At 40.4% G+C, this 52,695-nt stretch overlaps 1 protein-coding gene across 3 annotated transcripts; it reads right to left on the bottom strand.

Annotated features, from left to right (window-relative positions):
* Positions 1–1,964: 1,964 nt before the first annotated feature.
* On the bottom strand, positions 1,965–36,689 carry slc7a8 (solute carrier family 7 member 8). 3 transcript variants are annotated; one of them, NM_203652.1, is made up of 12 exons: positions 36,481–36,689; positions 31,617–31,837; positions 20,986–21,190; positions 20,701–20,852; positions 10,934–11,059; positions 8,323–8,476; positions 7,601–7,724; positions 6,583–6,686; positions 5,883–5,979; positions 5,559–5,708; positions 5,236–5,413; positions 1,965–3,197 (listed from the first exon to the last, which is right to left on the bottom strand). In NM_203652.1, the coding sequence occupies exons 2-12, from the start codon at positions 31,765–31,767 to the stop codon at positions 3,049–3,051; spliced, it is 1,590 nt and encodes a 529-aa protein (NP_988983.1). In that variant the 5' UTR covers positions 31,768–31,837; positions 36,481–36,689; the 3' UTR covers positions 1,965–3,048. The 3 variants fall into 3 exon arrangements, with proteins under 3 accessions (NP_988983.1, XP_031752868.1, XP_012813573.1); XM_031897008.1 differs by lacking the exon at positions 36,481–36,689 and adding an exon at positions 33,809–33,906; XM_012958119.2 differs by lacking the exons at positions 8,323–8,476; positions 20,701–20,852; positions 20,986–21,190; positions 31,617–31,837; positions 36,481–36,689 and having other exon boundaries at positions 10,934–11,049.
* Between the last annotated feature and the right edge of the window lie 16,006 nt (positions 36,690–52,695).

Here is a 52,695-nt window from a genome sequence, read left to right on the forward strand (position 1 = left end):
TACCTGCAGCTGGCTGAAAAAAGGTATCACTGATTGGTTGCAATGGGATACTGCCCATGGACAAATTTCCCCACTGTTGATAAATGAGCCCCACTGTTTTTACTTATGGTTAGTGGATTTTCTGCTGGTCAAGATCAGGCAGATCCCATAGTTTGACCTTGGTGACATGTAAAGATATTGCATCAACATGCCTATGTGGCCCTTGTCTGATGAGATTTTCTAACCTGCCTAATAGATTTATAGATAGATAATGTGACCAATTTTTGACCACATATTAGTCAGGCAGACTGTTGACAGGTCCCATACATGGATCAGTACAACACACAGGCTGCTGAATCAGTCTGGAGAGGCCAGGTCTGCAGCTTCTTTTAGCTCGAGTATGATCACTTTTAATCGCTTGCAAGGCACTGTTGGAATTGTATTGGCTGGCATTTATGCAGTGCTATGTGTAGAATAAAAAGTGACAGACAAATACAGCTTTCAAACACATCTATATTTTCAAATAATCAGAAAAGGTGCAGTTCTAGCCATGCTGCTGAGTGAGGCAGAGCTGCTTGGCCTCGCCTTACTTTATACTGCTTGCCTTGAGCTTGGGGGTCTCATCCAGGAGAGTATAATCCTCTGCTCTGTTCTCCCAAAAGTTAGAACTTCCATTTTAAAATCAGAATTTACCTGTACTTACCTATTATAAGAACAGTACAGAGGGATTCAACATTATAAACATTGTCTGCTGGTTTTTTAATTGTTGAGGGGTGCAGTGCAACTTTTTATTTTAAGGGACAACCCTGCTTATTATTGCATGGATTTTCCTCTATGCATTTTTGCATTGATATATGAGTGAGCTGCCACGCTTTTGGCAGTGTACTAATGTTGAAATGGAGGTATAATGCCCCTTTAATGCAAGGCACAAGTAAGATGTGTGGCAAAATGGACAGTATAGGAAACAGTGTAATGTTAGCATATTTGCCACATACAGACCAGTTATTTGTTGTTTGCTATTCTGTCTTTGTAACTATTTACTCACCTAAACAGCTGAGCCCCCATCAGGCATGTACTGGGATTTAAAATAGGCCCTGGCATTTCAAGTACACAGAGGCCCAAAAAGCCCCCAGCAGCCCACTAATAGTGACTGTCTATGGCATCTTACAGCAGCCCCTCTGGCATTTGTCAGAATCCACAGATTGCCAGTCTGGGCCTGGGCCCTCATCAAAACATCTGACAAAGCCCCATACAAATGCAGAAGTTATCTAAATTCTACAAGTGATATGTTGGCATAATAAGCTCTTGCAACCGGACCCTCTGCTTCACATAAATATTTCTTGTTTTATACACACTTCTCAAGTTGACCAGTGCAACATAAATATTATTTTGGCTTCCTTTAAATCAATTGTAGTAGACTGTACATCTTCAATAATTGTGAGACTGCAGGGGCAAAGGCACAAATGCTGGTGTGATAAGCAATGGAAAAAATGTACCCCTTAGGTACCATACACAGAGCACTTGTGTCTGTAATGTAATGTAAATGACACCTAGGTTAAGGGCATGCTAGGTGACGCCCACATCCTGCCCATATGTGCCCCTTTATTTGCAGGGCCAGGAGACACTGCTTCGACTGCATATATAATCAGGCACAACTCTTTGTGCTCCTTTCTGTAAGCAGCATGAGTTGCACATATGGGTGGCGGGCACAAATTCATGAGGGCCAAAGTTTGTGAAGTGCAAAAAATGCAGCTTTGTAAATGTATTTTCCATGCCAATAATTAGAAATGACTTGTGTATCACATGCAAGATGTGGATAAAATATTCTGGATGTGCAGTTTTATTGTCCCTTTGTTACGTACAGTATCACTATACCTTAGTCTCCTTCCATAGCTTTATATCCTCTGTAAAGTGCAAGTGATGCTATACATAGTAGTTGCTTTTTTAGATGCTTCAGTAACAGACTACAACCTGCTATACAGACATGATGTTTCACCAAAAAGGCACAAGATTAATTTTATTACATTCAAAGACAAAATCCTAAATAAAAAATATATATATCATATAAAACATGTAGAGCATCCTGGTAATTACCCAGAATTTCTGGAGTGTGTTAATTCGGTACTAAGGGACTGGAGGGTCCCACAACATTACAGTTAATCGCAACTTTGGATTGGAGGCAGGACTGAGAATACCCTGAAGTAACCTGGGTCAGTCAGGTAAGGAGGTGGGGTAAAGTATTTGATTGGTAAAGAGAGACCTGAGACTACACTAGGGTGTACTGGCGTCACACTTTTTCACTTCCTGTTGCTTTCACAGGAAATCTTCAGCAAGAGAAGCATGTTTGTCCTGTACACGTTACATGATTGTCCGTTGATAACCCAGCTCCAGCAGCACAGTCTGTATTGGAGATGGTTTAACAGGCAGTGTGGAGCAGCCAAATGATACACAATCCATGATTTGTGAAATATAGGATCTGCCAATGTTCAAATAACAAAAAAAAGTTCCATAGATTCTTCAGTCTTTTACATTTCAAATGATTTGTAACCCTCAAGGAGCAACATGTTGCCAATATTGGGATGGGTGGGCAAAAGGAAAATACAAATACTGCAAGCCAAGACCTCAAATCTGCACGTTCACAAAGTACACAGACAATATTCCACAATGCTGAGCAGAACTGCTGTTACTTAGCTTTCTTCCTTCCAAGACAGCACATACTGCTAATTATGGCATCGCAAGGAGTGGTTGACATACAAAGTCCAACAGTACAAAGCACAGACAAAACTGCACATGTAACTGACAGGGACAATTATACACCTACAACTTCAAATTATATTACCTGTCCCAGGGGGCCCCCAAATTAGGGCAGATGGTATATTTAGGACGATGGTGCAATAACCAGTACTGGAAAGTAACACAAAGAGGCACACAGGGGTACCCACACAGACACACATTGTCATATGCACATAAACACATTCACGCAAGTTCCTTCCATCACTGCAGATCTGTACACTGAGGTCTTGACAGCGGGTATATGGGGGTCAAGGGAGATGGCTGAATGCTCAGAGTTCAGGCTTGTGCTCCACTTTCTTCCTCAGACCCTGGTTTATAGATTGGCGCCCTCTGCTCTTTGGTCTCTTCACTCACATCTTCATCTTTATTGTCCATTTGGGGATACACAACCACACATAGCTTTTGACCGGCACGTGTCATGGCATCTAAGAGGAAGTAAAAAAGTTCAAGATGTAATCCTGCGGGTGCAAAAACTACCCCAATACTCCCTACATTATGAAGAATAAATACAAAACCGTGGTATATGTCCGTAACCCTAAAGTGACAACTTCTATATACTGTACTTGAACAGGATTAGTTGAAGTCTGAAATACATTTTTGAAATGCTTGGAAAACTGTATTTGGCATGAGCATATTTTAGCATAATGGGGTGGATAAGGGCATGCTGTTTAAATGGACATTTCCCTTGGACCGATTTGGCAGCTTATCTGCCCATGTAGGGGCAGAAACGAGTGGCCTGGCCGACCGATATCTGGCCTGAAATTGGCCAGATATCGATCGGTCAGGTTAGAAAAATCAGTCGGATCGGGGACCGCATCGGCTTGTTGATGCGGTCCCCGAACCGACTGCCCCTTGCCGCCAATATAATTAAATAAATTATTTTTTTCTTAACTACACGCTCCCCGATATCGCCCACCCGTAGGTGGGGATGTCGGGTGCAGATCCGCTCGCTCAGCATGTATGGGGACCTTTGGATGCAAAGCTTTGGCAAAATAGTTTATTTAAAACTTTGAAAAGAATAGTCACTGTGTGTCAGTGTGATGTGGATAATCTTTCCTAAACACACTACCGTGCAACTTTTTTTTGTAGCCATTGGAGCCAATGCGTGGTTTTTTTATTGTGAAACCTGGCAAAAAAATTTGCTCATCACTATTCATATGTGTCTCTACCTAAACTGGTCTGGGAAGTGGGAGGAGAAAAGGAAGAATTATGTACTATTCATTTAGGGCAGTGCTGTCCAACTGCTACGGTGCCGAGGGCCAGAATTTCTCTAGCATACATGGTGGAGGGCCGCTAATGGAAGCCAGTTTTGACCACTCCCCTTTTTGAAACCACACCCACTTCAAACCACACCTATTTTATCACAATGGTCGTAGCACAGCAAAATCCCAAATGCTTGGTCCTAACTGTGGGCATATCAACCATCATTCATATGTGAAAGAATTATGTCATATTAAGATATACTCTTAAATTCCATATGCCTCCCCCTCCCCTGTGGATAGCAGAGCAACCCCCAGAACATAATTACACACCTTAGGGACCATTTAATGGCTATTTCCAACTGTTAACAAACTCCCACAACAAACCCCTACCAGTCTCACCTCTCACAAACAGCATAGGGCAGGCAGAGTACAGCACACACAGGCAGCACTCTGCCTGTCCTATGCTGTCTGTGTGTGCCATACTCTGCCTGTCCTACCCTGCCTGTGTGTGCCATACTCTGCCTTCCCTATGCTGCCTCTGTGTGCCATACTCTGCCTGCCCTACCCTGCCTGTGTGTGCCATACTCTGCCTGCCCTACCCTGCCTATGTGTGCCATACTCTGCCTGCCCTACCCTGCCTGTGTGTGCCATACTCTGCCTGCCCTACCCTGACTGTGTGTGCCATACTCTGCCTGCCCTACCCTTCCTGTGTGTGCCATACCCTCCCTGACCTATGCTGCCTGTGTGTGCCATACTCTGCCTGCCCTACCCTTCCTGTGTGTGCCATACCCTCCCTGACCTATTCTGCCTGTGTGTACCACTCTACCTGCCCTATGCTGGCTGTATGTGCCATACTCTGCCTACAGTACCTATGTCTGAGGTGTGAAGAAGTGAACAATGGGAGTGATTCCAGTCTGAGCCTGAGGTGTGAACACTGCAGGGGGTGAACAATGCAGGGATTAAAAGGTGTGAAAAACACAGGGGATTACATTTTTAAACAATACAGAGGGATTACAGCCTGAATCTGAAGTGAGAACCATGCAGGGGGCCAGCTAATCTCAGTACTGATACCATTTAATGCTTACTCAAAGGTAAGCCATCAAAGCAGCCAGACAGGTGGGGGGCCACACAGAGGGGGGTCGCGGGCCGCCAGTTGGACAGCACTGATTTAGGGTATGCCAAAGGGATGAGCATTTTGGATTACAGGGGAAAGTGGCAATACATGCTATAGAATCTATAAAACTGAAGAGACCCTACTTACCCACAAAATTATTAAAGCACTGAGGCTTGTTCTGCCAATGCACTCCCAAGAAATAGACAGGCACCCCAGTCAGCATGATTGCAAGGCCAATTCCACAGACCACAGGCTCTGACCATAAGCTGAAAACTAGTAGGAAGGCCCAAAATAGGAGGTAGATCACTGGGAAAATCAGGTTCACCTGGGAGAAATTTAGACATATATAAGATGCACATACACATGACACCAATCCATTCACTTTAAGTGAAAAAGCCCTCTTTGTCTAAGCGTTTCTTTTTAAATTTTCGTTGCTTTTCCCCAAATTAACATTCAGTGTGCTCACAAACCTTAATAGGTCGTGGAATGTCTGGCTTCTTCCATCGTAGGACAATCTGTCCTGCCACTGTTACTCCATAAAACAGGTAATTGATGAAGCCCACGTAATTGATAAGAGTGTACATATCACTGGTCACTAACATCAGAAGAGTGGAGATGCACTGTGGAAGTGGAGATTAAGGTAAGAATGAGAGGAATTCCATGAAGCACTGGACAGACAAAAGTAAGGCATAAAGAAAAGTTTGTTTTGGAGAAATGATGTGAATAGGAACAGAAACTTAGTTAGCTTGCCAGTAACAAAAAAGGCTCTAGCTGCCTCAATGCTGTTGACTTACAGTAAAGAGCAGGGCTGGAATAGGAGTGCAACGTTTGATGTGAATCATTGCCAATACACTTGGGAGATGGCCCTCTCTGGCTCCCGCAAAAAACAACCTGTTAGGAGTACAGAGTCATACACAGGATAAATCAACAGGAAAAAGTGCAGCACTTAACTGCAGACTCAGCACACATGAGAAATTCTTGACAGGAGCTATATCTGTTCTTCAGCCAACACCAATGCTTTTGCAAGTCTGCAAAGCACATTACAATGGAAATCACATCTCCTGCTGTCTTGACATGTAATATGCTTTGTATGATGATGTATGATGTATACTAGCAAAAGTTATTTGCCTTTAGAATACAAAACTGCATACCACTAAGCAGTATACTTAATTTCTTTCTCTATCATTAAGACCCTGACATATTAAACCATTGCACCCATGTCCCCTGAAGGCAGTAAAAGTGGAGTGCTTTACCAGGTACATACAAAGAGGGCTAACAGTCCCAGCTAAATGGATATGTCTATTATATCGGTCAAATAAATAATGATATAGTTTGTGCTATCACTGCCCTCCATGTATAACAGTCACATGTGATTGGCATAAGACATGACAGCCAGGGCAATATGTTATTACCACTACACACGTGTGATGCAAAAATACACTCATACAGTGTACTATACACAAAATAATACATACACTGATGCAGCCCACTGACCTGGATGAAGTAAAGAGAGATCCATTGACTCCCCCAAAAGTGGAGAGAGCCACAGAAATTGGCATGATCCAGGCCATAACACCTAGCAACTTTTCACCAAATGTCTGAGGGAAAAGAGAGGTGGTAGGTGAATGGAGAGCACAGATGCAGGAACAAAATATATGATAAATAACATATATATATATGATGACGATCCTGTGGTGATCGAAAACGCGTAGATGGTATGCTGAAATAAATCACTGACCTGATTGATGCTGTAGCTGTGAGTGCTTTCTACTGTTGAGTTTGATATATATATATATATATATATACAAAAGCAATAATGACCATTGTCCTGTCTGTGCAGAGCAAAGGTACAAGAACTAACTGAGCTATCTTATCCAATAAGCTTCTCCTCTGAAGCTAGCATTCTCTTAGCATGGGCAGTGTTATGCTGTGCTACAGGGTGCATTTAGCCTATGTGTTCACCGATGTAAATGGTATATTGTGATACCAATCAGATGGAGGCCACAGATTGCATATTCCATAGCCAACAATAGCAATGAGAATTTTATTTCGCCAGGCATGGATTCACAGCGACATTCCGCATTTCGCCATCAGTGAATGATTTTGCAAACCTGTGGCAAAAATTTTGAGTGAAAAAAAATTGTGAGAAATTGTAAGAAAAGTCGCTGACAAAAATGTCAAAGAGACAATAAAGTTGCCAAGACAAAACCGCCAATTGGCTTTAATGCATATGGCGTTTGTGTAAAAATGTAAAAAATGTTGCGTGTAAAAAAAGTTGCCTATTGACTTCAATCCGTTTTGAAAATTATTCACCATTTTGTGAATTTTTTAGCAGTTTTGTGAATTTTTTGGCAAAGCGAACAACATAAAGCAAAAACAGAGATGCAGAGTAATAGAGTGGAAAGTGCTGGAAAGTTTTGAGTGTCCTTGCCTGGAAGGTGTACTTATACTAATTTATAGTTCAAACAAAGAAGGGAAAACCAGACTGATGGGATTGGATTAATTTACTCACCACAGCCACAGCGTTGGATGCCAGTAATTCCTGGGGTGACATGGCAGTCACATAGGCAATGTTGGCAAATACGTACACAAAGGTAACAAGTGGAATAGAGATAAAGATGGCACGGGGCAAGTTCCTGTAAAAAGAGAAAGTATTTGTCTGTGCTTGAATTTAGCCACAAGGGGGTACTCTATGCTTTTAGAATATTAGTAAAAGTAAATTTTCTGCATACATAGGGTATTAACACAGAAGCTAACTCCTAATATGAACACCCTGCTGCAAGACAAGTAGGACAATAACCTTAGCTGTAGGCTCAGTTTAGTCAACTATACACCCAGAAGCAAGCAACCCAATGTAACCGACAGACTATACTGATCTTTTTAGATCTCATACAGTTACTATATTTATAACAGAGGCCTTTTTGCTCATTTAAGCATAATATTGGTAGAACTGCACACAAATCTATATACAGAGGAATCTGTACCCACTGCCCACACTAGGGATATAAAATGCTAACTAGCTATCCCCCCCCCCATACCAGACACCTTACAATTCATACTTTTAGGGCCGTGGCAGACAGGGAGATTAGTTGCCACACAACAAGTCTCCCTTGTCACGGGCGACTAATCTCCCCGATATGCCGATATGGCATACATGGCGCCGAAATCACTGAAGTTTCCTCATAAGGCTCTGCGTAAGAATCAACATTGAGTTCCAATAAAGATCAAACGTACTTGTAGGGGTTCACCAGTTCTTCTGTGACATAGTTGAGGAAATTCCAGCCACCGTAAGCGAAGGATCCCTGCAAGAAGGCCAGTGCAATCAGACCAATGTCTGGCTCCTGGAAATTCTCAAAGGCGTTCTTTGGCTCCAGCCAGAAATACTCTCCTAAGATACAAATATCACAATTTTCAGTGTACAGAATCTAATAATATAGCTGTATAGCTGTTCTTTACCTGAACTACCAGATTATTAAAGGTGTCAGTGATTAAGGTGGTGTATTACTTTCATACACAAAAACATCCTATGATTACAAATGCCAATGTTCTATTCTATTTCCAGGCAAAGCAGCTGTTATCTCCGTCTGCATTTCTTGGGCACATTGTGATGTAAGCTGATGACTGTGGCTAGTGCAATTGCCAAAACCAATCCATTTTATATTCAGGGCTTTATTGGTATAAAGTTTCAAATTTTCACAGTAAAAGCTCTGACAGACTGCTGAACGGGTAGGGTTGGGCATAATTTTGACAAATGGTTCTGCACTGTCCAGCAATGCCTAAAGGCCAGCAATGGCATTGCTTCTGAACAACAGTTAGGAATTTCATTTAAATGAGTGTGCAATATTCACCCACTCAGCTGAAGCTAGCCCATCTACTTATTTCAGATCTGTAGCCATAATAGAAAAGTACTTGGTATCAACAACAGTCTGGGGATGCTGAGAATTGTAGTCCACAAGACCAAAAATGCAAGAATAGCTTCCAGACTGAGGTACAGGGATGATTACAATATTACATGAACTTTATCATGTTGGCTTTCTTTCTTGTTTGCATACTGATTTGGTGAGAACTGCTTAACTCTAGTTTAATTATTGTTTTTTTCTGCAAGAGCAGTCAAGAATGTTATCTTAATTTATTTTCTGCAGAATAACACGACACACGACCAGAGTCCTCATAGGGGAAAAACATGGCAACACTATTAACAGCCAATAGCAGCTGCCCATTTCAGATAGATGTACTGCTTAAAGAACACTGTACAAAATGCAGAGAGGGAACACTGTCATCTGGGTAATATACAATGAAAGCAGATATTTGTGGTCATTCTGATAACATCAGCTCTCCCTGATGGACAATAAAAAATGTAGCTCCATAGACAGGCATGGCGATCCACTGCCTATGCCCTTGGCCTTAAGGTCCCCATACACGGGCCGATTATAGCTGCCAATATCGGTCCCTTGGACCGATTCGGCAGCTAATCGGCCTGTGTATGGGCAGAACCGAGCGGCCTGGCCGACCGATATCTGGCCTGAAATTGGCCAGATCTCGATTGGCCAGGTTAGAAAATCCAGTCGGATCGGGGACCGCATCAGCTCATTGATGCGGTCCCCGAACCGACTGCCCCATGGCCCCAGGGCCAAACGATCGAATTATTTTTTTTTAAAGCTACTTGTGAAGATCCGCTCGCTTGGCGACATCACCAAGCGAGCGGATCTTATAGTGTATGGGGACCTTAAGACTTTTTGAGTTAGATCACCGTGTCTAATGTTTGGTGTGACCTGGTCTTCATAGCAAGGCTACAAATATATAAAAATATCTGTTTTACAGTCAGCCTGGCAAAGATCTAGTGGACAATTGCCATCTATCAATCTACCCAAGTGAATTGCCCTTTACTTTAAGTAAGTATATGAGAACAATAAGAACACCCTGACAATGTAAACTAATAATGTTCTGCTGCTTTAAAATGAAAATAATAACTAAAAGAACCAGAAGACTGAACTGTGTATAATAATCTTGGTAAATGAATAAGTAGTTATCAGGCTTTCGCTTTGTCCCCTTTTGAGGAGCCTATGGAAGAGAGGGCCCTGCTTAAAGCCCAAGTACAGTAAAATTTAAAAGTGTAATACTTATTTGCATCTTGGATTTCTTGTCAAGTATAGTAAGATGACTGCTATGGCCATAATTGTATACATCTGAACCACAAAAGGTGTTGCATATTGACAAAAAGGTCTGAATACCTCTGCTCTGCAGCTACAGTGGGCAGACCTTACCTTTAATGGTGTTGTTTGGTATTAGCCACACAACTTACTCCTGAGCTGAGTAATCATGTAGAAACTAAGTTTTGAGATTTTATAAAACTACTAATTTTTTAAACTAAAGTTTAAAATAGGAGGTTCTTGGTCCAACCGGGCATTTCACATTTCACTTAAAGTGCACCTATCATGTATGCGCATAATGATCTTGTCTCCCTCTTACTCATTATGTGCATGTGCCAGATGTAGGAGCGGTGGATGTGATACACCCTCCTACGCATGTGCATAATGAGTGCGTTGTGGCAAATGCTCATTGTGCAAATTGGAGTGTCACAACATGGCTGCCTGCACTGGGCCATATCCTTTTCCTGAAGAAAGACAATTTATTAAATGCCACATACAGTAAAAACATATTGAACAGAATGGCTTGAATTAGTTAATTTTTACTCATCCTTACATTTTTTGGCTGGAATTCATTAAGTGGTATATCATTTAGTGTCCACATAATTTGCAATCTTTATTACACCCTTAAATATTCAGGCAGGAAACATGAATGTTCACAGTATAAAAAAGCAAGAGGACTGTCCCAGAAAGCTTACCTTTGCAGATCTGCACAATTCCCATAATAATGATAAGTCCCAGGGCTAAAAGTTTTCCAGCTGTAAATATGTCCTGCACGCGAGTTGCCCAGCGCACACTGGCGCAGTTCACCCATGTCAGCAACACTGTGGAAGTCAGAGAAACAGATCTTACATTAACTGCTATTATTCCCTGTAACTTATTTTATGCCACCAGAGACCAAAATTTAAAGGGATCAATATAATATAACAGTATATAATATAATAATATAAATTTGCTACTTGCTACACACAACTATTTCTCACGCCTGCTTTTAACACTCCCCTCTCCCGAATCTGGGGTATACTAGTCAACCACTGGAATAACTGATGTGCACAGGAAGGTGTAAAATACTACTGTTGCTTAATTACAGGGTCTCAGAATGACAGAAGGCTTCTGTTAGTGATTTAATCAACTGACGATCTGCTGGATTAATTACATTTGGCTGCATAGATGGTTTAGCATTTAGCTAATGCCATACTGCCTTCTCAAAATGTTTTACTGTAAATGGCACTTGCAAAGCACGCCACCCAGTCACAAAGCTCACAGTGTCGATGAATGCCAAAGCCACTTTGTATCAATTATGAAGACTATCTGAATTGGGACCAACTAAATGGCTAATTAACATGTGGCTATGGACCATTATTAATGTTTTTTAATTTCAATCAGCATGCTTGCACATCTTTTCACTGCACTTTCCCTCCACCATTATATATATGTATAGTGTACGTATAGCTTTATTTATATAGTGCTACTTATATGCGCAGAACTGCACGTTACAACACCTCAGTAGTACAGCAAGGGGAACAGACAGTAAATAAAAATTGATCCACCGTTATGAGGATTAAGTGGAAGGAGGTCACCACCCTGAAAAGCATACAATTTAATGGGTGGGCAATGACATATAATAATTAGCGCAGCCATTCACAATGGTTAGGGCATTCAAATAATCAAATAATGTGCTATAATCAGGTTTAATTTCAAAGAGGTTAAGAATACATTCCTTGAGTGGATTTCAGGAATAAACAAAGAAGCAAGAAAGAATGGTTTATGGTGAGAGATAGCAGTGCATTTAGGTGCTGTGAAAAAGAGGTGGCTCTGTGAGGAATGGAGGTGACAATAATGAACATATGGAGACACACATGAAGAAATGTAATGATGTGCAGATGGCTTTGAAGAGTAAGAGAAAGATTTTGTAAGTTATCCTTTGCTTAACTGATCCATACAAATGTTTTAACTGTAAGTTCTGTATATCTCCACACAGGCCAATGCCGTGCCTCTCAATGCAGAAACACAGTGGAAGTGGAGCTCGAGGCTACACCTCATGTGACATTAGCCACAGCAAATGAATGGATGAGGTCTCACAAAGAAAGTGTGTGCAGGCAAAAAAACATGGGTCTGAGTACAATGCCTTGCTGCTCCCCCACAGTATGTTAAACTAGAAATGAGGGTTTGTTAGTAAAGGATTGTGGATAATCAAAGAAAGGAGACATTTGCATTGGATGACAACGGTTGACAATGTAAAATAAAGAGGATAAATCCAAGAGGAAGAGAATAGAGATGTGTCCTTTGGTTTTGGCAATCTATCAGTCTCATGTCAGTGCATCCTATATAAATCTATGCACCAGGTATGTGAGGGGGGATTATTGCACTCCTTCTGTGACTGGAAAATCAGAATGGGGGAGGTTTGTTTTCTGTGAGCCCTTCTAGATAGATACCAGCTGCTCTTTGTAGTAATGAGGACGGGGGATGTTTACCAAGACCATCCCCCTTTTCTATTCACTGCACAAAGCATCTTCATGACAGATGGCATCTACGTAAAAAGAATGATAGGAACCAGTAAAATAGGCAAAAAGGATGAAAAAAGCAGGAAGAGAGAGACAGAGTATCCGTGTTATAGCAATAGTAAATGTATGTGCTTGCATGTCACTGTAATAACCGGCTGGGGGTTGGGTGTGAATAATAAAGAAATGGCAGAGGCTAAGCATAGAATAGCAATAGCAGTGTGTCTGTATGTCACGCCAATGTAATAATGGCATTGATTGTCACTGTACAGTTTGGCCAGTGAATAGCCAAATATTAGTGACTGCTACAATTTGCCCATGGGAAGCATAAGCAAAGTGGAGTTCTCGCCATGTCTGCAGCAATAAAATAAATAGAATATTCTAGAACAGAATATTAAATGTTGGCATCTTCCTTATCTTATATAGTTTGTTTTGATAAAGGGAAAAGCTACATTAGGACTTGGCAGCATTTTCTAGATTAGGCCATGGGGTGTGAAGGGAGGCAAGCCCATGGATGTCTCTAGTGATGTCTTGGGAATATTTTATGTGATTGGCTGTGGCATGTTCTAACACTCATGTCAATGACTAAGTAGAGATTAAGAGCACATTTTATGTAAAGGCATATGAATCCTTTTAATGTATTAATATCACTGTACTTTAACACACAGCCTTGCAAAATCAAAAATATACCCTATTTATAAATAGGAATTGTCTTCCATATGATTTTTCTTAATCAACACTAATAATTTAACTGACAAATAATATGATCTGCCACTAAATTATACATGCAAATATAAAAAGAAAAAATTATGTGTTTACACACATCACCTTGTATGTTCATACTTAACTGTCTATTGTAAAGAAAATAAAATTAAAGGTAATACACACTTAAAAGCAGTTCCCACTAGAGTCATTTTTTTCCCGTTACCCTTCTGTACAGGCCAGAAAGGTTTTTTGAAAAAGAAGACTATATAACAAACTATTTTCTTGTGATAACAAGGGAATGCTTTCAATAAAATGTTTGATTGCATTTTACAGTGAGAAATTTAAAATTTATATATATCAAGCTGCAAGCAACCCACTTGTTACTGCCTGTGCTTCACGTGTTAATGACCTATGTTGGTAAATTAATCTTTACAATTACTCATAAAACAAAAATGCCTACTCAGTTCCTACTGGCTGCCCCTCTGCTCAGAAGCAAGAAGGACCATGAATCCTATCTGGCAAGGAGATTGGAGCACCTACCTAAAGCTGCAGGTCAAATTAGCAATATTCTTTTAAACGTTAAAGAAAAAAACTGTATTAAAAAGTGTCATCTTATGCTTTCTAGTAACAAGGTCTGTATATTTTTATAGGCAATAAATTATTTTCCTAACCATAATATGCAGTTTTATCTCACCTTTCATGAGATTATAGGCATGCTAAGCAATTCTCCCAATGAGTCATTAGAAGAAAGAAAAGGTTTGGCAAGGAACTGCTGCTACTAGGGAACATGGACTCTGAAAGTTGTAATAAGACAACAACTGGAGGGCTGCAGGATGGACATTTCTTATGTATACGCAACAACAAATACAGAGCAGTACGAAGGGTAGTGACATACATTCATCACAGAGCTTTTAGTAATGTGAAAACTGATACTGAATCACCTTTCAGAAGGCCTCCTGGTATTGGTTACAGACTGCTTTCAGGAAATAAACACTCAGTGCTTTACCATCACGTAGTTCCGAAGAACAGTTGTGGTAATGAGCACTAGAATCACCCCCCCCCCCCCCCCATTGCCTGAACAGGGAAATAAACATTGCAGAGGAACATAAGCTGCCTTTACTGACAGTGGTAATCATTTCAGGAACTGTGCCTATCCAAGTTGTCAGGGCCCCTGTTTGGGCATGCCTGGCATGCCACTTAGGGCCCAGATTAAACTTCCTGGCATTTCACTCATATATGCAAAGTGACTTCAAGGCAAGCCCATGCATTAGGGAGGAAGAGAATGTGGAAAGTAGAAAGAAAAAAAACTGGCAAAGGAGTGCTCACCACTCCTTTGCCAGCACCCAAAATATATTTCCCCATTAAGCAGTGATAATGATGACACCTGCAACACAAGTTACAGATAACTAAAGCATAAAAGGCCTATCTGGTAATTCATGAAGGGTGTGCACTGAGAGCAGCAGTGTGAGATGTGATAAGCACAGTACAGGGGAGAGGAAGGTCACATCACAGCACGACCACCATGACTTTTACAAAGCTTGCTACTCCAGCACAAATTAAACATCCTGTTATGGATTCAGGCAGGAGTACCAACCACTTCAAGGAAAACAACTCTTTCCCTGCTGTGTCTGCACATACTGTACAGATCCACATTCACAGACAGCTTCCGCCTTAGAAAGCACCAGACAGGCACAAACACCACTGCACCTCCTGATAGTGATCAAGGAACACATTCCCACCATATTCTTATCCTGGTCACCAAGAGACATAGTAAAAATAGCCTCTCAGAATATTCCATGAATTAGAGATTGAACTTGTCATTTTTTTTTCCTACAAAAAAAGGTGTTTTACCTATGAAACTACAAGTGTTTCAGCTGCCTTTGACTGCTTTCATTGATAATGCAAGGGTTTTGCCTGCTCTCTGGCTAATACTGAGCAATTTAACCATCCATATACAGTAAATAGCCAAACAGACAATTTGTTAAGCATTTTTTATCACGGAAGTCTACTGCTCTGTGCGCTTGTCACTGTATAATTTTAGGAGCAGTCTACTCTATATATGTCTTTATGCTTTAAGTGCTGTGATCTAAAATAAAGCAAAGCCCCAAGTCCCAAACATTTCAAATAATAGATCCTATACCTGTTTCGCAAACTCATAATACCTCAGAAATAAAGATAAAAACCTAACATGTTTCGTGTGACTGCACACATATTTATAGGTACCTATGAATATGTGTGCAGTCACACGAAACATGTTAGGTTTTTATCTTTAATAAAGCTTGTTTTAAATTTTATCCTCTGTCCTGGAGTCCGACGAGTGCATGCTGTTTTGTGCTGATTTCCACATTTATTCTATTTATGACTTATTGCTTTCTAATATTAGTGCCTTTTGTGTTTGTAGGTACAGGGTCAACTCATATTCCTATCCTGGTGTGTATTCAGTATCCAAGAGATCAGGGAGTTCTGCCAGAGCAGACAACTTGTTTTCAATCTTAGTCTGTTACTAGAAGCAAAAGATGGGAGGGGAGAGAACTAAGTAAGGCCAAGGGAAAGAGAGGAAGAAAAACAACTCATAGGTGGAAAAGACAGAATTAGACAGGAAGGAGGAGGGAAAATAACATGAGAAGGAGAAAGCAGGGAGAGGGGAAAAATATTTCCTAGAAGAGCAGTACAAAATGAATACATAAATACCATTTGTATCTGTCAGTATCTTTACGTCACACTGTTTACTAAGCCCAGTAGTACTGGACATAACATAGCGTATGCTACATTCATTTCTCTCATGGCCTGCAGCATTGCTGAATTACAGTTCTCAGACCTTAGGCAATAGCTAAAACTTTAGTTGTACTAGGTAGTGCTAACTAGATAACAAAACACCTTTTTCCTCTTGCAGCACCTAAGCTATACTATGTAAACTCAGAGGGATATTATTTCAATCAACTGTATAGGTATTACTCTCACAGGCACCCAGCAATGCAGTACATAGTACATACAGTAAAGCATCCTGTCTTCTATTCTATCATATACCCTCCAGATGGACTGACATTCTCTATACTTCAATAAATCCCTTAGAAAAGCAAGTATTTATCTTGTAAATTAATACACTAGCCCCAGGTAAAAAATTGAGAACTTTTCATTCAGAGTGTAAATAATATTCAGAAATTGGAAATATGTTTATATCGATATTGATGTATAATATGCTTATCCCATTATAAGAGGCTTTTTTTTCATAGGCAACAAGAATGTTAGCTCTGGTTTGTACAAGCCCCTTAGTGAAGATCCTTAGATATCTGCCCTGGATATGTCATATTTTAAGATTTATGCTGTATATAAATACTGTGTATATACTCGAGTATAAGCCTAGTTTTTCAGCACCCAAAATGTGCTGAAAAAGTCGGCTTATACTCGAGTCAGGTGCCATGGGTCCCTCTAGACTAGTACCCTCTCTCCTTTGTGTGCAAATTAGGCCACCTGCAACCAGACCCTCCAGTGCCCTGGCCTAGGCTCCCACTAGCAATACTTATTTCCCCTTACATCTCCTCTGGGACTGGGTCTGCTGCCAGTTTGCCAATGTCAATGAGCGTGGGGTAGTACCCATATTGTTTTTGTTGACCCTCTTTTCCGCTTACAGAGCTAGTTTACTGTTTTTCTTTGAAATAAATATTGAAAAACATATACCCCACTGATGCCTCAATTAATGTAATTTTATTGGTATTTATTTTGGTTGTTAAAACTTAGCAGTAGCTGCTGCATTTCCCACCCTAGGCTTATACTCGAGTTAATAAGTTTTTCCAGTTTTCTTCGGTAAAATTATGTACCTCGGCTTATATTCGGATTGGCTTATACTCGAGTATATACGGTACCTCTCTTCTGGTTCCTATAGTAGCTTGTCTTGTTCCTCAAGTTACTTTTGACCAAAACACTTGTTTTGTTTGTAAGTTCTGATCATTTTGTTCTCTTTCATAAGTAAATTAGTTTACATGCCTGGACGGCCTTCAATATATACATAAATATGTAAATATTTGCCTTTGCAATTCAATGAGAGCCAGAAATCTTATGTATAAGGTGCTAGAGTACCTCACAAAGTAATGCTCCACTGCATCCTCATTCCCAGTGCCAGTCTTAGGGTGACATAGGGTTAGCAAAACAGTAGACATTTAACAAAATAGGCAGAGTGTACTGGCAGCTTCGTAAGTTAATAATGAGTTGTAGCACAGAGTAAAGTGTAATTTCTGTCAGTACCCTTACATGTTGTACGTCACTCTGATTATCAGTAACCTTGTAGGTGAAGGCTAGTTGGCAAAGACCAGGACATGGCCACTGGCAGGAGGGAAGTGAGGAGGCGTAGAAGCTTGCCCCTTATGAACACATGCCTACATATTTAATAGCATGGAACATCCTGTGTGGCAAATGCAAACAATAGCGTTCAACTGATACACACAAACAGCATAAAAAGGCTTCACACACACACCTAGCATCTCTCTAACTCTCACTCAGTGCTAATTAATGAGGGCTTTTACTTTCCTTTAGGCACCTAGACATTAGTGTGTCACACGCAGAAAATCTAATCTTTCTTCCTCACACAACAAGCTCATGCAAACACTTCCCGGTCCCTCTCTCCCTTACTCTGCTGACTCAGCCCTGACTAATCAAGCTGTCGGAATAATGACATTTCTGGCCCAGCTGTGCTTGCATAATCCAAATCCCCCTCCCTCTATGCCTTTAGCTTGCCGTGAACCAGTTTGAGCAGGATCTTCTCCTCCAGGCAGCCTGGCACCATGTCCCATGAACACAGTCCAAAACACCCCTTCCCCCGCATCAGCAGACAAAGGGTCCAGGGCCAGAACCAAGGTCCAATAAACATTTATTAACTGATTAATGACGCTAGAAGCTTTATGACAAATGCTTCAATAAGTTTATACACAGCTATAATGCTTTCCCAATGAAGCAAAACAACTGTTTATGCTGAAATATTTCGAATTTGGGGGCCAAACACGGGTTGATAAAAGCTGCTGGGTGTATGGGGCCCTCAGGCACGTGTGATCGATATTTGGGCGAAAATCTGCCAGATGCTGATTAGATAGGTTTAACTCCTGTTGGGACAAGCAGCTTATCTGTGTATTGATGAGGCCCTCATCCTGGTGACCTGCATCCTGTCAGTTTGATCCAATGATCAGACAGGGCTAAAGAATCAGATCAATCCAATACTGCCCACCTCAATGTGGGGCACATGGGGGAAAGATTTGCTCACTGGTGACCTCACCAAACAAGCAAATCTTTTTGTGTATGGCCAGCTTCAGAGTACTCAACTTACTACCAAACGACCACCCGAACAATCATAAATGCAGAAAGTGAAGAAAAGCTGCTGCTCTTCTTCATTTCTATTCAGTCAAGCCAGATAACCCTCAACCAATCCAGACCACAAGATTATCTGTTAAAATGTCTCTCTGACTTGCCATACATGTCCAGATTGATAGGTAATAACTGCCCAACCAAGTCTGGCCATGTGTCACTAGTTTCATAGCTGTTAACTTGCAGCTCTGGGTTTTTGAGTTCATTTCCAGCCAGGACACTATCTGTAATAATCTGCATGGATTATTTTAAAGGGCACCTATCATAGCAAGATTGTTTCCCTCTACTGCAGGTGCATACTCTGGTCAGGTGAAAAAATTACTATTTAGGCCAGAAAAGGCTCCTCTGGGAGCTCAGTGTGGGTGGTCATGTTTTGTCAGACACATGCACATAATGAGAGAGTCTCCCTACTCATTCATTATGTGCATGTGTGATGTAAGATTGAGGGATCCCTTGACCAATTCTATGTCACATGCATGGTAAAAATGAGCAAACTGGGAGACTTCTTTCTGTTCATATGCTTAAAGTCCTAAAAGGGCTATACAAACCAGAAACTGTTTCTTGTTGCTGGTGTTGTATTGATCACTAGGAGCACCTTCTGGCCAAAATAGTATTGTTTTTCCACAACCAGAACAAGGGCTCTATTAATCAATACCTACAGTGTGGTAAACAATATTACTATTATAAGTGCCCTTTAACCACTCCAGTTTACTCCCACCTTGCAAAACCATAAAGAGAGTACTTATCTCCCAATGAAATTGACCTTAGGGCTCTGAGACACAGCCATTTTAATGGGCACCTATTAGGGCAATAGCACATAGTAAGATTTATTGTCTGCAGTTAAATCTGAGCTACCATGGGCAACTCATTTCCTGAAAATGACTTGCCATAGCAGAACATTAGGATCGCTGCAAGTAAAACATTATTTGCAGCTTTCCAGCTTAACCGTGGTAAAATTCAAATGTATTTAACTTTTGGAAATCCTAATTTTATGCTATGGCAAGTCATTTTCAAGAGATTTATCACCCGTGGTAGCGCAGATTTAACCACAGGACAAATGTTACTATGTGCCATTGCCCTAAGAATGCATAAAAATAAATGCATAAAAATTGCAAACATTGTCTATATATGTTTTTTTGCAAGTATGTTTTTGCAAGTATGTTTAACATGCATGTCTCTATTTTCATATATTATATACATTAAAAAGTCAAATGTTGCATTTATAAATACTGCAATGGAACGCAACCATGCTAAAACCAGGAACAATAACATGGAATCAAATAGATCATGTAGTCAGGTATGGATTTTAGCCTGAAAATGCATGCTTTCACATTTTTAGGCCAAGGTCCGCTCAGTGTAGCTGCGCACAGGCTGACCTACTGCCTGTCTGTGAAGCTATATGAAACTATGGATGGAAGTGGATTCGCTTTTCTCAGCCTGCTTACAAAATGCAGGCTGAGAAGAGTGGATTAGCCACCACATCATCCCTACCCCTAGCCTTAATGTGTGTTACCCTTAGCAAAGTTTACTTGAGAGACAACTTTGGACGACGAAGCGTATGTGAAGTGTATGTTTTCCCACTGGTGTTTTACAATTTTACCGGCTGGAAATTTGCAAAAGATTAGTTGACCGCTGTAGAGGAGATGAATGTTGGACTAATCCTCATGTGTCATTTCCTTAAGAAGTGCTTCGAGAAGCAGCCAATAGGATATAAAGCAGGTGTATGGTCACAGCATAAGCAACAGTAAAGTAGTGTGTAAACATAACAATACATACAGGAGCACTTGTGTTTAGAGAAAGGGTATAGATTTTAAAATATATCTATATATCGTAGGGTTATTTCTTTACATGCTAGGATAATAAATACAGGCACATTATTTTCCTGAACAAAAATATTATTTACTTACATAGACAGACTGCAGCCAACAATCGAAGTCCAGACTCTGGTGCAAAGCATGTAGGAAAGAGGGGCTGCAGGACGTAATTGGAGAATGTCAGGGCAATAACGGCTTGATTTGTAGGATATATTACCAGAACTGCTATCCACAGTCGGAGGAACCTGTAATAAGGTAAAGAAAGACTTAAATCATTCCCAATCTGCACTGCACATTCTTACTATATGCATAAAATTATTTTATCTTTATTTAGCCACCCAAAATTTACATGATAATAAAAATAATATTTATACTTACCCTGCTAATCCACCAAATATATCTTTAACGTATGAATAGTCTCCTCCAGATTTTGGGATGGTGACCCCTAGTTCTGCATAGCAAAGGGCTCCTACTGCAGTGATTACCCCTGTGACAATCCATACAATGAGTGCCATTCCCACAGAACCTGCATTCTCCAGCACTCCCTTTGGCGATACAAATATACCAGAACCAATAATATTACCTGTAAGATAAAAAAAATATGTTCTTGTTAATTTAGAGGACTATTATTTAATGTGTAATTCAATGCAAAATTAAAATTTATTCATGGCAAATATAGTGATGCTATAGATAGAGGCTTAAAGGGCACCTGTCATCCTAAGAAATAATTTCAAATTTTTTTCATCATACATCATGTTAGATTAGCAAAAAAAACTTCACTTACACTGTATAAATAATATAAAACTTGCTTCCTTCTGTCTTGGAATTACATAATCACAGCAAGCAGGCAGCAGCCATTTTGTGGACACTGTTATTAAGGCAAGCATTGTACCACCCCAAAATCTTGTTTATGTGACAGAATGGGGGGCCTGATGCCCATGTCCATGCACTGGTTACATAATTAGATGGTAAGGAGGGAGGGGGAGAGTGACGGGAGTAGTGACATCTAGGAAGTGCTGAATGGAAAGTTAAAGTTATTGTCTGCCCCGCCTCTATGCCTAAGCATAGAGGCGGGGCAGGCAATACAGTATATGATTGGCAGCTGGGGTTTTCAAATGCCTTGATAATGGGTATAAATGTGTTAATGAAAAAAGTAATTTGGGTTTCATGTTTAATTTGAAAAGGACTTTTATTATACAGCTTTTTATGTCTGGGTGACAGGTCCCCTTTAAGAAGGATTGCAGGAGATGAAGAATCAAGAATACAGAAATTTGAAGACATCAGGCCAATTAAAATGTTACATGAGAGAGGGAGAGAGATTGGCTAATTCACTATCATAGGTGCTATCAGGTTGCAGCAACCAATAAACAATTAGTTTTCATCGCTTACTTTAAGTGACAATACAAAAGCAAAGATTTAATTTGTTGCTACAAGTAGTAGCAACAAGTAGCAATGGGGTAGTTTAGCACCTGTGTTAGTAAACTGGACCTCAAAAGTAAAGAATAAAGAGCAAAATACAAAGCAGTGGACAGTACAACAGCTAGCCACTAGAAAAGAGTGAGATACAATATTGGGAAAAGCAAAGCAGGAAAAGGTAACAGAATTTAAAAAAGAGCAATGGTAAGAGGAGAAACAGAAATGTGAACCAAAATACAGAACAAGACTGAGAATGATAAGGACTGGAGTGCAAGTAAAATGAACATTTAAGACTGAGGACTGACATAAAAGACAGTGAGACCAGGGGGAACAAACTGATAATAAATGGTTTTAATTAAATATAGTTAAATGAAAAGTAAAAGTGACCACTTAGTACACTGCTTTGTGTGAAGTCTTAATTTTTTTTGTACAAGGCCCCCAGCATGGGCAAACAATAAATTCCTGGGACTTCTATAAACTTGCTGACAAAGGTATGTAAACTTGAACCAGGATTATATATTGTCACACAGATTATTTATTGCTGTGCACAAATGATTTGCAGGCTTGAGATATCAGAGTGTGACACTGGCAACCAATTCAAAGAATCCAACACAGCTAGCTACAAAACCAACTTGAATCGGCAGACCATGTGAATAGTATTATAAGTTCAGTATGTTACAAGATCTGAATCCATCTTGTGACAGGAATTTACTTCTAAAAGCTTTACAAATCATAAGACTGCACTTTTCAGCTTGAATCCATGAGTCAGGCATAAACCAACAAATATAATATGTAGACAAGGTACTCTGAATCTGAAATTATTGCTTGTATAAAAATCAATGTATTACTAAAAACAACTGATGAACTTAAGAGATGGTAAAACAACTCAAAGTATAAAGGTTAAAAATAAAGGGCACTGTTCTTCAGAGGGCTGAAGACTTCTGTTGCAATCCAAAGTGGAAAAGATCAGTTTGGGGGGAAGGGTAGATTTGTAGAAGTGGGATAAACTGCCGAGCCCAGAGAAAATACATAATGCACTTCTAAGGGCAAAACATAAGGTGTAATAGAGGGGGGTGACTTAGATCTGGCCATATTTGATTCGTCAGAATGGCTTGCATAAAGTAACAGCAGTAGTGGCTGTGATTGTCAAACTTTTTTTTTTGCAGAATATTTTATTTGTGTAGTCCTGACCCCCCTGCTCCCAAGTTTCCACTTATGAAACGTAATAACCCTGCAGGATAATATCTGAGCTTGAAATCATATGACCTGATAAGAGTGTAAGGATAAGTCACCTCTCTAGAAGAGAGCGTACTATGCAAAGTCTGAGATCTTGTAATTAAATATTAGCTCCACCAATGAATTCATATGAAAGAAGGCCAGCATGGGCATAGATTTTCAAAGGCACTTCTCCTCCCACACATTGTTCCCATGAATGACCTTGGACAATAATTGTAATGACAGTTACGCTGCCTAAGGGAAATACTATATAACATCAATACATAGCATTTCTTTCTTGGTTCAGCTGGCATTCAAGGAGTTAAAGGCTGAGGAATTACAGTGGGTGACTTTGCCCTTAGTATAGTACTTTTATACTTTTAAACTGCCTGACATTGCTCTTTCTCAACCTTTGATCAATTTCTGTGTATATGACTTATCCGTCCATTCTTTGAAGACTATGAATATGAACTGGCAGTGACTGAATGGTCAGACCAATAAGAACGTGATGTTTGGATTGCAGGGATAATGATGTCTATACATTAACAGGCTTTGACAAGTTAAATATGCTTAGAAATGACTGGACAGTGTCCAAACAGGTACAAATGTATTGCAGCAAGAACGTGTCCCCATTTCCATAGAAGGGATGTGCAAAATCACTACATATATGCTAAAGATTTCTCCCTATTGGTTGCAGAGAGGTGTATGTTTGCAAAAATGAATTTGCTGTGGAGCATAGTCATTGTACAAGATGAATAATGTGAGGAAACATGATCCTCACTTTCACAGACTGCTGAATTCATCATATAGGTTTATACAGGATGCTGTCTTCATATTCAAACTGTGCAAAAGTATTTTATTAGTTTGCCAGAAAGTACAGGTATGGGACCCATTATCCAGAATGCTCGGGACCAAGGGTATTCCGGATATGGGGTCTTTCCGTAATTTGGATCTCAGTACCTTAAGTCTACTAAAAAAATCAATAAAACATTAATTAAACCCAATAGGATTGTTTTGCATCCAATAAGGATTAATTATATCTTAGTTGGGATCAATTAAAAGGTTCTGTTTTATTTCTACATAGAAAAAGGAAATCAGTTTTAAAATTCTGAATTATTTGATTAAAATGTAGTCTATGGGAGACGGGCTTTCCGTAATTCGGAGCTTTCTGGATAACGGGTTTCCGGATAAGGGGTCCGATACCTGTATTTTTAATATTGACTTTAAGCCCAAATCTCAAAAATTGTGATACGCAGATAACTAAGAAATAGTTATGCTTTGGACTGAGAGAATTTTCCTGTGCCTATGTAGTATCTATCCCATATTGAGAATAAGAGTCAATATTTGTGACCAAATACTGTTTTTAAGTATTAACCATGCGCCTAATTTGTAGTGGTTTTAAATACACAGAGACTGTTACTTCTAAATAAATAATTAATTTGCATATTATAGGCATACTATAAATGTAATGTTTTAGTATTACTGGGCCTTTTACCCCTAACAGATGAAATCTAATGGTGGGGGCTAACTCACACTAACATGTTACTAAACAAGACATTTTACATCATTTCACACCCACCTTTCCTTTTAAGGTACGTATTCAAGATTACGAGTACTGTCATCGTCACTGCTTTATAAATAGCACTTATACGCCACTATATCATCCATTATTCAAAGGAAAAAGTGGTGATGGAGAGAGAAGACAGGAGGGAAATTGCAAGAAAAAGCAGAGAGGGGAAATTTACAGAAGGATAAGGTGAAAATGTGATAGCAAGGGAGTTTTTAGACTCAGCTACATGCTTCTACCACCTATCATTCTAACAAGATGATCTTCTAGTGCTGTGCCAGATGGAACCCCCGGACCTTCGCACAGTTATAATCCCCATCAAAAGCTATTTAATACTGGCAATATTTAATGTGGGAGTGTGGAGCTGGATGCTTCACCTTGCTTTCAATTGGATCATAAAGAAAGTGGTTAACTGTAAATACTGCAGACTCTTTTTATTGAAAAAGAACATTATGCAGAATCAGACTGTATGTTTATCTAAAGGTGTGTGAGGATGTACAAATCTTTGTGGCTGCATATGTCCATTTCCTGTTTGCAGCAAAAGCTGACCGGGTCCTGGAGCAGTTTCCTCTCCCTTGCTGTGTCTGTGTCTCCCTCTCATCCCTCCCACTGTATATGTGTGTGTAGTATAGACAGCTTCCATTAATGTCCTTGCTCTTTTATTTAAATCCTATTTGTCTGTATTTTTTGTTTTTGTATATCCTGTCTGCCTTTTATAGTATAGAAGCTTTTATCCGGAAACCCATAGAGTTCTAGTTGAACAAGCAATTGTTCATTTTTTATGGATTCAGTTTTTCTCTGTAATAATTAGGTCAAAGTCAGACAGGTCATTTTCTTCAAAGGCATATGCACACCAAAAGAGATGGCAGATCCAATGGATTCCAATATTGGCCTGGAAATGCATACTTTAGCATTTTTGATATCTGCTCTATATGTTTGCTAACAGGCCTATTACATACCTTTGAGTAAACACATTTAGGAGGGGAAGAAATCAGCATATAACCTTTTCTTCTTATTTATTTTCTTATTTTTATTTATGCCTTATTACTTATTAGTTGATTGTGTAAAAGGCTGGCATCTTTTTATATTAATGTAACATTACAGACTAAATAAGCTAAGAAAGCAACTTTACAAAGCTTTACAATACAAAACTCTCATCCATACACTAATAAGTGCTTACTTTCACCAGAGAGGGCAAAGAACTATTTCTTGATAATCACATGCGATAAGCTGAAAAATGGTTTCTCGTGCATTTAAGGCCTTGCAATCAGATACATAAGTGACTAACAAGACTTTGTACTGATACAGCATCTTAAAGGAAAGAGTGTTTTTGAACTTTTGCTCGAAGAATAGACTTTAGGATCCCAAAAGCTTGCAATGTAAAATGTAAATCGCCGGTGGGATGGCATACGTGGTGCTGCGATTTCCCTGAAATCACGGAAGTTGTCTTGAGACAACAGCGATTTACATTTTCGCCGGTGGGATGGCATTTTGGGGAGATTAGTCGCCCGCAAACAGGGAGATTTGTCGCGGGCGACTAATCTCCCTGTGTGCCAGAGCCCTTAGATGTGTGATGTTTCAACCATGGCCACCCAGTTGGCAGTTGTTACTCAGAAATACTATAAGGTAATGGCAAACAAAGAGTTTTGCCTCATGGTAAAACTGGAAAGACAGAATAGTTAGAACTGGCTCCATGTGAGATGAAAAGTGCCTTGGCTGTTATTATAAGCACTTTGTAACTTACCCCTATAGTATCCCATGATTTCACTTATAGGCAAAGAGAGCAAGGTGTTGCACTGGTCAATGTATATATTCATGGTCTATAGTTTGCTACCCTTAGTACTCAAGGGTTATCGGAATTAGCCTAAAAAGTGATAGCTTGCAATATTTTTAATTGACCTTTAGTAAGCAGACCCCTATGGTTTGCTACATATTAAAAGTTGCAATTCTTTTAATCTGTACGTAGGATCAGTGACCTCTATGGGAGATGTCTAGGATGCCTCTGCTCTGTATCTCTCGTTCACATGACCTTATCACTCTCTGGGCCATATCAATTAACAATTCATTTTTATCAGACTACTACCAGTTACAGAATGAAATCAAAGTTCATCTCTACTGTGTGATCTAGCAGTTTTGCTTAGCAAAATTATCATCTAATCATCTGACTTGACACAGTTCCTTCTGCTACTTCTACTTTTTCTACTAATTCTGCAGAGTCTGAACTTATCACGTTTCTGCTTTGATTTCTCTAAACAGGGAGATGAATGCTGGGGGTGTATTTTAGGGTCCTTAGTTCACACTGCCTCATTTACCGCAGCATGTCTTACACAACCCTCTACAACAGTGCTGTCCAACTTCTGTTGTACCGAGGGCCGGAATTTTTCCGACCTACGTGGTGGAGGGCCGATAATGGAAGCCAGTTTTGACCACTACCCTTTTTGAAACCGCACCCACTTGAAACCACACCCATGTTATCACATGACCATACCCATATTAATGGTTGTAGTACAGCAAAAACCTGCCATACTCTGCCTGCCCTACCCTGCCTGTGTGTGCCATACTCTGCCTTCCCTACCCTGCCTGTGTGTGCCACACTCTGCCTTCCCTACCCTGCCTGTGTGCCATACTTTCACTGTGTGTGCCATTCTTGGCTGGTTTGTGCCATACTTGGCCTGTGTGTGCCATACTCTGCCTTCCCTACCCTGCCTGTGTGTGCCATACTCTGCCTGCCCTACCCTGCCTGTGTGTGCCATACTCTGCCTTCCCTACCCTGCCTGCGTGTGCCATACTTTCACTGTGTTTGTCATTCTTGGCTGGTTTGTGCCATACTTGGCCTGTGTGTGCCATACTCTGCCTTCCCTACCCTGCCTGTGTGTGCCATACTCTGCCTGCACTACCCTGCCTGTGTGTGCCATACTCTGCCTTCCCTACCCTGCCTGCGTGTGCCATACTTTCACTGTGTTTGTCATTCTTGGCTGGTTTGTGCCATACTTGGCCTGTGTGTGCCATACTCTGCCTTCCCTACCCTGCCTGTGTGTGCCATACTCTGCCTGCCCTACCCTGCCTGTGTGTGCCATACTCTGCCTTCCCTACCCTGCCTGCGTGTGCCATACTTTCACTGTGTTTGTCATTCTTGGCTGGTTTGTGCCATACTTGGCCTGTGTGTGCCATACTCTGCCTGCCCTACCCTGCCTGTGTGTGCCATATTCTGCTTGCCCTATGATGCCTGTGTGTATGGCACGCACACACAGCCTACAGTGACACAATGCTAGCACTGCTCCTACAGTCTGCACAGTAACTATATATTAAAAAACTTTTTAATTGAAGTACCACCTCAGTATATGTTCTTTTTGTAGTGTGCAGGGATTATTTGTGGGTTTCTACTGCTCCGGAGGTGTGAACATGGGAACAATGTGGGTGATTACAGCCTGAGCCTGAGGTGTGAACACTGCAGGGGGTGAACAATGCAGAGATTAAAAGGTGTGAACAACACAGGGGATTACATATTTAAACAATACAGCCTGATTACAGCCTGAATCTGAGGTGAGAACCATGCAGGGGGGGCAGTTAATCACAGTACTGATACCATTTAAAACTTACACAAGAGTAAGCCATCAAAGCAGCCAGACAGGTGGGGGGCCACACAGAGGGGGGTCGAGGGCCGCATGCTGCCCGCGGGCCGCCAGTTGGACAGCACTGCTCTACAACATGAAAAGTGTGGCCAGCAGATGATGTAGAGCACACATTACCACTTTTCTAAAAATTACCAATAAACAATACAACAAAAAAATACAACAAACAATAACAGACAAATAGATTTTAACAACCAGGTCACATGACTACATATGTAGGCCCAAGTGGTCATCGGTTATCAGGTTCTTCTGTCTGGCTCCTTTCCAAATAACTGTTTGATTACAAGTAGATTTTAACAGGGAAATTGTACAGGTTTTGTCTCATGAGTGATTGTCTGCTAATTTAATTTCCCTTTGTACCCCATACTATTTAACATTTATATTTACTGGTGTAGTGGGTACATACCTTGGTGAATAAAATGCAGGACATCACTGAAAACCTACAGTTGTAGTCAACTTTTAAATATCAGAACTCTTTGATCAGAGAAGGGGCATGTACTAAACCAGTGATTCCTAACCAGTGGCTCAGGAGCAACATGTTGCTCCCCAACCCCTTGGATGTTGCTCCCAGTGGCCTCAAAGCAGGTGCTTATTTTTGAATTCCTGGCTTGGAGGCAAGTTTTGGTTGCATAAAAACCAGGTGTACTGCCAAACAGAGTCTCCTTTAGGCTGCCAGTCAACATAGGGGCTACCAAAGAGCCAATCACAACCCATATTTGGCACCCAAGGAACCATTTTTATGGTTAAGTTGCTCCCCAACTGTTTTTTACATTTGAATGTGGCTCATGGGTAAAAAAAGGTTGGGGACCTCTGGACTAAACATACTTAAAAACTCATTGTTGGTCTATCTCTTTGGTTTTCATAGAATGTATTTAACACATTTTAGACAATAATGTTATCAGCAGTGATTGAGGCAGGTTAAATGAAGGCTAATGCTAATGCTAAATGAGGGTTGGTTCATATAGCTTCTGGCCCTTATTGTCACTTCTTGTTCACAGCTTGCATTGAGACATAACAGGATTAGTGGGACTCCTGGCACAGCTAGCAACAGTAATCCAACTTCATTATTCCCAGAGAACAATATACTTATCTGTTTCAGGGCAAAGTATGTAAATGTTCCTTAAACACCATGTCCAAATCACGCACTGACAAAATCTTGTAAAAATTAGTTCCTAAAGCTGGCCATACACGCACCGATAATATAGTACGAAACCTCATTCGGTGTGTATGGCAACTCGGTGAGGCAACCGATATCACAGAAGGCTGCAGATATCGGTCGACTCGCTGATCGGGCGGGTTAAAAGTTTTTGATTGGTGCCATTGAAGGCGCCTGAGCAAAATCTGCCTTCAGGGCTGAATCGACAGAAGGAGGTAGAAATCCTATTGTTTCTACCTCCATATCTGACAATTCAGCCCTGAATGTTAGTGGAGGGTTGGAACGATCTTTAGTGCGACCATCGAAAATCGCCACGTGTGTGGCCAGCTTAAGTATTGAGACTAAATACAGTAACAAAAACCTAAAACTGACACAAACTGTTTCCATCAGGCTCATAGCATACAAGGTGTAGTCTGCGCCTGCATTTGGGCCTGAAAATCGCTTTGCTCCCTCACCATTAAAAGCACACATTTCAGCGTTCCAAGCCAGCTGTGGCATGAAGATTCAATTCTTACAAGTGACATGTAGAGATAAAGGGCCTGAGGTTATAAAGGTTTGGCACTGGGTTCTGACTGGTATTCTGTCTGGCTCTGGAATTTCAAGTACACAAAGGTGCAAACAGCCCCACAGCAGACCAATAAATAGTGACTCTCTATGGAATCTTACAGTAGCAAGAATCTACAGATTACCAGTCCAGAAATGTCATGCCATGAAATGTTCCAGTAATGCATTAACCCAATGGTCCCCAACCAGTAGCTTGTGAGCAACATGTTGCTCCCCAGCCCCTTGGATGTTGCTCCCAGTGGCCTTAAAGCAGGTGCATATTTTTTAATTCTTGGCTTGGAGGCTGTTTTGGTTGCATAAAAACCAGATGTACTGACAAACAGAACATCCTTTAGGCATTCAGTCTATATAGGAGCCACCAAATAGCTAATCACAGCCCTTATTTGTCACCCCAGGAACATTTTTTTATGCATGTGTTGCTCCCCAAGTCTTTTTACATTTGAATGTGGCTCACGGGTAAAAAAGGTTGGGGATCCCTGCATTAACCTATCCCATCTGGATGTGCCATGGGCCTGAAAAACCAAACAGATTGAAAAATGCAACACGTGCCTTATGTTTTCTTTACAACAGAAATACTGTGTCTTTATTGCAGTGCATTCTGAGTTTTCAAAAGGACAAATAAGTAAACACTTTGGGTAAATGATTTTTAGTCAGTTTCTTTTTTCATGTTACTGGTTCTTTAATAGCTTACCTGCATAGATCATAAAAATACAAAATCTTTCCATTTTCTTGTTTGATCTATGCTGTACTGCATGTTGTTTGGCATCATGTGTGGCACAACAAGGGAAGGGGGTTAAATCCTCTCATCAGAGCTTGTTAAGCTCATACTATATTAAAAACAAGTATTATTTTGCGAGATCCTTCTCCACTGGATGTTTGACATGATACAGCCCAACAGTGTGACCAGGCACAGTTTTGTATGGAGCAATTTCTAGCTGTGGTGCCTCACTGAGTGCAGCCATATTGATGCACACTCATGTACATACCATGCTAGAAGACACGAAGGACAAGAAACTTGTAGTCTATTTAAGCTGCAGCTGAGTCCAGACTGACCAATAAGATTCACTGCTAAATTTGCAGCACTATGGTCTTCCAAGTAAAATACACTAAAATTGCCACTACGGCAGCACTAGACTGTTTGTTGTCTGGGATGTTACTTAATAGGGAATGTTGCAAAATGACCTTTCAAGTAATGTATAATTGTTTTCCACTACTATAAATGGCCAGAAGGCAAAGTAAACAAATAGGTGAATAGGTAACTAACTATTCAAGTTTATTTTAAGGCTCAAGATGCAGCTATGTTGAATGTAAATAAAATGTGTTATAAACCAAACAAACTCTAATATAAATCATTAATGTTGTATCTTGCTAAGCTTTAACCAAGCTAGATGTGAATGTGCAAAATGATAGCATTTTATATGATTTGCTAAAATGGTAATAGTAAGTTTGCATGACTCACCTACTATAATGCCACAGGCGCTCACCAACCCAATCTCTTTCTTCAGAGCCACACCACCATCTTCCCCAGAGCTTGAACCTGAGCCAGAGTCCTGTCCCTTTTCCTCTGGGATCTTCTCAGCACTGGTGCGCAATCTTGCACCTTCCGCCATCTTTACGACCCAAAGACAATATAGCAGACAATGGGAAATAAACTGCTATAAACACCCTTGCTTCCAACACCTGTGTAAGGGAAAATTAAGCTTTGTTAGAAGCTTCACATATCTAGGGTTATTTTGTTCCGCTGTTTCAGAGGCTGCAATTCAAGCGCTACAAGAGAGCAACATTTCTTCTTAAACTCAGGCTTTATGTTGTTGATACAAGTATTCTCTGGGGATTCTGGTAGACTAAAACAAAAGAACAGTTTATAGATACAAATGTTTGATGTATGATGTTGTTGGGTACTTGAATGGCACAGCTGGAGCCATTTTTATACGATGACATAGTTCAGTTAGATAAACTCAACTGTAGTACCCCCTTACAGGCTTTTACTCGGGTAAAATTACTACAGGTATGGAATCCCTTATCCGGAAACCCGTTATCCAGAAAGTTCCAAATTAAGGAAAGGTCATCTCCCATATACTCCATTAAAAGCAAATAATTCTAATTTTTAAAAATGATTTCCCCTTTCTCTGTAATAAAACAGTACCTTGTACTTGATCCTAGGTAGAAAGTTAACTGTGCAAGCACAAAAAACATATATACACACAGAGCAATAATGCATACATATGGAACACATATAAATTCATATATGGTGAATTGGAAGTTCAGAAAGGTAGTATGACACTTATGTAAGAGGGTACATTTCATTATACAGCAGTATTTGTATACACAGTGTTTTTTTTATACAGTACAGTAATAGTACTGACAGAAGAAATCAAGATTTCAATAAATAAAAGTAAATGCAGCTACGAAGCTTAAGTGGCAAATGTTAGGAGATGTAAGAGGATGTATATGCCTGCCCTGTAATGCTAACAATATATATATTAATTATATATATTTTATATATAAAAGAGAGAGTGGAGCACACCCTATTAAAACACAAATGCCTTGGGTGCTGGCAAAATGAGGAGATATAAGGACAGAGAGCCACACACACAAGGACTTAGCAATTAGTGAAAAACATTTTAATGAAAAAAAACCAAAGTTTCGCGCACTAAATGTACTCTTCTTCAGGGACAATATATATATATATTGTTAGCACTACAGGGCAGGCATATACATATATATATTGTTAGCACTACAGGGCAGGCATATACATATATATATTGTTAGCACTACAGGGCAGGCATATACATCCTCTTACATCTCCTAACATTTCCCACTTAATCTTCGTAGCTGCATTTATTTTTATTTATTGTAAACTTGACTTCTTCTCTCAGTGGGTAATAGACAACAATAATAGGGTTCACCAGTGTAGAAATATAGTAAATATGTGAAGAAAGCACAGTAGCTCTCCATAAACGGGGCACAGGAAATCTTTAAAATATGTATTATTAGGCTAATTTATCAACACTGGCACATTTACCCATGGGCAATAACCCATAGCAACCAATCTGCGAATTACTGTTTTTCAACCAGCGGCAGGAAAAACAAAATAAATGCAACAATTTGGTTGCCATGTGTTACTGCCCACTAGCAAATCTGCCCAGTGTTGACATATGACCCCCACTAGCGGTTAAACCTTCTTGTCATTTTTACACAGAGAGACCTTCCAGTCATTGAATCTGTGAGTAGCTATATTGCACATAGTCTGAAAGACAAGATAACTACAAATTCAAACTGAAATTGTATCTGGCAGCTTTAAGCTACCATCTGGTTGCTAGGGTCACTGACTCTACTGACAACATGTAGTGGCTTAAAAGAAAAATTGAGTAAAGAAGATATGGTATGAATATAAGACTATACCCATAATATAAGACCAGTTAAATTCAATGGCTAACTAACCCTAGTTGCCTGGAACAATTTTAAATTCCAGTTTATGTACATGCAGAATAGAAATTGAAGTAGTTAAAAATATAGAAAAAACACAAAATAATATCAAATTCAATATCAAAAGCTGCTTGGACAAGAAAAGCTGATTTCACTGTAGGGTACAAATATTTTTAGACCAGCCCAGTGAATTTCTAAAGCAGCACTCCAACACCATCTTACCTGCAGTCTCCAGACTTCCCTCATTAGACATACACATTTGGTTGAAGTCAGCAAATGAGCAGATCTCCCAATATCGTGCTAATTTGATCATTTGGCTCTAGGGCAAAATGACTGAATTAAAAAGGCGGACAGAGGCGCTGTCGGACCAAGGACCACATCAACAAGCCAAGGCGTTCCCCAATCCAACATATAATCAAACTTGCCCAACTGAGATCTGGCCAATTTTAGACCAGTTGTCAGTTTTGTACACCCATCGAGCATGCCGCCGAATCAGTCTAAAAGTCTCAAATTGGCATCTAAAATCTGCCCTAAAATCTGCAAGTCTAATTGGAAGGCTAAATTTACTAGGGTAGGTGTAAGATATTGGCAACCTTCAATGAAATACAAACCATTTTGACACCCCCCCCCTCCCCCCAGTGGCATTCATTTTCCTTGCCCTATAACTGAGGTTAATATTTTGGATGACTTGGTATAATTTTTTCTTATTATTTTTAACTATTAATTTAATTATGTTGCAGTTTATCCAAAAGGCAAAGTTTGCAGATTTTTCTGGGCCCAATAGTGGAAAGAATCCTTCTCAACTTCCAAAATGATAATCGGCTTTTCTTTGGATCAACATTCTATCCATATTTCAGAAATTTCAGAACCCAGAGTTTCCGGATAAACTTTATGTTGTAACTATTAAGGTCACCTATATTCTTACATGGTTTAATAGCAATTTTTTATTCAAAGGATGCTTACATCATACATTAAATGGTTTAGGAACAATGCACAAAATTGTCTTATATAGTTGAGAATCAAAAAAACCTACATAAGGTGTACAACTCATAAATGATATGTACAGCAATACAAACTTGTACTATACTAACAAGGCAAAAGTGTTTCCCAAGGGATATAATGAGATACCAAATGGCAGGTTGTTTTCAGTGCTCAGCTAGAGAAGTCAAGTATTTGGTTATCATACACAAGATAACTGAATAATGGTGCACAGTGATGTAATCACTTATATTAGGTAATTGGTGATGTCACTTGTGTCATCATGACTCACTGAAACTTGAGTACACTGCATTCTACAACATGGTATGCCCTATGATGTAAAATACAATGACATTGAAAGTTCTCTTGGAAAATGTCTCTGCTAGCTACTACTCCCTTAAATACAATGTTGTCTGGGTTCAGCAGCGCTGCATTCATGTGGTGGTAGTACATGGCTGTCCCCTTGGACACCCCTTAGATTGCACATCATTTAGACATGCCATGCACAGAGCATCAATGAGACTGTACTTACTGCAAGCCTATGGCTTTTTTGCATCCACAGCAACGTGCCTAGTACTAGATTTAGCATGAGGGCTCATTCACATACATAAGTGCAGTCACAGTCCCTGCAACTTCCCTGGAGTCAACTTTTACTAAAGGTACTCGCGGCAACATGTGCTCATTGAACTTCTGCATAGTTGTTGTACTACTCAGTTCTTCCTGCCTTCTGTTCAGAATTGAGTGCTGTTTGTACCTAAAGAATTGAGCACAGATGTCACTCACACGGGGAACACCGAGAATGACGTCAAATGGAAATGCGTGCAGTTTTGTCTAATTTGCAATGAAATGTGCACACAATTGTGTTAATTTTGGTGAATCTGACGCAAATGCAGTAGGTGCAACACAACTGCACTCGGCACATACCCCTTTTTAAGACCTCAATCTAAATTGTACTGAGCTCACAGCACTTTCAGAAGTAAATTAAGTGTTCCAGCACTTAAGCTGGCCATACAGGTTAAGATTTTTCTCTCCCTAACGAACAATTTCAGTGCGATCCGACAAATCCGTCAAATTATCATATGGTTAGTGGGCACCGAACGATCAAACATTTAGCAATTTTTCATCCGACATCGGTCTGAAAATTGGGCAGGTTTAATAGTTTTCGTCATTAGCAATGAAATTCGCCCACTGTCCAACTGTTTGCCGGACCAAGCAGGTCATTTTCCTAGCTTCAACTAGACAATATTGCTTCAAATGTTAGCTTTTGTTGATGGGCAAATCATACTTTTAAACAGTCGTTTCAGGATAAGCTTGGTTCTATGATAACTAAAAGATCTTTTAAAAATTTTAATGTGTATGGCCAGCTTTACACTCAACAGTGTCTCTGTGGGGTTACCATGACCCTAAAATAACAAGGCACAAATGTGATCTTGGTCATATTCCCCGCCATAGACATGGATGCATGTATGTGCAATTTCTAGCATCCTCTGTTATGTGCCAGTAAGAGCAAGGTCTTAGTCACCTTCATTATTTAGTTTAGAATGAATTTTATTTATAAGTAAATGTCACATGAATCAGGGTGACCTAGATTAAACAGCATGGTCAAATCTCTGCTTTGTGAACCCTGCTTTATGACATTCTGGGAAAGTTTCTGATATAGTATAAGAATAGATTTATCAATAGATACAGAGCAATACAGCAATGTACATACCACAGAATAATAACAATATACAATACAGAACATGTAATGTACAGTGGGAGCTACTGAGAGTCTAACGTAATGAGATATAAAATATAAATACAGAAAGCAATAAATGATTCTTCCACACTGCTGTATCATAATTACAAGCTAAACCCAGCCAATCTGCCCCTTGACGTGCGACCCCAGTACCACACCCGGTGACCCCATTTCTCACCCGATCCGGTGTTCTGCGTCCTCTTTCAGGATTGTCTCCGCATCTCCTGTGTGACTAGTGGCAGCTTTAGTGCATCTCTTGTCCAGCAGGAAAAGGCTGGTGTGTGTGTCAGGGCAGTGCTATGGCCAGTTCCTCTATATGTGTGTGTTTTCTTATCTCCCACACAGCCTGTTTATCTGTTCTGCGCACCTGATCACACCACCACCCAGTCTCCTTCCTCTGTTCAAAACGCTCAGTCGAAGCCTTTATATCGCTGCCGCTCAGCTCCTCCCTCTGGCCGTACAGTGTGTTCCTACCCACAGGGTTTCTCTTGCAGATAAACACGCAGAAGGGGGGACATTGCTGTGTTCTACTTCCTTGTGTAGGGAATCCTTTATTGTTTCCCATTTTGCGTATTATTAAGCACAAATTACATCACTCCCAGTAATTACAGTGTGTTTTTCTTCTTGCTCCACTGAGTTGGTACAGACTGATGTGTCACAGTAATGTCTATCTGCAGTATTAGTAAAATGCCCCTAAGGAACAGTCTGTATGACTGTCCCGAAAAAGTTGCTGCTCTAATATATAAAAGTAAATAATAATTATAATGTTACTTTAATCTATATTACAATACACATCCTTGTAAATGTTTTTCTTACAATCAAGGTTATATCCCGTTCTGGCGTCAGAACATAACGCTTCTAACTTAAGGGCTGTGAGTTATCGCCACGCGGCAAATCTCCCTTGTCGCGGGCGACTAATCTGCCCGAAATGCCATCCCACAGGCTAGCATGTAAATCACCGGTGGGATGGCATATGCCGCACTGCGATTTGCCGAAATCGGCATAGTTGCCTTGAGAGGAAACTTCGGTGATTTTGATACCGCGTATGCCATCCCACCGGCGATTTACATTCTAGCCGGTGGGATGGCATTTCGGGCAGATTAGTCACCCGCGACAAGGGAGATTTGACGCGTGGTGACTAATCTCCCTGTCTTTCACAGCCCTAAAGAGACAGCTCCATTGCTAGTTGTCACGATGCTGTGTCCACAGCAAGGCTGACATCTGCTGCTTTGTCACTAGGCACAAAGGCATTCATGGCTGCTAGGTATGTTGCAGCTCTTGCATTGTAGGGTGAAGACACATGAAGCTACTTAGTAGCAGCAATTGTTGTGGCCAGAAAATACCCTGCCATAGACAGTACTGAGAATTGCCTCTGCTAAAACACACATAGAGACAATTATCTGTAAATGATCAGCAGGGTCAGACTTGGCCGGGAAAAAACCCGGTGGGCCCCAGCCCTGGCGGGCCCCGGCAGCCCAAACCTGATCCCTGTTGCTGCTTCCCCTGGCCGCCAATGTCCTCCCCTGATTCTGGCAATTCCATAGGTAATCAAGCTACTTGTTCCAGTTTCCTGATCTGTTCAGTATCTCTCCTGCCTTCCTGTATTCTGTTTCCAGCCTTTCCAAGTCGGCCACTGTGTCTACTGACTTGTTCCAAGACTAAAGGTCCCCATACACGGGCTGATTGTAGCTGCCAATATCGGTCACTTGGACCGATTCGGCAGCTTATGGGCCCGTGTAGGGGCAGAAACATCAGCCATAACCAAACAATATCTGGCTTGAAATTGCCCAGATATCAATCAGGCAGGTTAAAAGATTCAGCTTATTGGGCACCTCTAAAGTGGCCATACAAATCAGGGCTTATTTATGTCAGCAAGTGCAGTGGGCATTGCAGCATTTTTTCCCAGAATCCCAGCATCATTGCTGTGGCAAGTGGCGATGAGCTTGGCACAATTTTGCTGAAGTCGCCAAAGTTGCCGCAGCGCCGCATATGCCACCTCACCGACGATTTACATTCTAGCATTGTGGGGAGATTAGTCGCCCGCGACAACGGAGATTTGTTGCGCAGCGACTAATCTCCCCATCTGTCACGGCCCTTAAGGTGCCCATACACTATAAGATCCGCTCGCTTGGCGATGTTGCCATGCAAGCGGATCTTCACCCGATATCCCCACCTACGGGTGGGCGATATCGGGTAGCAAGGGACTTGAAAAAAAAATAATCCGATCGTTTGGCCCTGGGGCCAAACAATCGGATTACATTTGAGCTTATGGGGCAGTCGGTTCGGGGACCGCATCAACGAGCCGATGCGGTCCCCGATCCGACCGGATTTTCTAACCTGGCCGATCGAGATCTGGCCAATTTCAGGCCAGATATCGGTCGGCCAGGCAGCTCTGTTCTGCCCATACACGGGCCGATTAGCTGCCAAATCGGTCCAAGGGACCGATATCGGCAGCTATAGTCGGCCCGTGTATGGGCACCTTTAGGGTGAAGACACTTGTCGTAGCTACTAAAATAGACAATGCTGATAAATTACTGATAGTTGTCTCTACCTGTGTTTTAGCAGAGCTAATGCTCAGTATTGTCTACGTCAAGGTTTATTTTTAAGCACCGTGACAGACAGGGAGATTAGTTGCCGGCATAGTCGGCTCCGAAATCGCCAAAGTTTTCTCTCAATTGCCGCGCCGAGTATGCCATCCCACCGGCATTACATTCTAGCCGGTGGGATGGCATTATGGGGAGATTAGTCGCCCGCGACAAGGGAGAATTGTAGCGGACGAGTAATCTCCCCGTCTGTCACGGCCCTAAGTTTAGTAACCGTGAAAAAAAAGTTGCTTCTACTAAGTTGCTTTGTGTGTCTTCACCCTTATGCATGCTCAGATGGTCAGGTAGTATGATTGAATTTGGTCAAACTGATGACCAAGTCTGAGCATGAATGGTTATCTTATGTTTGTATAAGCTCAGTACATGACCCATACTGTGTGTCAGTCTCCCTTGGATCAGTTATCTTCTCAGTGTAGCAGATACCAAGATTACCATATAGAAATACAAAAGCAGCTGCCTGACTGAGGTTTTTAAATCACACACAAAAATACCATGGATTCCCAGCACATAAATTAACAAAACAGAGGGAAACAAAGGGAGGAACCACTCTCCAGGAGCACCAAATTCTCTAGGAGCATTTTGGGGTCATTTCTTCACTGGAGCTGCATTTGTGGGTCTGATATTGTTCCGCTCTTTGTTATGCTCAATTGGTTCGGGTCCATTGTTTGCTTTTCTAAGACTGATTATGAATCTATTTTGGCATTTCAGCAGTACCATTTTTATTTTTCTTGGCCCTGTAAAAGATCTCACATACCACAAAGAATAAAGCTCTCCATACACCCCATAGAGCTTCCAGGATTTTATTCTTCACAATTTTGGAAATTGGATATATCTTTTATTATCGCTGCAGTTAGAACATTATAGCAGAGAGCCACGCCAATATCCATAGATCCACTCACAATACACACGGCACCCGCCTATTTTTCTCACATATTACTGTTTAATTGTAGCATTTGTTTTTTTTTAAGCGTAATCCTTTTTTTGTACAATGTAAAAGCCAATGAACTGAGGCTAGTAAAGAAAAAAATCATTAGGGAAATAAATGAAGATAAATTTATGGCTCATTGACATGCAGTCAGGAACTGGTTAAAGAGCAGGGCAAACTGGGTCATTAAACACTGTGCTTGTGCCTGAATGAAACCAAAAAGCACTGAGAGGTGCTGTGCGTGGGTGAATGTTTTTTTTCTGCAGTTGATTCATGGGATTCTGTTTAATATACAAACAGCCACATTCTATAAGGGTCTGAGATGTCAAGCAGAGCACACAGCACAGTGGAGGAGGGGTGCACAGATACACATAACCAGTCCAACAATAGACGAATCCTGCAAAACAAACAGATACCAGAAAATGGTGAAAAACTGCACAAATTACTGATGTGCAACTAGGATCAAATAGATTAGCATTATTATTTGCTTGATTAATTTATATAGTGCTGACATATTACCATATATTTTTAGAACAGTATATAAATATACTGTACAAGTATATGTATACTAGTAATGCCAATATCCTCCAGACTACCCAATCACATCAGTGCATGTATGTCCAATTTCGGTTTGAGCATGGTTAAGATAATAATTGGTAGTTTTAAATGACTAATCTACACGTTCTGAATCTCACCACATTTCTATTGATGAATCAATAAAGTGATAATTTTGCTTATTGAGTAAACAAATGCAATGGTAAAAGGACAAAATATCAATGCAGTTTGACATTTTTTGTATCCACAGGGCTTATTTGGGCACCAGCATGCACCTGCTACGTGAATAGTTTTACACACTCAATTGTGTATAATTCAGCCTGTGCAGTACAGCGTGTCTGAGGGCAGAACATGCAAAAGAAACCCTGTAAGCTTTATTTTGCTCTATTGCATAGGGGTAATTTGTATGTTTGATATATACATGTATGCATTGCCTGCAAATTTGTGTACAGCTGTAGTATAGATGAACAGATTCTGAAAGGCTTGGCCTTAAGTATTTTTAAGTATTTTTTTTACTGCTGTGATAAGTATAACAACACATTTTTGTGGCGTGTAATGGGTAAAAAAAAAAAGGGACCAATAATTAAAGATTTGCCCTAGGACAATCAGTGCATCAAAGTGGCCCTACTACATGAGACATTTAATGACAGAACATAGGTCACACTGGAATTCTCTAACTCAGATGGGACCTCATAAGTGGAGGAGGGAGGGAGAGGGTGTTGTGCAATTTGCAATCAAACAACAGGGTATATTGAACCACACCACAGGGTTAATACTCACAAATTCGACTGAGGTAGTAGTTAGAGCAGGGTACTTCACAAGTTGAACAAGGTACTTCAGTCAGTGCCAGATTTCTGTTTAGGGTGCCCAGAGGCCGCCCCCATTCTCCAACCCCCCCCCCCCTCAGGATCGTGAGCATGCGCATCCTTTTAGCTCACTTAAGGAGCACTGGGGACAGGACTCACTGAATGTTTCTGTGCATCCTGTCCTAGTGCTCCATATGTGAGCAAAATTTATGTGTGGCTGGGTGGCATGCCACCCCTAAATTTATGTCGCCCTAGGCCTTTGTGGCCTTGCCTCAAATCCGGGCCTGACTTCAGTACTGTGGCCCCTTCCTTTTAGGTCAGTTATGTCTAAGGGAGAGCTACCTCCAGCTATAGATCCTTGGCGGAGAACAAGGCTGCTTTTTCTAGGTGGTCTGATGTACTCCTGACAAAGCTAGTCCTTTAATCTGACTAACCTCATTCACAGGGTCCTTCCTCAACATTTACTAGAAAGGTTGTCTCTCCAGGGCAGAACTCTTTACTGGGCTTTATTGACAACAGGCTCCCTAGACACATCCGCCTAGAGAGAGGATGGAAGACCATGACAGGAAGTGGTCACTAACCACTGGTCTAATAACACAAATACATAAATAAATAATGTAGCTTAGATACATAGGCTTCTGCCTAATAACTAGGAAAAAGCACTTGTAGGGAATTTACAGGATAGTTAACCCTACATGTGAAATAAAAATCACCACAAAAATAAATAAAACCAACAAGAAATATCTGTTTTATAAGAACAACTATAGACAGAGAATAAGAAAGACTTAGGCTAATGTCACATTTAAGGGCTCATTTACAATTGCAGCCACATACGAGGTTGCGTCCAAACACACTTGCATGGTCACACACTCACCCACTCACATACTCAGTCTGTTCTGAAGAATTGTGCACAAGTATGAATGTGAATGTGATGGTAATTCCAGGATTCCCACTACAGGGTGCAATAGGTGCAGCAGATTTGCATGGGGAAAGGAGGATATTGCAGAGAGCGGCGCAGGGGAAAGGTCCACTTCCCTGGTGAGCCCCATAGAAATCCACTATTATGCTGCCAGGAGACATTTTTTTAGAACATTTAAGGGGTCATGAGCCATGAGCTGTATATAGGGGTGGCAGATTTGCACATAACGAATCACATGCAAATTATATTTTAATTCCGAATGGCAGAAAGGACCCAATTGTATCCATTTTGTAAAAACATGTGAACATAAATGCACATATTTTAATGCATTAGATACAATTGCAGCAGGTTCAAATCCTTGTGGGCCCCCCCCCAAAAAACACTGCATTTTGGGTACAAAAAATACTAAATTGCATCCAACAGTGTTTCTTCACTGGTGGAAAAATCATTTCCAAAACACCTGTAACTACTCTCTGCGCCTCTCATTGACTTCAATGGGACTCTTCTGCCTAAAAATGCTCAACATTGAATTTACAGGAGCAAAAGCCTCATGCTAATGCATTTCTGTATGGATTCCACTGAAGCCTATGGGAGACAGCGATAGGAGGCAGAAGCTTCCATGTGACATTTGCCTTAGGGAAAATTAGCCTTTCCAAAAAGTCTTCTAATCAAAGTTTTCTATTGGTTGGTTACCCCAACAAAAATTTTACCCTCCTCCCAACAACAGCCCTGCCTTTTATCTAGGTATTTTGTGGGCTGTCTTAAGTTCTGTGCTTCTTTTAACAAACGTGTTGCCATGGCTATTGCAGAGGTGGAGCAGGCTAGCAGCAAGAAACAATACCCTATCACTAAAGTAATACCAGATCAGGCATACCAAGATGTTATGTAGAAATAAAAGACTTGACAAACACATAGGCGCATATTTTTCAGAAGGTAAAGCTATTGATTGCCATTGTCTGCCAGATTGAAATTCCACCACTACTTTTTGGGGACATATTTAGGGTCAAAGTGAGAGAAAAATCCCATACAATTCCATACAGAATGGTAAAATTTGGACTGTGTTATATACACACATATAAAGGATTGGACTGGTCAATGGGACACTGGGAGAAATCATGGGCCCCTGGGATCTGGCCTAATAGTAAAATGAAAAGTGAGATTGTCCCAAGTTACTTACAACGTGACTGCAGAAATATTTTTGACGAAACAAATTTGGAAATATAAGGAAACAGTACCTGGAGTGATGGTGCTGTGCAGTGCACTATGGAACTGACAGGTATGCATCAAATAATGTAAGATATTTATACACATTATTTCTCATCTGATAATAAACTGATGATCAGCTGTAACATTGTATAAGATATGCCATTCTAATTAGCAACCCTTGCATTGCTCTTGCTGTAAGGTAAAGGAATGGTTAGGCAACAACTCTAACCTCTAACAAAATGCTTTTGTTCGTGAGTGGCAATCTGTAGGTAAGTGGAGGTGAAGGCATCTTCAGGAAACTTGTCACCAGCGGTAGCGCAAATTTATCAGGGCGACAAATCTCCCTGTTTGCCATCATCCTTAAAATGCCATAAGAAAGCATTTGTGTCATGTCACTGTTGTTCTTGCAGCAGTATTGCAGCTCACAGTGCACCTAAGGCAAGTGCCACCTACTTGTTAAGTCCATGGTTACCTTTACTTACTGTGTCCAGATGCTCTATCTTTTACACCAACTAAATAGCACAATTGCAGCAATTAAAGTGTGCACAGCTGTAACTGTTAGTGACAATGCAAGAGGGGGCTCTTGAGGAAGACCATCAAGAGATCTACAGTGTAGAAAACTCTCAAGTACTTACAATTCTTAGTAGCTGAGAGTGTAGACACAATACATACAACAACGTTTTGACCAAGTTCTCTGAAGTCAGCTCTAAAGGACTCCCAAGGACTCTGAAGTCAGCTGGTAGGATGAGACCAACATTAAGTATTTTGGCTATCAAACTAAATGCTATGTTTGGCATAAGCTGTATACTGTGCATCATAATAAACACATCATCCTCACCATGAAGCATGGCGGTGGCAGCATCATGCTGTAGAGATGCTTTTCTGCCACAGGCCTTCAGAAGTTTGAGGATAGAATAAATGCAAAAAAGTTCAGTGAAATCCTGGATGAAACCATTAATGATGATTAAAGGATCTTCTTAGATTGTCCTGAAATTGATTGTTTTATGTTACTAAATCTTATGGTGTATGAACACTTTTACATGCCAAAGCTGCCTTGTTGGGATTTGCTCTGACAGAATCATAAACTAACCTCAATATGTAATAATAGGCACTCTTTTTCCCAGGTGCAGCAACCCATGGCAGACAATAAGATGTTTGCTTTTAAACAGGTGACCAGTAAATGCTACTTGCTATAGGTTATATCTGTAGCAAACTTTGGACCTTTTATTGCTCCCAAAGCCTTGATAGTTGGCACTGCAGTATGGAAAACCACTTGAGGTTTGCACAATATAAATCATTATTAGATAAACAATTCAGTTTTCAGTTACACATCTTCTGATAGATGCTTTATATCTAATGTGATGCAAAATTTTAATAAAAGCAGAGTTCATGTTTGCTCACTGTGTCAGGCTGATCTAGGTCATGTAATCAAATATTTAAAAAATAGTTTTCATCTAAGGTGTGCTTTAAGCAAACAGGTAACTTACCAGCTTCAGCAGATATTCTCTGCTGCTAACATAAGTTTCTGATTAACTTTGATTCTAGTAGCAGAAAACTGAAGTCTATGACAGTCTATCAGGTTAAGTGCTGTACTGGGGATACAAAATATGCATTATAAATGTTTTTTTTTCTTATAAGGTCAGACTGGTGGCTTGCGGCATTTAAATTCATTACTACAGCTTCTGCCACACGTGCCAGCTGAATCACTTATACCTGTATTTCATATACTTGCATGTCTCTAGGAAATGCTGAGATGTTACTGGCTAAGGCATGGGCAGAAATTTTGAGTTGCTAATGGCTAAAGCATGGGCAGCATACCGAGTCTGTGGTAAGGGCTTTCAAACTAAACCTATCTAGAATATCCAGGGGCAGGCCAAGCCGACCGGGCACCCTAGGCAACCCGGTCGGCCTCCTCGCCCCTGCAGACCCTCCTCGTGTGTACTTCGGTAAGTTCTGTCAAGTGCGTAAGAGGCGTAATGACAAGCGGCGGGAGCAATGACTAGGGGAGAGGCTCCTGCCTGGCACCTCCCAATCATTGCACCCTAGGCAGGTGCCTCTTCTGCCTACCCCTAGTACCAACACAGTCTCTGATGCTCACATATTGCAGAGTGCTGCTGCAATATGATACAGCCAAGTACATAATTTAGTTACCCATGCTGCCCTGGCCAGATGACTGCAGTCAATTTCTGATTCATTCTGAATCATTCCATTTACAGTTTATTAAAATAATATTTGTTTTATTTTAAATTATTTAATGAATTTTAAGAATGTTTTAAAAGATTTTTAAATTTGATGGTGTCAGGATGTGTAGTATTTATAGCCAGTGCTGCCCTAGGCACTGGTCCTCCACCCAATCCCTGATTAGCACATGCATAGGACAGTCTAAACACATGCACTAATTGTAGATGAGAGGGGTAACCTCTGTTTGCACCATTTTTTTTTTCTATATAGGCACCTGAGGGCTGCCCCCTAAAGCTGTCACCCTAGGCACTGGCCCACAAGTGCTTAAAATTTTTCAGAGCATCTTAACAGAAAAATTGCAATGCACAAGGGACACAGCAATAGAACACTCAATGAGCTGTGCAAAATAATCTTTATGACTTTATTTATGTAAGCCCCATCTAAACCAAAACAAAACAAAAAACTGCAGTTAAGTCATAAATGACAGGAAATCTAGACATGTTTTATGAAAGGAAGTAATCCAGACAAGATTAATGCTAATACCCAAGGAATACATTTATTTTTGCACTGTGTAGTAATACTGGCCTGAAATGCTGGCAGGTAAGAGCACAATTGAGAGGGGATTCATGCATGCTTCTTCATGCATTCTTCTTGGTGCCACTGTGCCCATCCGCTCTGTCGCCAGCATACCTGCATCAATTCCAGTACATACTATGCACTTTCTTTGCGTCTTGCCACCAAATTTCCTGTACATCTCTGTACCAAAGCTGGCATCTGCTGCAGAATACTAAAGCCAGTATTTTGGCTGTCTGATTTCCTGATTACTGACCATTCAGCTGTATTCATAATTCTCCTGGCTGCTGTCTGCCCTTGGCCTTTAGCCCATTGTTTGAACTCTAAAGTTATATGCCTGCCTTGACTAGTGGCCAGGACTTGTTTTTTTTTTTATTTGTATCTTTCACTACTGCTGATATTCTTTTCTGGTGCACTGGGTGGAGTTGAACCTTAAGTAGGTGTTGCCGCAGAAAGTCTGGGCCCTCAAATGAGTGACATCTTACACCTGTATAGCTTTGCTGATGGAGCTAAATAATCTACAGTGGGTCCAAAATTCACCTGTGCATTACAGTTTGCTTGTTCCCATATATGGACCAATTTGGTCATTAAGCTTTTATTATTATTTATTATTATTATTTATATATCACCATCAGTTTACACAGCGCTTTACAGAACAAAGGGGTACAAAAGACAGAACAGTTAACGTGTACATATAAACGATTCACAAAAATGGGTTTCAGTTACATTTGGATGAGGATTGGAGACACTATGGGGAGGACCCTGCTCGCTAGAGCTTACATTCTAAAAGGGAGGGCGGTTGAGACATAAGGTCAGGGTTTCAATGAGAATTAGTGTCACTAAACTTATTACTTTAAGAACCATAACAATCTTAAATTTATCTCTTCAGCCAAAAATCTGAACCCTCATTAAGTCCATTTTGCTATCTTCCATAGTTTCAATTTTATTTCTTCTATCCTGGTTCGAGAAACACAAAAGCTGATGGCCCCCTAAAATCCCCCAGTATCTTTTTCTCATGAAAAATAAGTTGGTTGCCACTCCATCACATGCAGTGTAAGTAGCTGCAAAATATAGAAAATAATACTACATGGATAGAAAACTGGCTACAGGATCGGGTACAGAGGGTGGTTGTTAATGGTACATTCTCTACTTGGAATAAGGTTCTCAGTGGGGTCCCTCAGGGTTCTGTACTGGGTCCACTTTTGTTTAATTTGTTCATAAATGACTTAGGGGAGGGTATTATGAGTAATGTATCAGTGTTTGCAGATGACACAAAACTCTGCAGACCAGTCAATTCTATCCAGGATGTGACATCCCTGCAGCAGGATCTTGACCAACTGGCAATCTGGGCAGCTAAGTGGCAGATGAGATTTAATGTGGATAAATGTAAGGTCATGCACCTGGGATGTAAAAATATGCAAGCCCCTTATACCCTTAATGGGACTGCACTAGGCAAATCCCTAATGGAGAAGGACCTTGGAGTCCTTGTAGATAATAAACTTGGCTGTAGCAAGCAATGCCAGGCAGCAGCTGCAAGGGCAAACAAGGTTTTGAGCTGTATTAAAAGGGGTATAGATTCACGGGAGGAGGGGGTTATTCTTCCCCTTTACAGAGCGCTGGTAAGGCCCCATCTAGAATATGCTGTTCAGTTTTGGTCTCCAGTGCTCAAACGGGACATTATTGAGTTAGAGAGGGTCCAGAGAAGGGCAACTAAGCTGGTAAAGGGTATGGAAAGTCTCAGTTATGAAGAAAGACTGGCCAAGTTGGGTCTGTTTACACTGGAGAAGAGGCGCTTAAGGGGTGACATGATAACTATGTATAAATATATAAAGGGATCATATAATAACCTTTCTAATGTTTTATTTACCAGTAGGTCCTTCCAACGGACACGAGGGCACCCACTTCGTTTAGAAGAAGGGAGGTTCCACTTAAACATTCGGAAAGGATTTTTTACAGTGAGAGCTGTGAAGTTCTGGAATTCCCTCCCCGAATCAGTCGTGCTGGCTGATACATTATATAACTTTAAGTAGGGGCTGGATGGATTCTTAGCAAGTGAGGGAATACAGGGTTATGGGAGATAGCTCTTAGTACTAGTTGATCCAGGGACTGGTCCGATTGCCATCTTGGAGTCAGGAAGGAATTTTTTCCCCTCTGCGGCAAATTAGAGAGGCTTCAGATGGGGTTTTTTGCCTTCCTCTGGATCAACTAGTAGTTAGGCAGGTTATATATAGGCATTATGGTTGAACTTGATGGACGTATGTCTTTTTTCAACCCAACTTACTATGTTACTATGTTACTGTCCCTCATTAATGCTGCATATTCTCTTACTTATTTTCCTTACTTATCTCTGGGGGTAGGGCAAAGACACTAATTTTTACCTGTGCTACAGCATATGGTGTTCCGCTCCACCAACTCAGCCAGCATTATATGCAAGATAAACTGGACAGTCTGCTGATAATGCTGACATTAGGCAGTTGGGAACTGCCTGACCCTAGGCCAGTGACCAGAAATAACAAATATTTGGCCTGGCATGAAGGGCAGTTAGTAAAACTCACATGTACATTCAGATCTGTTGTTTCCTTGAAATGTAGGAAACCCAGAACTGTATCAACCCTGCTCTTATGCACTGGTAAATTAAATGAGAGAATTAAGTAAACTGCTACAATTTAAACAAGTGGGTAATATATATGACATTTTGAGCTAATAGTTGCACTCTTTTTTTTAACAACTGGTTGCATAAATAAGGTGGTGAACACAGGGCCAAAACAGATGCCCAGTAAAATGATCTTGCAGTTGCTTAATTTTTTTTGCACATTGGTCGCTTTTATGCACTACTGCTATTTACTAATATTCGCACAATATGTTTCATTTCAGATATGTCAAACTTATTTAAAGTTAGTTGTGCTTTAAGAAATATACACATGACTAAGCTCTATAGTGTAGTAGTCTTCAATTTACACAGGCGAACCATGAGTCTGGCTCTCCCTTTTATTGCACCCATTGCTGAACCACCCTGTCAACTGAATGGAAAGTCTGGATGGTCCAGGAGCAGGACAGACAGTGCTCACTGCTGAATAGTAAGCATCTGGAAGATTATCTATTTTAAGTTTAGTTTTGGGATCAGGGAACTTCATTGCTAAATCCTGCTTAATATTATCTGATATAAACAGCAATTAAGAAACATTGGTCACAATGTAGTAAATGGCATTACCACCAAATGTTTCTATTTTTTGTCTGTTTTTCACCTTACATTGGCAGAATAAACAAGCAACGTGCACAATGTATTCAAATGGGAAGTATTTTTCCATTCTATCACAAAGCAACATTATTAACTATTTCAGTTGATTGTACATTGTTTATGCCAAGCCATTTTTTAACATTTTGCTTCCTTTATTTTGGGGGCATTTCCTAAAAGAAACTATTTAGATTACATTAAACACAACAAATATAAGCTTTCTAAATCTGCCCTAATCTGTGTGTATTTCACTTCTGCAGCAATTTATGTGCCTCAAAAGTATATATTTTTTTTATTTTATAGAGAAATATAGAGAAACACATTTTTTCAGTGAATAAAAAACACAACTGATGTTAAAAGTGCCATATCCCCAGCTGTACCAGCAAATGTATATAATAATACAAACCCCATAGCAGTGTGGATTAAATACTCACAGCGCCCCACAAAAAATATGCATACATAGTGTCTGAAGGTTGAAAAAAAATCATCAAACTATAAAATCACCAATTTTTTCTGTACAATTTCTGTTTTATTTAGGATGTTTTTGTAGGTTAATAAAAAAAAACACACCCAACCAACTGCTTAACTACTAAATATGCATGTCTGCTTAACTGAATAACCTATTTGTGTAGGAGACCCACTGCAAATGGGCATTGAATGTTTGCATTGGAGGCATCACATCAGAGGTGAACCAAGTGGCAAATATAGGTGGTGATTCTCCAACATAGATCAAAATGAGAGGACACATCTGCAGTGATATGACTAATCTATCATTTATGTTTATACTCTAATTGCTGTTTAATCCCCATAACATCTACAACCTGTTCAAACACAAAAGACTTGCCATATGGCTAGTCAGCCTGAACTGAGGACTGTTCATGCAGTTACAAGGGGTGTTTTGGGATTTCCAATAGTGATTTTTTAACATGATGAAAAACTTAAATGGTATAGAGCACCTAGTGGCAGCATAATGAAAATAATGACAAAATACTGATGTAAACTATGTTGCCAGACAGATTCTGTTTTTGCAGTGGGGATGGTGTGTCTAATGGAAGGGTACATGTTTTCTTTTTCACACACACAGAAGACATGCCTGAAATTGGAGACAGTAAACAAGCTGTTAGTAAGCAAAGGAATGTCTCCCTAATAGCAACAGCATATTAAAAAACACACGCCTCTAAAGGTCAGTGAAGCAAAAACAGGAAAGCCATAAAGTGAATGACCCATTGCTCTTACATCACTAATAAACCTGGATGGCTTTATATTTTCCATTAGCAAAAAAGTGGTAGAGATTTAGCCAGAACTCACAACACAATAGGCATACATAACAATGTGTATATAAATAAACCTTCCCATTCAAGAATTCTTGTCTTGTGAGTGCACAGGAATACTAATGAAAAAAACCCCAAATCAACTATATTAGTTAGAAATGCACTATTGTGTAAACGTGTTATAAGCAGTTACTACAACACTCATTTAACACAATGTGAAGTGAGTGCAACATGGCCAGATTGACAAATTCATAAAATTTTTGGCTTGCCTTTGTATTAGCCAACAGAAAAAGGTCAGAGAGACACTGGTGCCACCAACAAGGTGTACCTACTGCATGCCAAAAGATAAGACGTTTTTGTGCCAATAACACAATCAGCTGCCTAGTAAATGCTCAAAGTGGGAAATTGCAGCCTTCTGTTTGCATGGTTTGAAGTTGCTGCTGGCCAGAATAGAGGCATGATTGAGAGGAATGTGATCATGAGATTGAAAATGGCTGTACAAAAATATGCATTGGGAGGCTGCTGTGCCAGTAGAAAACATAACAGCAAGGTGTGTGGAAGAAGTGTACAGGTATCGGACCCCTTATCCAGAAACCCATTATCCAGAAAGTCCCAAATAACTGAAAGGCCATCCCCCATAGGCTCCATTTTAATCAAATAATTCACATTTTTAAAAATGATTTCCTTTTTCTCCGTAGTAATAAAACAGTACCTTGTACTTGATCCAAACTTAGATATAATGAATCCTTATTGGAGCCAAAACAATCCTATTGGGTTTAATTACTGTTTAATTATTTTTTTAGCAGACTTAAGGTAGGAGATCTGAATTAGGGAAAGACCCATTATCTGGAAAACCCCAGGTCCCGAGCATTCTGGGTAACGGGTCCCACACCCGTACATTCATTCCCAACATATTGCTATCATTTTAAATTGTGGTTAAATAAAGTGGTTAAATATGTATCAGTGGTGCTTTCACTCTGGGAAGTATAATGATTGAATGAAAATGATTCAACTATAGTCAATGTGAAGTAATTGTATCTTTGTCATCATGTACTGTGTAGACACATTTCTGTAGTGCAATGCCATTTATCCACCTTGGCTTATCTATTAGAGCCTTGTGGTATAAAATCCCTTATATCCTATAACAAACAATCTGTTTATTAACACTGGGTCCTCGGATGTTGCTGGACTACAACTCCTACCATTTCTCAACCTATAATGAAAGGTAAATACATGCTGTCAACTAGCTGGCCCAGACTGGCAATCTGTGGATTCTGGCAAATGCCAGATAGGCTGCTGTAAAATCCCACAGACAGTCACTATTTAGTGGGCTGATGGGGGGTGTTTGGACCTCTGTTTACAAGGGCCTATTTTGAATCCCAGCCTAGACCTGTCCTTGGCAACTACAGGTGGGCGGGGTGATGAGAGAGAAGCAGTGACTGAGCAGCAGGAAGTGCACAGGAAGTAGGAGTATTACTGCTGTGAGTGACTTCAATATTATCTGCAGGTCAGGGCCATGCATTAATAAATTGTGAAATGATACTGTAAATGTATACCTGCACAATTCAACTGCCAGTGCATGGCATCCAGTGTAAATTACTGCCTCTGAAATGGGTATAACAAAAGAAAGAGGTTTCAGTCACATGTTGTACTTTAGTATACTTTAATATCAGCTTTACAAATGTGATGAGACTGCTTCTCATAATCCAAGTGCAGGGAGACACAGAGAAAATGGGAAATGGTTAGTGTATCTTACTGTCTGGGAGAAAGATGGTTGTGTATGTGTGTGTTTATCTTTAGCTTTGATTGTGTGTGTGTTAGATCAAAGGCACACTGAGCAGAGTGTCTGCTTTCCTCCACTTGTGTACCTGCCCAAATGTTAAAATCACCCTTTGCCTGATGTAATGCAACATGATCAATAAAACCAATAAAAATTGTCAGTTTAAAAAAAAAAAAAAAAATCACCCTTTGCCTATGGTCATGTCTGCACCCCAGTAAATGGTTGAGATTGTAAGGTCTTTTGGGCAGGGCCCTCTTCACCTCTTGTATCGGTTATTGATTGCTTTATATGTTACTCTGTATGTCCAATGTATGAAACCCACTTATTGTACAGCTCTGC

Source organism: Xenopus tropicalis, chromosome 1 (genome assembly GCF_000004195.4).
Source record: "Xenopus tropicalis strain Nigerian chromosome 1, UCB_Xtro_10.0, whole genome shotgun sequence".
In the NCBI taxonomy this organism is placed as follows: domain Eukaryota; kingdom Metazoa; phylum Chordata; class Amphibia; order Anura; family Pipidae; genus Xenopus; species Xenopus tropicalis.

Bases quoted from the DNA above. Each gene is read 5' to 3' on its own strand.
- slc7a8 (NM_203652.1), bottom strand. From the start codon at position 31,767: ATGGCGGAAGGTGCAAGATTGCGCACCAGTGCTGAGAAGATCCCAGAG. The intron at 20,853-20,985 runs GTAAGTATAAAT...ACCTTATTACAG, and splicing joins ATATTTGGTGGATTAGCAGG to GTTCCTCCGACTGTGGATAG. The intron at 5,980-6,582 runs GTCAGTGGGCTG...TACTCCTAACAG, and splicing joins TCTCTCTTTACTTCATCCAG to GTTGTTTTTTGCGGGAGCCA.